This window comes from Camellia sinensis, chromosome 11 (assembly GCF_055761805.1).
Source record: "Camellia sinensis isolate YWXY chromosome 11, ASM5576180v1, whole genome shotgun sequence".
NCBI lineage: Eukaryota > Viridiplantae > Streptophyta > Magnoliopsida > Ericales > Theaceae > Camellia > Camellia sinensis.
In genome coordinates, this window is record NC_138971.1 from 41,783,150 (window position 1) to 41,855,238 (window position 72,089).

Below are 72,089 nucleotides of genomic sequence, written 5' to 3' on the forward strand. Positions count from 1 at the left end.
ACCACTCTTTTAGCCGATGTCCTTACATCGGCTAAAAGAGTACTAAGAATTGGTTTAATCCAGCCAACCTCTAAGTTAGTTTTTCCAACCAACCACTCTTTTAGCCGATGTCCTTACGTCGGCTAAAAGAGTACTAAGAGTTGGTTTAATCCAGCCAACCTCTAAGTTAGTTTTTTCAGCCAACTTAGAATAAAATTTTTGGTTATTCCGACCAAATGTCCTGCAGCCTGGATCCTTATCCTGGGCTTAGGAGGGGTGTTGGTTTAATCCAGCCAACCTCTAAGTTAGTTTTTTCCAGCCAACTTATAATAGAGTTTTTGGTTATTCCGACCAAACGTCCTGCAGCCTGGATCCTTATCCTGGGCTTAGGAGGGGTGTTGGTTTAATCCAGCCAACCTTTAAGTTAGTTTTTTCCAGCCAACTTAGAATAGAATGTTTGGTTATTCCGACCAAATGTCCTGCAATCTGGATCCTTATCCTGGGCTTAAGAAGGGTATTGGTTTTTCCAGCCAAATTATAGATTGGTTTTTCCAGCCAACCTTACGTTTGATGTCCCAAACAGACTAATACAATCTTATACAAAAAATAACTATGCTGAAAAGAATTGACTTTGTTTTATTGAGAGAAAGAAAAATTACACATACTCGTAAAAAAAAGCTAAAAATAAAATAGTTTGAGATTGGCAGTGTTCCACGGCCTTGGAATGGTTTTGCCGTCCTTATCTTCCAGGTGGTATGCCCTTTTGCCAACTAATCCGACCACTTTGTAAGGTCCTTCCCAATTAGGCCCTAACTTGCCATCTCCCGGTATCAAGGTGTTTCCCATCACTTTGCGCAGTACCCAATCTCCGATCTTGAATTGTCTTGGATGCACAGTTTTGTTGTATTTCCTGGATAACTCTGGTTGGTATAAGGCAATGTGAACTAGTGCTCTTTCTCTTCTTTCTTCTGCAAGGTCAAGTTCCAATGTTATGGCTTCGCCGTTTAAGTCTGGATCAAAATTTTCGCTTCGAATTGTGGGGAGGCCAACTTCTAGTGGGATTACTGCTTCCATACCGTAGGCTAAGGAGAATGGTGTTTCTCCTGTTGACCGCCGAGGTGTGGTGCAGTAAGCCCATAAAACATGAAGAAGCTCTTCCGCCCATTTGCCTTTGGCTTTCTCCAACCTTTTCTTCAATCCATCCAAGACTACCTTGTTTGAAGCTTCTGCTTGTCCATTTGCTTGGGGATATGCCGGTGTAGAATTATAGAACTCTATCTTGTACTCTTCACAAAAGCCTCTGAAGATTCTGCCGTCGAACTGAGTGCCGTTGTCTGAGATTAGGGCTTTTGGTATGCCAAACCGAGTTATGATATTCTGCCAGACGAACTTTTTTACATCTTTTTCCTTGATTGATGCCAATGCTTCCGCTTCCACCCACTTTGTGAAGTAGTCTGTTGCTGCGAGAAAGAACTTCCTGTTGCCGGGTGCTGTTGGAAGTGGTCCTACTATGTCCAAGCCCCACATTGCGAAAGGCCATGGGCTAGTCAATGGTAGGAGTTCCCTAGCTGGTTGACGTATTTGGTGTGCGAATTTTTGGCATTTCTCGCACTTCTTTACATATTTCTCTGAGTCTGCCTGCATGTATGGCCACCAGTATCCTTGCGAAATGGCCCTGTAAGCTAGCGATCTTCCTCTTTGATGGCTTCCGCACACCCCTTCGTGTATCTCGTATAAGAATGCTTCCACTTTGCTGGGGTGGACACACTTTGGATAGGGTCCTGAGAACGACTTTTTGTATAATGCCAGAGATGGGGAGAGCCAAAATCGCTGTGACTTTGCTCTAATTTTGTTGGCTTCTTTCTTTTCTTCCGGTAGGACGCCATCTTTCAAGAATAGTATGATGGGATCCATCCATGAAGGGCCTAGCTCGGCGCAACATACCTCTTCTGCTTCGGGGTCTTCAATGCTTGGTCTTGGTAAGTAGTCGATGAGCAACGGGTGAGGGATGGAAGTATCTGCCATTGAAGCGAAGCCTGCTAGTTCGTCTGCTCTGCTATTTTCCTCTCTGCTAATCTGTTCTATCTTTACTACTTCAAATTTCTTGATCTCTATTCTGACCAATTCTTGGTACTTGGCCATCCTATCATCCTTTGCTTCATAGTCGCCAGAAATTTGGTTTACCACCAGCTGTGAGTCGCTGTAGACCATTAATTCGGTGGTCTTCATGTAGAATGCTGTTTTGAGTCCTGCAAGAAGTGCTTCATATTTCGCTTCGTTGTTTGATGCTGGGAAGCCAAGATTGATTGCTTACTCCATAACCAGGCCATCTGGTGAGATGAGGACTATGCCAAGTCCTGCACCATGCCGGTTGGATGCTCCATCCACAAAGAGCTTCCACATCTCTCCTACGAACAACTTCCAGCAAGTGGAGGGGTCAGACGATGTCGTGGGGTCAAGAATGTTGCTGGTGTTTTCTTCAAGGTCCACGCTTGCTGTCTGCCCCTCGCTATCTGATTGTACCAAGTCTTTATTTATTGGTAAGTCTTGGTTTGGTGTAGCTTGGCTTGCTTCTTCCTTGTTGTCTTTAGTCTGGTCTGCCATGGGATCTGATTGAGTATCCTGCACCAGGGGTTGCGCTATTTCGGCGTCAACTTCTATCCCTAGTTTGGTTGTATCAGTCAGGTCGACTGGGCAGATATGATGACTTCCTAGGGTGAATTCTGCGACAAAGTCTGCTAAAGCTTGGGCCTTTATCGCGGTTCTGGGTTGGAACTTGATGTCGAATTGTCCCAACTCTACTGCCCACTTTAAGATTCGCCCAGAAAAGTTTGCCCTCTCAAACAGAGCTTTTAATGGGAAGGCTGTGAGGACAACTATGGTATGGGCGTGAAAGTAGTGCGATAACTTCCTTGAGGCCATCATCAAGGCCAATGCCAGTTTTTCCAGTGGCAAATACCTTGTTTCAGCTCCCAGCAATGTCTTGCTGACATAATAAATGGGCAGATGTTGAATTCCTTCCGCACGTACCAACACTGCACTAATTGCGTGCTGAGAGACTGCCAGGTACAGGAAGAGTTCTTCTCCAGGTATTGGGGTGACCAGTAATGGTGGAGAAGACATGTATTCTTTCAAGCTTTCCAGGGCTTGGTTGCATTCTTCGTCCCATTCGAACTTGGCTTTTAGTGCATGGAAGAACGGTCGTAGCCTGTTCGATGACCGGCTTATGAACCGATTGAGCGCAGCTGCCATGCCGGTGAGATGCTGCACTTCTTTTACTGAGCTTGGTCTTTCCAAATCCTGGATTGCTTTGATCTGGGAGGGGTCTGCTTCTATACCCCGGTTGGTCACAAGGAAGCCCAGGAATTTGCCAGATTCTATACCGAACGCACACTTGGACGCATTGAGGCACAACTTGTGCTTCTTCAGGATCTCAAACATCTCGCCTAGGTCCTTGAGATGGTCATTCTCATTCTTGCTCTTGACCACCATGTCGTCGATGTAAGCTTCTATTGTTCTGCCTAACAACGGTTCAAACATCTTGGTGACCATCCGTTGGAATGTTGCCCCTGCGTTCGTTAGGCCAAAGGGCATGACCTTGTAACAGTATAGTCCTCTTGGAGTTGTAAAGAATGTGACCTCCTGGTCTGGTTCATACATGGCGATTTAATGGTAGCCTCTGTATGCATCCAGAAAGCTAAGTCGGTTGTGCCCTGCCATTAGGTCGACTAGTTGATCTATCCGTGGTAGAGGAAAGCTGTCTTTCGGACATGCCTTGTTGACTGTTTTGTAGTCGACACAGACACGCCACTTGCCATTCTTTTTTGGCACCACGACTGTGTTGGAGATCCATCTTGGATAGTGTACTTCTCTGATTGCTCCTGCCTCCAGCAGGTGTCCTACTTCTTCTGCCACTATCTCGGCATGGTGGAGTGCCAATCTACGGGTGCGTTGAATAATTGGTCTGGCGGATGGGTGGACATTGAGTTGGTGACAGATGAAGTTGGGATTAATGCCTGGCATGTCGTATGGCGTCCAGGCGAACACTTCGATATTAGAGGTCAAAAATTCCAAGACCTCTAATCTCTCAATGCTGGACAACGACGAACCGAGCAAGAAGAACTTATCCGGGTTCTTTTCATCTATTCTTACCTCTACCAAGTCCTCCACCGCTTTCTGATCAGCCGCTTTTCCGACATCCGCGAATAGTTCATTGCTCTCAGGTTCTTCTACCGAATGAACGTATCCTTTGGCAGCGCGGCTGCCATTTACCATGATGAAGCATTGCTTCGACATAATCTGGTCTCCATAGACTTCTTCAATTACCCCGGTATCGTTGGGGAACCGCATTACTTGGTGGTAGGATGACACCATCAATCGCATGGCATGCAGCCATGTTCTGCCCAAGATGATGTTGTAAGTGGAGGGGACCTTTAACACCCAGAACTCCACTTGTTTCGTCACGCTTCCTGCTCTGACTAGAAGAATTATTTTGCCGATGGGCCATTCTGGCATGGAGTTGAATCCAATTAGGGGAGATACGGCAGGCGCCAAGTCTTTGTCTTGCAACTTGAATTGTTTAAATGTTTCGTAGTACATGATTTCACATGAACTACCCTGGTCAATCAGAATCCGCTTGACGTCAAAATCCTTGACTCGGAGAGTGACGACCAGGGCATCATTGTGAGGGCAATATATCCGTTCCAAGTCTTTATCCGAAAAAGACATGACGTTTGTGGCCTCTGTCTCTCCCTTCTTGATGGCAGGTTGGGCACTTAGCACCTCTCTTAAGTGTTCAGCCTTTTTGATTGATCCCTTGAGCTCGCATACACGCTCAGGTTCAAAGACTCCATGCATCACATTGATAATGCCTTGAGGTGGGGCATCGACTGGCATCCCGTTGGGGTTATTATGGTCCTGGGGGGCTGGTTGGGCCCCTCCTTCAATGTATTTATCCAGGTGACCTGCTGCCACCAACTCCTCCAGGTGCTGTCTCAATGGCGTGCAATTTTCAGTGCGGTGCCCCTTTTCTTTGTGAAAGGTGCACCATGATCTTTCGTCATAGTCCTTCTGAGCTTCCCCAAGTTTGGCTGGCCATCTGACAAAAGGCTCATGTCTTATTTCACTTAGAATTCGGTAGATCGGTTTCTTGAATACCGTGGTTATGGCCGTGCGGACCCTCAACCATCTTTTATCCTGGTCCTCTCTGTTGTCTCGTCTGCCACGTCCGTTTTTGTTCAGACGATCGACCGCGTTGACCTTTGCTGAGGTCTTTTTTTCTGGTGCTGTGGTCGGGCCAGATTTTGCTTTGGCTCGTGCGCCATCTTCCTCCACCCTGATGTGCTGATGCACTCTTTCCATCAGGGCTTCCATGGTGAGGGGCGGTGTCTTGGTGATTGAGTCCCTTAGTCTATTCCCGACTGGTAGGCCTCTTTTGTATTGTGCAATGGCGAGATTGGTGGGACAGTCCCCAATCTGGTTGAATGTCTCCCAGTAGCGACTATTGTAGGACCTTAATGTCTCTTTTTCGCCCATGTCGATGGAGAGTAGCTGGTCAATCTTCACCGGGGTTTTGTTGTTTATTCTGAACCTTGTGACAAATGCCTCCGCCAATTGCGCCCAAGAGGCTATGCTGCCTTCTGGAAGTTTTTCAAACCAAGTCAAGCCTAGATCGCCAAGGCTTGACGAGAAGAGGATGCACATTAGAGCCTCGTTTCGGCGATATACCGCCATAACCTGGCGGAAGTGGCTTAGGTGAATGTAGGGGTCCGTTTTCCCCTCGTACGTAGTGAATTTGGGCTGAAGGAAGCCTGTAGGTAGGGGCGCATTTTCAATTGCCGGAACGAACGGCGAGGTCTGCAGCCTTGCTAATGCTTTGTCCGTTGGTTCATAGGCAGGGCGAGGTAGTGGCATTTCAACCTCGACGCTTCCATGCGATCGAGGAGCCAATCGTTGAAGGGCAGAAACTCTGTGAGGGTCGCGTGCCCTGGTGTCCTCCTTCCATCGTGCCTTTTCTTCCAGCATGATCCGCAAATCGGATGATCTTGGCAACTCCGTCTGTTTGGATGAACTTTGGTGCGAGTGTGAGGGTCGGTAGGTACTTCCCTCTGTGTAAGTCCTCAATGATCTCGTTCTCTCAGACTTGGAGTAACGAGTTCTGGGGGTTCTAGACTGAGTATCGCCTGTCCTGAGGCTTCTACTCTCTGCATGTGATGGTGTGGAATGCCTTCCATGGTTTTCTAAGTGGCGAGGGGCCGTCTTGTTTTTGCGCCCCTCTTTTGTCGTCACTCCTTTTCCCTTCATCTGGCGCTTCAAGGTCTCCATGTCGCCGCCATCTTCCTTATTAATTTGTCTTGCTCCTTCACGCGGTCCTCTAGAACTTGAGGATCAATCCTCCGCCCTTGCCTGTTAGGACTTTGTGAATGAGAGTGATGGGGGCTGTTAGTCCGTCTTCCCCTCATATCTCTCCTGGAGTTATGTCGTTGGGGCTCCAAGTTCGCCATAGGAGGAGTAGAAGGTAATCCTTCGCGCCTTGCACCCCCATCTGGTGTTTGCCCGTCGATGGTGGACTGTGGTAAATCTTCATTGTGCGCCATTGTTCCTAAAGAGGTAGAGCTTGATCAAGAGGTTTTGTCCTGTCTGTTTTTCCCACAGACGGCGCCAATTGTACGGGAAAGAAATAAACCTTCTCGTATAATCCTGTTGATCAAGTCTGCGCTCCTCCGTACGTCGTCGCTTTATCACCTGAAAACGCAAACGTGAGCTAGCCGGCGGGTGTGTGCCGGAAACCTCTCCGATGCCTAAGTCAGTAAGTTTGACAGATAGACAAAAGCTTTGTGTATTCAGAAAGCAAAGTTGTGTTACCTCTCCAAAGGTGATGTTGTGAGCTTTTATAAGTTTCATATGGCACAATCCTAGTAGGACTTTTACTCCTCCATGTAGAGTCCTCCTAGGATTCATACTTCTAAAAGATAATGCTTATCCTTTAACACCCCCCTCACTACTTAAACCAAGTGAGATGGTTCTACCATGGTAGGTTTCTAATCGGACCGAGGTAAACATGGCTATGCTGAGCCGCAGAGTAGGCCGAACTATCCTTAGTTCGGTTCTTCCTTTCACTACACCTTATCTCGGTTCTCTCATGTACAAACCATGGTGTGATTAGACTGAGCTACCGAATAGTAAGGTTCTGACCGTTCTAACCACAATACGCAATGACTGGGCTAACTCTGCGACCGGTCTAACTTCAAAGCGTCTTCAGACCGGACTAACTTCAAGTCTCCTCCGGACCGGACTAGCTTCGGGGCTCTAGGACCGGACTAACTTCAAAGCCTTTTTACTCAGCCCTTCATATTGTGGCCCATGACAGCCCATTACCCAGCTCGGCCCAATTATCATATAAATTACCCTCTCATTAGGGTATGCGTCTTTTTTTTGTCCTTTCTATTGAAAGACATTTTTATCATAAAGAGACTATAAACTATTGATAAAGTAGAGGTACAGTAGTGGACATGGCAGTTCATGTGATCCAAGATATGGTGGTTTAAGTTTTCTTAAGCTTCATTTCAATGGTTTTAACAATTGAAATAGGCATGTTTAATGGTTTCATAAGATTTGCTTGTAATAATGTGTGAGTAAAGTGTTTCAAATAAACTTTCTGGATTTTCAATTTCACCAGTATGACTGGCCAGTCTGGTTCAGTCCTGATAATACTAATTACAAGATTATTCACTGCATTTTTTTTATTGTCAAGATAATTCACTGCTTTATTGCATTCATCATAACATAATGCAGAGGCCAATTCACATATTAAAGGAGAAACATATTTATTATTTATCAAAAAAAAAAAAGGAGAAACCTATTTATTGAGTTGTATTATTATTCAATCCTTTACTGACACTTAGTAGTTTTAATTTCCAAAAAGAAAGAAAAAAAAAAGTAATAAACCCTTGAGCTGTATTAGTCAATCATTTATTGAAACTTGGTTTAGTTTTAATGTACAAAAAGAAAGAAAAAAGTAATAATTACAGAGTGTACCTTCACTCTTCTTTCATATATAATTATTGAATCACTTTAAGAGCTTTGTATTATTCCCTAGAATCTACATATTGGCATATCCTAATGGGAGGTATTCATTTTTCAGGGTGTTTATGGTTATCCAATTGAGATTCAAGCACTTTCTTTATGGCATTGAGATGTTCTTTGTCAATGCTGAAACATAATGCAGAGGGGAAAGAGTTTGTGGAGAGAATAGTAAAGCGCTTGCACGCTTTGAGTTATCACATGCGAAGTTATTTCTGGCTTTTCCAGCAATTAAATGATATATACCACTATAAAACAAAGTATTCTTATACAGCAGTAAATAAGGGGATTTCACAATGGTGAAAGGGGCAGTTTCGAAGAAGGGGATTTCACAATGGTGAAAAGGGCAGTTTCAAAGAAGGGGATTTCAATCTAGGGTTTCATAGAATGGAGATGGAGAAACGGAGAGAAACAAGTTGCAGCGAGAGAAAGAGATTGAGACATACCTTGAGGCGAAGTCGAGGGCACGTTATGTTCGCGGAAGAGTCTTCAAGGGCGAAGAAGAGCTTCGATTTCGTGTCTGAAGAAAGCTTCGGAGTCTTGTCTGAAGAAGGCGAAGAAGAGCTTCGGAGTCGTCTCTGAAGAGAGCTCCAGAGTCGTGTCTGACGAGGGCGAATAGGAGCTTCGGATTGGTCTGAAGAATGGTTTTTGAAAACAAAGTGAAGAGGGTTTGTGGAACATACAACAATCGGTGAACAAAATTGTAACCGGTTGAGAGGGTATTCAATATTTTCAATCGAATTATTTGATGGTTGAGATTAATTTATAAATATCTACGGTAATGATGGGGACCCCAGTGAGGGGGTGACCCCCAGCACCCCCACCTCCACGCGGGGGGCTGTGAAGCAAGACAGAGGAAAAAAAATTTAGTCAATGAAAAACCAGTGGGGGTGCTGGGGGTCCAGACCATTTTCCAAATATCTAATGGTTTAAAATAAATGTGTACATGATGTGCACTATTTAATAAGGTATACATCTTAACAGCTCCCTTACATAATTGATCATTCCGTTAAATTTGGAGCAAATAAGAATTGATCATGTTTAGCAAAATCTAATAATGACTAATAAAAAATATCATCAACATTAAATATGAAATAATAAAGCTGCTAATAAACAGTCATTACAAAAAAAAAAAAAAAAAAGATATGAAAGTCATTAACTGAAAAATAAGGAGAAAGAAAATTAATATGAAATTCATATGGTCTTTTGCGCTTTCTCTTAGACATTCTCAAAGCATCTCCAACCCACCTTCTATAACTTCATATTTGAAGGATTTGTTCCTTCAACCCATCCTCTAAATCCATCTCCATTTGGAAGGAGGATGGGTTGATTCTCCATATTTGGAGAGATGATGAAAAATAGAAGATCCTCTCTAAAATACTATTTATTCTATATTTTTTATTATATTACAAATAACTTGTAATATGTAAAATTAATTTTTATAAAATTGGCATCATTAAAAATGGTGAAATCATACCTTTAAAATGAGTATAATATTAAATATATTTTACCAAAATTTCAAAATTAAATATTTGTTAATGAACAAAAATTATTTACTTTTTTATAAAAATATTTTGGAGAGAAATCTTTAGAGAAGAAAATGATGATTTACGATTGGAGTTTGAGTGAATAGTAAGATACTCTATATTCACTTTTATAATAATAATAATAAAAAAAAAATATTTCATTCTCTAATCAAGAGTGTTGGGTTGGAGATGTTCTTATAAAAAGTATAAATATAGTAGGAATGCAGTATATATATAATAAATAAATTTGTCCTTATATTTTTGTTTAGTATGTGAACACTACCAAAAATATATATATATATGTATACTACTGATTGAAATATGTAAATTCTATATTCAAGATGTACGATGGTTCCAACCAAAATGATTGCTATACCATTGATGCATGTATACAAAATTGGAAACCTATATAATGACCCTTTTGGCAACACTAACATCATAAATAAATTATTTATTAATTTATTTACTTATTTAAATTATATTATTTTTTATTTTTTTATACATTTTTTCATAATAAATATATATATAAAAAAAAATTCATGTTATACCTAAACAATATCTTTCTTACAAATCACAGAAATCTGCCACAATCCTTCGGAGATTTTGCTTTCGGTGGTTTCATTCTCGAACCCACCAAACCACCAAATTTTATTACAGCATTTACTTATTTAAATATTATTATAAAATATACATTTTATTTTATCTATCAATTGTTTTATATTTCTACTTCAATTATATTCTTTATTTTAACTATTTATCCAAATATTATTAACTTTATAGAATGTCACATCAATAACGAAAATAAAAGAAAATGATCTTAATAATTAAATACATTTTGCCTAATCTTTAAAGGCTGACTACATATAGCTAGTGAATGTAAGTTGAGCTAAAATGCCTAATGATATGCCTAGTGCATAGGAGTTGAAAAACATGAATTATACTAGGCATTTTGACTAACAAACATTATATACCTAGTGAGTTGGTGATGCTCACAGCCAATCGTTTCAATTAGCTTAATTTATTTTGGATAACTAATAAATTTTAAGGAAAATGCTTGACTCTAAATAATTTATTAAATTTTCTATCAAAACTCTCACATAAGTATAGAATCCACACAAACCTACATATGTGTGAATCTCACACCCAATTAAAAGATTTGGTTAAAAATTAGTAAACTATTTGGTATTTCTAACATAACTCAAATTTTAACCTACAGAACATTACTTTTATTTTAGTTTATTTATTTGCCTATTGCTTTTATCACTAAATTTTAAAAGTAAGCAGCTTTAAGTACGCTTGAGTTTCTTAATTTGCGTTTTATGAATTTCAGGTTTGCTAATTTAATCACTCTGTTTGGTTTGAAAATTTTAAAAATTAGACTTAAAATGTAAAGATCAAATTATTCAAATTAAAATAAAGAGACTAAGTGAAATTTGGGTCAAACTATAGAGGTAAAAGTGTAACTAGCCAAAAAAATTAAGCAATGATATACATACATAAAATTCATACAAAATTTATGTACATAATGGTGGTGGTGGAATGAAGGTGGAGATGGAGGTGGTAGCATGGTAGTGGGGTGATGGCGACGGTGATGGTGGCGGTGGCCGTGATGATGATAGTGTAGTGGTGGAGGTGAGAGTGGTGATATTGGTAAAAATTTTATCCGGAAAATATTATTTCCCTTCTAAAGCTAGAAAACATTTCCTATCTAAATAAGTTTGTTTTTCATTAATCATGAAAAATATTCTTTATTGACTTTTATTTTTTATTGTACTAAACACTAAAAATTATTAAAAAAATTATTTTCCGCCCGAACAAACAGAGTGTTAGTGAAGATAGAGATGCATGAGATCCATCATTGTTACCAACAGATATACTATTTAGTAGACCAAGACGATGTCGTGGAGCCATTTGACACCGCAACTCCTATGCTAGGGTAAGCGAGTGTGGGATGGTTAACAGGGAAGTCCCCAACTCGGAGCTATTTCTCTGTTTTCAGATTGCCCACAGAACTTAAATTGTCGTTATGATGATACCAATATTTTTCACACAAAACAACCAATTCTGCCACCAATGAAGGAAAGTAGTTGGCTCTCCACAAGTGATCCAACTCAAGGGAGGAACCACGCCAAATCTGTTGCGATGTTCGACATTCAAAAAAAGTATGTTCTTTCACAAGCCTCTCTAGGTTTGCACCAGAACTCATGGCGACAGAGGAACACCGTTGTATTGAGTTCGAGAAGAGATTGAGGACCGGACTTCTTTTCAAAGTAGATGGATCAATGATTAGGGACTATGAATGCCTTGTAGAGGCTGTAGCTCATTTGGATACCGTGGTTTAGGCGAAGGAGGAGTGGATGAGGGGTTCCAAGAGGAGTAAGAAGGTTCATAAGGAGAACCAGGACAGTAAGAGGCAGAGAGGTCCCGCTCCACAGTAGTCTCAAGCTGCATAGTCTAGATCTACCTTTCCTGTACTGAGTTCGACTTTAGGGAGAGGTAATTAGGGAGGCTTCTCTTGTTTTAAGTGTGGCCAGTTGGGTCACAAGTCTCCAGTTTGCCCGTAGAGAGGAAGAGGGCAACAATCTGCACTGCTTGCGACTCGTTCCCAGAGCCAGAGTCAGGGGAGAGGGCAGCTGCCTACCTGTTATCAGTGTGGGCAATCAGGGCATGTTAGGAGGTTTTGCCCTCATTCAGGTAGCACATCTAGTGTGTCTGGTTCGAGGCAAACACAAAGCCACCAGCCTACACAGTCAGCACAAGCCTTGAGGGCCAATAGAGGGGTCTCTTCAGCCCTGTTAATGTATCAGACTTATGCTCCAAGGGATGAGCAGGTGGAACAGTGACCTACAAGGTGTGTGTATGTTGTTACTATGCCAAACTTAGTGCCAACGTGTAACGCCCTCAAAATAATACATAAACTCAACATTCAAGATATCCATAGACATACGAGAATAAGGCATATTTCCATTTATCAGAGTATTCATTACAAAAGTATTACATGTTGACAATAAAAGTAAATGCCCTACGGGCTTACAACTTTCCAAGCCAACACTTGGTTACAAAAAGAGAGTACTAACTCAAATACACATTAGGCACTTGGCTTGAATTTACATGTAATACCAAAAGAGAACAACAAAAAGAGCTATCAGCCTCCAAAGCCTCCCAAGCTACGTCCTTGGAGGTGGCATATCACCTGAACCTGAAAATGATGTCCCATATAGAGTGAGTCAAAGCCTAGTAGAGATATACTAAACCAAGTATGAGAAATAATTAAAACATTAGCATTCGTTAAATGATTAACACATGTGAATCGACTTACAACACATCCCAGTTCCATGACAAATACGTACATGTTTCGTTACACCTTCCTTTAATTCCAATTCAAGTTTATAAACATGTCTCATTACCTAGCCAAACAAGTAAATGAGACTACAATTCATATCAAAAACACTTCCAATACTTCAATTATCAATGGAGCTCATCCCATATCTCCTCCCAAACAGGTTTGAGAGTACATCCCCTATCTTCTCTCAAACCATGGAGTACATCCCCTATCTCCTTCCAAACAATATACATACACGATGTATTTAAACAGTTCATCATATACAATGATCATTCCAGGCACATATTCAATGTGGCACTTTAACCGTCATATTCAATGACATAACACATTTGATTAGTTTCAGTTTTCCCTAATCAACATACAGTGTCTACAATAATCAAGACTATCCTCCACCGATAGCCCAAAGTAGTTATCTCTAAACAGATAATAAATTTATCAAACAGATAAAATAACATCTTCATAGGTGGGTGATTAACTAATCCAACTACACCATTCAATCCCACAACTTCCCAATTTCATGACTTTCAACTCAATTTCACATTTTCCCAAATTAATTATTCAACATAATTAGGGCATTTTCCCCATTTTTCAAATATCAACCCTAAGGTTCAATTTCATTAATTTAACAACAATTCTTTCATTTTCCAAGATCTCACATACACATGGGTTTAACATTTGAAAACCCCTTTTCTATAACCTCAAATCAAACCCTAACTTCCTCAAAATTACCAAACAACACCATCTAATCAAAATGACTAAAATTTATGTCAAAACTCATAGAGAGAAGTAGGTTATCCCTACCTCAAGAGAAGGGACCAAATGGAGAAGATGAAGAAAACTCAAAGTGCTCCAAATCCACGATTTTTCAGATTAAAGTGAAGCATACGCCACCCTCAACCTTTCTTACAAAGAGATTTGGGTGGAAACACTCTAGAAGTAGATGAAATCTTAGAGAGAAAGGGTGTGTAGAGAGAGAGACAGTCGGGGCTAGGGTTTGATTAAAGAAGATGATGAAAAAGTGAAGTGTAACCCACTGCTGCCAACTGATATATTCGAGGCTCGCTCGAGCGAAGGAGTGGTCGCTCGAGCGACCAGACACAAAGAAACCTCGCTCGAGCGTAGAAAGCCTCGCTCGAGCCAACAATTCGAAGCTTCAGGTCTGCAACCTAGAAGCACGCTCGAGCGAAGAAACCCAAAACATAGACCTCGCTCGCTTGAGCCAAGAAATGCAACCTTCAGGTCCAAAACCAGACGCAGACGCAAACGCAAGCTCGAGTGCAAGACTTCTCGTTCGAGCCAACAGACACACCACCCAACTATCGCTCGAGCGAAAGAACCCTGCCTCGAGCGAAGAAACTAAAATACAGAGCTCGCTCGAGCGACAAAAGCCTCGCTCGAGCGAAGACACCAAAATCTGGGCAGCAACCATTTGTTTCAAACACACCCAACCTGTTACAAACCTACCCAACGCGTCCTAAAACTCAAATACAAGGAATTAAAGAACGGAAATGAAACATATACAACAACAGACACCCACGAAACCGAGCCCGGGATACAACAATCAATGAAGAAAAAACCGGGATCGCTATAAAGCCCCTTCGGCAGTACAAGGTAACTTCTTGTTGTGTAATTCTATTGCCAATGTGTTAATTGATACGAGTGCATCACATTCATTAATCTCGTCTGCATTTGCATCAGCATTGGGATCAGAATTGGCTCAATTAGTGTCTCCACTCAATGTAGAATCACCTATGGGTGGTGAGATTGTTTTGGAACAAGGGTATCGAGATTGTGAGATAGAAGTTGCCGGTCGTCGACTTCCTTTTGCATTTGTGTTGATTGACATGTCGAGTTTTGATGCTATATTGGGTATGGACTGGTTGTTATCGTATCGGGCTGTCATAGATTGTTACCGTAAGAGGGTTACTGTATGTACCTTAAGTGGCGATTGTTTTTATTTCATGGGGGACAGAGTCAATAAAGCTTCATTGCCTATATGTGATCCGCAAGGTCAAAATGGGCTTAGTTGTCTTCTTGCAGGTCTCTTTGTTGGTGGCCTTGGACAATGAATTTTGCAATGTCTTTGGAAATTATATAACCTGGTCCATGGGCCCATGGCGGGTATGATTCATGTGGCCATTCCTGCCAAGAGATCACTTATCAAATTAAATAAAAAATATAATGAGGCTAATATCATCCTACATAAAACTGAAATCTAGTTAGATTGATACCTCAACACTGATATACCATTTGTTGTCTTTGTCCCTATGGGGAGATGATTCAAAGGATATAAGATCGTATAATGAAGCACAGACGCGGACACGCGACACGACACGAACACAGAGACACGCAAATTTTCAAAAAATGAGAAACACGACATGCTACTGACACGTTCAATATATATAATTAATTTTATTTATTATATGTCATAAAATTATAAAAAAAATTAGAAGGCAATAAAAAATACAAATAATAAACACATATTATTAAAATTACCAAAAGTAGTTAACAAAAAAAAATTATATACTTAAATAATACATGCACATAGGAAAAAAGAAAATATTAAATGAAATTAGAAAAAAAAAATTAGAAGAGAGAGAAAGTGACTGACCAGTGACCATATAAAAGAAAAAATAAAAGAAAAGAAAAAATAAAATCAAAGTTGAAATCAAAGGAGAGGAGAGACAGAGAGTGACTGCAATAGAGAGAGAGAGAGAGAGCAATTGAGATAGAGAGACGATCGGAGAAGAAGAAGAAGAAGATCAAAGAATGAAGAAGAAGAAGAATGAAAGGAGCAGCAAAGGTCATGAAAGAAGAGCACCGAAGGTGTATGTCGACAAGCGACAAGCAATGACGAGCGATGGGCGACGACAAGCGACCAGGTCTTCTCTCTTTCTCTTCTCTTCAGTTCTCTTCTGTTCGATTTAGGGCAGATTCTATTTTTATTTTTTTACAAATCGACCCACAGAAGTTTCATAAATGATAAAATTGACCCTCAACGTGTCCCGAAAGTGTCCCGTTGCAAAAAAAATAAAAAATAAAAAATTGGTACACTCTCTGTTGCGTGTCGGACACGTGTCCACTGCGTGTCCGACGCGTGTCCGCGTCCAACACTGATACAGAGCCCTCAAAGAGGTGTCCGTGCCTTATAGAGACCGTACAAGAGGCCATTAGAAACCTTTTTCCCTTTCAGACTAGAAAGAACTTCATCTACCCTAACAAAAGCATCATCATCTGTTTTCATTATATATTTGGCAGGGAGAATTTGGGTCTGCAAATTTAAAGGATAAATTATTAATAGGTGAGCCTCAAATAAAAGAGTTGTGAGAAAAACTGAAGATTCATTGGAAATATATATATATATATATAAGAAGAAGAACAACAACAACAAAAACAAAAAATGGCCAAAGAATAGACCACGTTTTGGTTCCATGAATAAACCATGTTTTGACTAGCTACACATTTTTTAAAAGAATAGATAAAGAGGCAAACGAGTTAAGTTTTCTGTCCCCTCCTCTAAAAAGTCCCCTGTTTTATGGTGCTACCAAATCCAAAACTATGTTTATATGCAATGCTAAAGATTGAGAACTGTAAAGATTAATAAGAATATCAATGTAGTAATACTTTGGTGAGACTGACCACAATTATGCTTGTATCAAATAATCAAATAATTAAACTACAGCAGCAAGCTCTTTCTGTTCACAAAACAATCATCTACATACCCCTAGAATGCAAATTGCGACTGTCTTTAAAGTGAGCAGACTGTAGTAATCAACAAATGGCATCAGTTGGATATCTCCATATGCTTCAGCTTCTTTCCACAGCTGGAAATTGACCTGCTTGTTCTTGTGCCGCAGGTTGCAAAAAAACAAAAATTAATCTCAAATTAGCAACTCAACTCTACTCCTGAGTGCAGGGAATCACAGTCCATGATGCAAACTACAGTAGTAATTACATGTAATCTCTCAAACTAATAATATATATACATATACATATTGTAGAAATTTAATGTATAAAGAGAAATGCTTGTATTATTGATTGATATATTGATATGTTGTTTGATATTTAGTACAAATGTGAGAGGCTCCTTATATAGGAGATATAGGTGTAGTAGGTGAGGTGGAGGTGGTAGTGGTGTAGGTGAAGTGGAGGTGGTAGTGGTGTAGTGGGTTAGGTTTAGTGGAGTAGGTGAGGTGGTAGTGGTGTAGTGGGTTAGGTTTAGTGGAGTAGGTGAGGTGGTAGTGGTGGTAGGTTTATGGTAAATTCTAACAGCCCCCCGCAAACTCAAGGAGGATAGAAATTAACCAACTTGAGTTTGAAGAGAGGAACAAAACAAGCAAATACATAAAAATAAAAGAGGATAGGAGACACTGTATGGTCGTGTCAGACCATTGGTGAAGACACTGAATGGTGGTGTCATAACGTTGTAGAGGACACTGTATGGTGGTGTCATAACGGTGTAGAGGACACTGGATGGCGGTGTCAGACCGATGTAGAAGACAGTTTATGGGGTCATGTCGGACCGTTGTAGCAGACAATGTTGTGACAGTTGTTGTGACAGTTTACAGAGTCTTGCTGGACCCTTGTAGAAACTAACCGGAATCAATGTCGGGACAGTTTACAGAGTCTTGTCGGACCCATGAAATAGTTGCACCCTCAAAAGGTGTGCCCAATTTTGTCAAAAGGCGTGCCATCAAAAGGCGTGCCCAATTCATCAAAAGGCGTGCCCACTTTATCAAAAGATGTGCCATGAAAAGGCGTGCCAGTTTGTCGGGCGTCAAGAGGCGCGCGATGCGCGTGGCTGCCTTGGCTATATAACCAAGACGAAGGCAGAGGCTGAGGCAGAGAAAAACTGAGAGAAACCTCTGAAAAATCCTTCGTGTTGCTGAGAAAGAGAGTTCCTTGTGCTGAGAGAGATTTCTGAGAGAGATTCTGTATAACACTCTGTTGCCTAGAAAATGGCTTCATCGTCTTCCCGCGGGCTGCTCACCCTCTTTCCCGACCTCAACGAGTCAACGAGAGAGAGAACTGGTGCGGTGGCACTGGAACCTCAACCAAGCGCCCCGGAGTTTGCTCCGTTGAACTTTCCGATGCGGTCGGTGGAGCAAAGAATGGCAGGGCAGTCGGATGTGGAGGCCAATCAGTATACTTTGAAGGCATGTGTGGAAAGCATGACGGCGGTCACAAACTTGTCGCACCGGCTGCAGAGCAGGACAAATGAGGTGCAGCATTTAAACTCCCAGCTGGCTCTGCTCCAACGCATGTATAAGGATGCGCGAGCAGAGATAAGCGTGCTAAGGGCAGAAAACAAGGAGCTGAAGCGGAAGGCCACCGTGATGTTCCGATTTGGAGGTCCTCCATATACTGCAGTGGAGGAGTATGGGGGAGTGAACGTGCTCGGTGGCGTAGAAAACACGGAGGCAGCACCGTCAAGGGCCGCGCAGGACGGAGGCAAGAAGAAGAGACCTGCAGCAGAGTAGAGAAGAAAAATCCCACTGTGGGTGTGGGTGTGTGTGTTTGTATTTTTTTTTTTTTTTTTTTTGGTGTAAAATGGTGATCGGGGTTGATCCCTAATATAAATAAAACAAAGTGTTGTGCAAATCTGTAAATTTTTTTTTTTTTTTTTTTTTGTTGTTTTAATAAAAAAAATGGAATGAAAAATTATTTGAAAAAGCTGGCTCACTGTTCGTGGAAAAGTGTTTAAAAGAAATAAAGAAAAGAGGGAAGTGAGTTGGTGGACTAAGCACTGAGAGAATAAAAAAAAAATGAGAACAACGCTGGTGGAGTAATATAATAAAAATATATATATATATATATATAAAATAAAGAAAGGTGGAGAGAGATATGCCCATGTGGGGCGGTGGGTTGGAAAATATTTTAAAAAAAAAGAGAGAGAGAAAGTGTGTGCTATGTCCCCCTGTGTTGTTTGCTCTTTTCTTCTTTATTCTTCTCAAGGGAGAGAGAGATGAGAGAGTGGACAAATGAGGCAGATTATTAATTGATCCCCTGCAAAGTAATTGAATTTGCAGAAACTTAATCCTGGGGCTTATCCCATTTGAGGGGCCTCACCACCTCTCATGTGAAGTCAGCGTCATCTCTTCCAAAGTGCGCGACTTTGCATTTCTGATCAAGCACCGGTTGGCAACAATAGCTAGATTTTGGGTTGACTCGAGGGAGCCATTCCATTCAAGCCTAGGGTCCAATAAGCTAGAATGCGATTCCAAACGCCGGACGGGACCAGGCACTTCGGGAAGGAGATCAGAGATCGGCGATTGAAGCGCCAAAGAAGGACTCAACAGGTTCGTCACTCTGCATAGAAAACAAATCGCATCAACCATGCAAACCTTGCCGACGCATCGGCAATCAGTCTTCCTCGCAGCAGCCGAAGAATGGTCACAGTTCCATACGCTGATGTAGCTCTCGCCGGACCTCTTGAGCGCCGATAATGCGTCGGCGACGGTGGCGGAGAACGGAATCGAACTCAGCGCCGGCTTTCCAAGGCAAAGGTCCGACACCTCACGAGCCAGAAACCTAACTGCCATGCAATAACAGAACGAATCTGGGATGGAAAGAGAGGATTTTCTCGAGAAAGAGTCGAGAAAATAGAGAGAGATGTAGAAAATGTGTGTACGTATGCGAGGGGTTGATATTGAAGGGGCGAAAGTGTTGGAGTTTGTTTGACAGAGAAGGTGGGATTCCTTCATTGGCAGAGAAGAGAGCTCAGCAGGTTGATTGAGCTATTGTAAGGCAGAGAAGAGTTCAGCTATGGAATTTGTGGCAGCGGAGTGAAGGTATGTGTTGAAGGTTTCAATTGGTTGAGGTCCGGCGGGCGGTCAAGGCAAGGTTGCCGCCCGCCGGAAGGCGAAAACACCAAAATCTTTAACCTATAGCTCTGATACCATGTAGAAATTTAATGTATAAAGAGAAATGCTTGTATTATTGATTGATATATTGATATGTTGTTTGATATTTAGTACAAATGTGAGAGGCTCCTTATATAGGAGATATAGGTGTAGTAGGTGAGGTGGAGGTGGTAGTGGTGTAGGTGAAGTGGAGGTGGTAGTGGTGTAGTGGGTTAGGTTTAGTGGAGTAGGTGAGGTGGTAGTGGTGTAGTGGGTTAGGTTTAGTGGAGTAGGTGAGGTGGTAGTGGTGGTAGGTTTATGGTAAATTCTAACACATATCCATGTATATATATGTATATACATGTATGAAACATAAAGACAGACTTACTAGATTCTTGTTTGAGCAAAGTCTGAAGCAAATCAAAGAAAATGAAGACTATCTTGGTACAACTGAACACATTCCTCCCAACGACAATGCTCACTTACCAGACCAATGAAAAATCGAACAGCCACATTGCCAGAGCGTATAGCTTCATATTGCATCCAAGGCCTCCTCAATGCCATATGACACTCAAAATTATTTCCGGTGGAGAAAACCCCAATTAGCATTTCAAGTCTTTTCTTGGAAATTGGCGGAGCTTTGAGGTGCTCAACATCAACAATCAAATCCAAATCTTCAGAAACCAGTAACCCTTTAGCTAATGCGGATATGAGATCTAAACCACCTGCCACTTTGACTCCACTAACCAACCACGGTTCAAGTTTCTGCATTCCCCAGGGTGGAAACAATCACTCCTATAAGATTACATATTCCAATAAATTATCCAGTGTTTTGTCTGGTGAATTGTAGGTAAACTCATACCTTACCTTCCTATATGCGAAGGATGTTTCATGCCTTCCATTCAGAGTCATGTGAAATCCCTCTAATCCAACCCACAATGTTGCAGTAAATGGATTACCTTCAACAAATGGGAAATTAGCACTCACATGAGCACTTCCATTGGAAACATTGGTCAACTTGTCACCATCAGGATGGCTTGCATTTAAATTCTGTTCCACAGTGCTTCTGACAACTTGTTCATTGCATTTCATCAACTGTAATTCCTGCCAAAAAGCATGTTAGGTGGCTGATTGTGAGGAATAGCATAGTTAAAAATGAAGTGCTTTTGTTTTTTGTTTTTTTTTTTTTTTTTTGTTTTGTTTTCCCCCTTCCTGAGTCAACTGAATTTTATAAGGAATATGAACTCATTCGAAAATTAGTACAGTTTGTAAACAAATAAGATGGCTCTCCATCCAACAATGAATTCAAAGATGAAACAGAGATGGTTCACCAACTGATTTCTGTGCACATGATTTAGGATCCTTTATTAGAGTTAGTAGTAAATACTATAAAGCACTTTCAATATGTATACCATAGGGAGGCATGTACATTGGCCACTGTCGTGTAGACCTCCAAATTCACACATCAAAATGAGAAAATATGTGATCTTATAGCAACGGATGTGTCAGGCTAACAACATGCTAGCATTTGAGGGGGAAAACACACAGCATGGATAGAATCCCAAATAACAAAAAAAAAAAAAATTGCAATTTAGAAAATAATGTATAATAAAATACCTTTCAGGGCATTAAAGGACATATGATCAGGACATCGTTCCTCTTTCCCCAACCTAGTTCATTAGTCCATGTATTTTGAACTATGACTGGCTCTTCTGTTAGGTTATCCCTTGGCATGCTGACATTGTAATGCAAAATTACTGGGGTCGTTGCTTCCTCTGTAAACTGTGAGCCTACAAGTTTGATTTGGCATGTACCATGGTGCCCATCAGGTATGCCAATCACCGTAATTGACGAATCCTCAACTAGACCACAAGGAATCTGAAGAACACTTCCACTGCTCAATATTGTTTTATTGAATGCACTAATAGAGTAAGGACAATCTTTATGTTCTTTATTGTCAGTCTCATAAAACTTGGAGGCTTTTTCCTTCTCAATCACAGACAGTAATTCTTTCCATGCAATGGCAGCCTCTTTGATCCCTTGAGCCGTTTCAGGCAGAGCATCTGACCTAGAGAGTAACGAACACATTTGAGCCCATACAAGAAATGCCTTAAACTCTTTGCTAGAAATATTTTTCGGACTGTAAAGATCACGAAGCCCTTTAATATCAATAAGGTGAGGCTTTTTCTTCACATTAATTTGTAAAATTTTCGTTGTCGTTTGAGATGAATCAACTTCATCATTGTCCCGAATAATATCATAATCATCAGGTGGATGGTTATTGAAGAAATCGTATGATGACTGCTTCTGTGGCTGTTTTTTACCCATAAAGCAGTAACGCAGAAACAAAATGCTAGCAAGTCCTAAAATCAACAAGCCACCGGACCACTTCATCATTCCCAATGACTTTCTTCCTCAAAACTCAATAACTTTCTTGAGTTTTAGCAAATTCACACCAGCATGCACATAGCCAAACCGGGTAGTTTTCATGTACCGTGATCATCTTCTTTCTCTAATCAGAATTGAAAGTGAACTGCGAGAATGTTTGCAATGGAGATTGCTAGCATTGTATATAAGCTATTAATATGCTTATGCTTATGCACATTATATATATACACTAAGAAGCACGGACACTTCTAGGAAGGTGACGTATCCGTGTCGGGTACGTGTCGGACACCGACACTCTTTGGACACTCTCAGGACACGTGTCCGACACTCTTCAAAACGTGTCCTATTGTTTAAAGACTTGGACACTCTTTGGACACTTGAAGGACACACGTGTCAATCGTTTAAACACACGTGTCTAACGATTAGACATACGTAAAACTAATTATAAGTTTGAACAAAATAATTTAAGATACAATAATAAAATAAAAACCATATAAATTTATAAGAATTAGTGTCATATTGCATTTTTTATTATCTTTGAATGATATATTCATATATATATAACATATAAAAATATATAAAATTATATATTTCATGCGTGTCCTCATCGTGTCGTGTCCTGCATTTTTTGAAAATTAACGTGTCGGCGTGTCCGTGTCGTACTCGTGTCGTGTCACGTGTCCGTGTCCATGCTTCTTAGTATATACACAATTTGAAGTACTTTTTAAAGAATAATGAAACTAAATGCATAGAATATTGGCGGGACTAGACTAAAAGTAACGAATTTGAGAGAGCAATGCTACCGAGACAGAATTCATGCACAAAAAAATACTCCGAAAAATTAATAGCGGTGTTTGGCAAGATTTTTTTTTGGTTTTTTTTTTTATTTTTTCCACTAAAAGACAAAGTTTTTGCAAAACTAAAAAAAACAAATCCAAACAAAATACCACATCCAACCCCATAATTATTTCACTATTACTTTCACAAACATCACATCCAACCAAAAAAAAATCCAACTATCTTCCCAAATATAAAAAAAAAATTTATCCAATAATATCCCACGCCTAAAAAAAACCTCCATAAAAACCCACTTTCCAAACAACCAATGTAGGGTCCAGATTCATTATTTTTTACTGAATTTGAGAGTACTCCAAAGAGTAATCGCCAAGACTACAACTTTGAGATTTCATTTTGCAGTTAATGCTATTGTTATTGTTGGTGATAATTACAAATAACACACCAGAAAATACAAATAATAAAATTACAATAACTTATTATCAGAGCTGAGGCGCGGGAAACTCGCTCTCTTTAAGGAGATTCAAGCCCTCTGCGGTTAGACAAAGCCTCACACCGGTGCAGCAGAAAAAACCTTGACTTGTCCCCCCCAGGATACAACAGCCCGACTAAGTCATATGGTTCACCAATACTGCACAATTGGTTGAATCCAAAGCTTTATCACACACCCTTTTTATTTGCCTAATAATGTCACTCAAGACATAACCAAAGCAACCAAAACTCCTTCTCTCTTATATGTATATAAAAATATGACACAAGTTAATATATATATATAGGAAACAAAACTTAATAGGCAAGGCTCACGGATAGATAAGTTAGAGACCAAGACCTGGACCAAGACCAAGAAGACCAAGACCAAGAAAGCTTAATAAGCAAGGAATGAATAGGAGACTTGAAGAAGAGTTGAAAAGATAAGCATGGGAGACTTGGCAAAGACTAGAGAGACTTAGCTTGGAAGTCATGGAGATTAGGAAGACTAAGAGGAAGACAAAAACACATTATAATATTAAAATACCGCTAACATTCCCCCACCTATTTTAATATAATAGGTAACAAAAAACTGAGATTATTAGGCAAATAAGGATATTATGCATCATGGTAGGTGTACTCTGCATTGAACCTCCATTAGTGAAACAATAATATCTATTCCAGAGTCAATAGTATGTTCAGCATTGAACTATGACTGCTTAAGGGAAATAAATAATTATTGCACACACATAATATTCCAGGTGTTCACAAAAGCTTTAAATGCCAGCATGTTACGGCCTTGTGCGATCCCAGGATTCACGAGTGTGTTTGAGAATTAGCCCAAATCTCATAGGTAGCGGCCCCACTACCACACTCACATAGGTAAATTCTGTCAAGGGTGCTCCTGTAACTATGACACCCCACTCAATAAGAGCTACAGAAATTCATTAAGAGTTTTTAATAACTCAACATCTGCAACGTTACAGGATAAATGCACTTACATCATAGGGATGGGTAAAAAGTAATTTAGTGCATTTCTCACGGCCATCATATGATCGTTTTTCTCATTGAACCCAGTTACAGGATCTCTGGTCCCTGGGTTGAGTATCCTCATACATGGCTCCTGCTATATTCAATGGGCTTCAACCCCATCCCCCTCGATGTATTCCAGACTCTATCTCTTGCTAAGGCCTTAGTTAATGGATCTGCAAGATTATCACCAGATTTAATATAATCCACATTTATGATGCCATTATTCATATAAGATCTCACAGTACTGTGTTTTCTTCTAATAGGTCTGCATTTACCATTATAATAACGGTTATTAACTCGACCAATTGCTGCGGTGCTATCACAATGAATCAATATAGGTGGAATCGGTTTTTCCCAACAAGAGATTTCATTTAACAAATCTCTTAACCAATTTGCTTCTTCACTAGCTATAGCTAAAGCAATAAGCTCAGCCTCCATTGTTGAATTAGCAATAATGGTTTGTTTTTTCGATTTCCAACTTATAGCACCACCTCCCAATGTAAATAAGTAACCAGTGGTTGATAATGAATCACCTGATAAGGTATTCCAATCGGCATCACTGTAACCTTCAAGTACTGCAGGATACTTATTATAAAACAAGCCATATTTTATGGTACCAGATAAATATTTCATAATACGCTCAATGGCTAGCCAGTGATCACTGCCAGGCTTGCTAGTAAACCTGCTAAGTACTCCAACTGCATAGGCAATGTCAGGTCTAGTACAGTCAATCGCATAACGCAAGCTACCAATCATACTAGCATATTCCTTTTGATTGATTACATCCTCATCATTTTCAATAGGAAATAAACGCACATGAGGATCAAAAGGAGTAAGAACATGCTTGCAGTTATAAAAATTATATTTTCTCAAAATTTTCTCAACATAATGCGACTGATCAAGAAATATACCATCACAGGTTTTAGTAATTTTCATTCCCAAAATATAATTAGCCTCACCAAGATCTTTCATATCAAAATGGCTACAAAGCATATTTTTAGTTTCCACGATGATATGCAAATAAGAGCCAAATATAAGTAGATCAACCACATAGAGGCTAATAATGACATGTGAATTTTCTTCAGATTTATAGTAAATGCATTTATCACATTCATTCGTTTTATAGCCATTCTCAATCATGTAGGAATCAAATTTCTCATGCCACTGTTTAGGGACCTGTTTTAAGCCATAGAGGGATTTAACTAGCTTGCACACTTTGCTTTCTTGACCGAATTCTACAAAACCCTCAGGTTGATCCATATAGATTTCTTCACCCAGGTCTCCATTTAAAAAGGCTGTTTTAACATCCATTTGATGAATTTTTAGATCATGAATTGCAGCCACTGCAATTAATAATCTAATGGATGTAACTCTAGTAACCGGAGAAAATGTATCAAAAAAGTCAAGATCTACTTGTTGTTTAAAACCTTTTGCAACAAGCCTTGCTTTATATTTATCAATAGTTCCATCCGGTTTAAATTTTTTTCTCAAAACCCATTTACAGCCAATAGTTTTACAATCTGATGGTAAATCTACTAATACCCAAGTTTTATTGGATAATAATGATTCCATCTCATCATTTATAGCCTCGTTCCAAAAAACAGAGTCAGGAGATGCCAAAGCTTCTTGTAAAGTTAATGGAGTTTCCTCCACATCAAAAACATGATAATCAGGGCCAAAATATTTTTCTAATCTGGCTCTTTTACTCCTTCTTGGTTCAAAAACTACAATATCTTGGTTTTGTAAAAGAGGAGTAGAGGAACCGGTTTCAGATAAAATATTTTCTTGATAATTTTGACCCCCCACCATTTTTAGATTTAAAAGGAAATTTTTCTTCATAAAAAATTGCATCACCTGATTCAAAAATTATTTTGTTTTCAATATCAAAAAATCTATAGGCTGTACTATTTGTTGCATATCCAAGAAAAGCACAAGTGGCAGCTTTCACATCTAATTTAGGTCTTTTAGGGTCCACAAGTCTAACAAAAGCTAGACAACCCCAAATCCTCAAATATCTCAAATTTGGCTTATGCCCTTTCCACAACTCAAAAGGTGTAACTTTTGTTTTTTTTATGTGGCACTCTATTCATAACATAACATGCAGTTAAAATTGTTTCTCCCCACAAATTTGAAGGAGCACTTGCTTCAATTAGCATAGCATTTGTTAAATCCATTAGAGTTCTATTTTTCCTTTCTGCTACACCATTAGATGCAGGTGAATATGGTGGAGTAGTTTCATGGATTATTCCTAAAGATTGAGCAAACGAATTGAATCCAAAAGATTCATACTCCTGGCCTCTATCACTTCTATATCTTTTAATCTTTTTACCGAATTGATTTTCAACTTCAAGAAGGAATTCTTTAAATTTTTCAAAAGCATCACTTTTATTTTTCAACAAGTATACATAAGTGTATTTTGAAAAATCATCAATAAAAGTGATAAAATATCTATTTCCCCCACGTGTTAAAATTCCTTCAAATTCACATAAATCAGTGTGAATTAATTCTAACAATTCAGTATTTCTCACCACACTTTTATGAGGCCTTTTAGTTATTTTTGCTTGACTGCAAACTTCACATTTCTCAAACTTATTTGTTAGTCTGGGAATTAATCCTAAACTACTCATGACTCCCACATATCGGCTATTAATATGACATAGACGAGCATGCCAAAAAATTTATAGAAGACAACATGTAAACAGAAACATGTGCTTTCTTATTCTCAATATTTAATTTAAACATTCCATCACAGGCATACCCTTTTCACACAAATATGCCTTTTTTAGTGATTACATATTGGTCAGATTCGATAGTGATTGAAACCAGGTTTGTTGAGCAAATAACTCGACATCAAATTTTTCCTCATGGATGATGTGTACAACACATCTTTTAAAACAAGCACGCATTCAGAGGTAAAATTCAGCTCAACATCCCCACACCCGAGCACCTTGGTTAAACTTGAGTCACCAAGCATAACAGTCCTCTCCTCATTAAAAGGAGTGAAATCTTTGAACCAATCTTTATCATAGCAGACATGCCTATTGGCACCAGAGTCTGCCCACCACTCTTCTACAGATTGAACCATAAAAATATCTGTGATCATAGCCACAAATGGTTCCTCGGTGACATTAGCCTGTGGTCGAGGCTGTTGTTTCCGAAATTTGCAAGTTCGAGCAATATGCCCACTTTTGCCACACACAAAATATGTCACATTTGTCAAATCTGGTGAAGAGGGTTCTTGGTTCCATTTCTTTTGCCTCAGGTAATTTTTATTTTGTGGCCTCCCAGTATTTTTCCAGATTTTCTTAATTGGCTTCAAATGACTATTTTTATAAAATCGACCTTTAGGTAAAGTATTTCCAGAAGTTAAATTTACCTTTGCAGTGGAATGCTCTTGTGTCATAAGCGCATCTTGTCCTCGTGCTTCCTCCTCCACCCGAATCCGTATGATTAGAGTCTCCAAGGACGTCTCTTTTTGCTTGTGACGCATTGACTTCTGGAACTCCCTCCAAGATGATGGAAGTTTGTCAACAATACCTGCTACAACAAGATTGTCTCCAATTTTGATGCCTTCAGATCTAACTTCAGCTACTAACATCTGAAAATCTTGAACTTGCTCCACCACTGATTTTCCATCTATCATCTGATAGGGGAAAAAATGACTTGCAGCATATTTTTTAGCGCCTACCTCTTCAGTGTCATATTTGTTCTGCAAGGCTTTCCAAATTTTCTTGGCAGTGGTATAAGTAGTATCATAATAATCATAAAATTGATCTGAAAGACAATTCAAAAGATAATATCGACATTTATACTCATCTGTGTTGTATTTCTCGGTGTTTTCAAGATGAGCAGCATACTCCTCGTCGGTCATCTCTTCAGTGGGGACTTTGTTTGGATTTTTCTCGGTCAAGATATAAGCCACCTTGAGGAGACTAAGGTAGAAAAGCACATTTCCTTTCCATCTCTTGAAATGAGCTCCCTTGAACCGGAAGGGCTTGTTGAGATCGCCGGTATTCTCGTTAGGTTTTTCCAGTACTGGCTCCATGAACTTTTGCTAATTGAATCTCCTTAAAATTGTTGGTGATAATTACAAATAACACACCAGAAAATACAAATAATAAAATTACAATAACTTATTATCAGGGCTGAGGCGCGGGAAAATCGCTCTCTTTAAGGAGATTCAAACCCTCTGCGGTTAGGCAAAGCCTCACACCGATGCAGCAGAAAAAACCTTGACTTGTCCCCCCAGGATACAGCAGCCCGACTAAGTCGTATGGTTCACCAATACTGCACAATTGGTTGAACCCAAAGCTTTATCACACACCCTTTTTATTTACCTAATAATCTCACTCAAGACATAACCAAAGTAACCAAAACTCCTTCTCTCTTATATGTATATAAAAATATGACACAAGTTAATATATATATATAGGAAACAAAACTTAATAGGCAAGGCTCACGGATAAATAAGTTAGAGACCAAGACTTGGACCAAGACCAAGAAGACCAAGACCAAGAAAGCTTAATAAGCAAGGAATGTATAGGAGACTTGAAGAAGAGTTGAAAAGATAAGCATGGGAGACTTGGCAAAGACTAGAGAGACTTAGCTTGGAAGTCATAGAGATTAGGAAGACTAAGAGGAAGACAAAAACACATTATAATATTAAAATATCGCTAACATTTATCAATTTCCTCTTTGGGGGCTTGGATCTTATTTACAGTTTGGGTGGCATTTCAAAATCCTCTATCTCTCTCTCTCTCTCTCTGAGCTTTATGGAGCAAAAAATTTCAAAAAGAAAAAGGTTTTGCTTTTCAAAAGTGGTAACAAAAAAAAAAAAGAGGTAATTCCTCAGCAACAACGAAAGCATAAAAAACACTACGATTTCAAACACTCAAAACAAAAACAAAATATATGAACAAAACCCATACCTTTGGGGCTGGGGCAATTCCAGAACTCGCCACATTGAAGAGCAAACGATTGGGGGCAAATAAGTAGAGACTCTGAAGAATGTTTACAGAGCGAATAAAGTCTCTCAAGCAAAGTGAAAAACGAAATTTGAAGTGAAATCGAAATCGAAATCTAAGTCAGCTTTTGTCGAAGTGGGTTCTTTGTAAAGATCTCAATCTTTTGAACAACTTACTACTACTGTTTAACTGTCCCTTTCTTCTCCAACTACTCTGCTCCGTCTGTAAGCGCAAAGGTCCAGTACTAGACTAGATGGATAAAGGGCAAATTACATATACACCCCTCGAGGTTTGGTTAAATTACAGATACCCCTGAGGTTTCAGAAATTACATCCCGCCCCCTGAGGTTTGTATTTTCATAACAATTTACCCCCTGAGGTTTATATTTCATAACAAATTACCCCCTAATTTCTTATGCAAATATAGCATTCAGGGGGGAATTCGTAATTTCTCAAACCTCAGGGGTATCTGTAATTTAGCCAAACCTCGAGGGGTGTATATGTAATTTGCCCATGGATTAAACCATGACAACGACGTCGTTCGCAACCACACGTGCCGTGTAGTACGCACTCTTTGCTTTTTGTCCCCACGCGTTCCAACTGATGTGTTCGAAAATTTTAAGGTCTACATTTCTGGCCCAAAATGATACAAATTCTAGACCATCCCATAAGTCGGCTTGGCTTTCTAATGCCCCAAACTCAAAATCCCAATTGGCCCACAATATGCACATATACATAGGTAGAAGATCTGAACTATTAATTTTTTTAAAAAAAAAAATTAGTCATAGGTCCTGTTTGAATTATGTGCATACTATTTAACTCAACAACTTTTTAAGTAGACTCAAAAGTCTTACACATTTTCCTCTCTCTCTGCTTTTTGTCTCATTTTTTACGTCTTCCTCTCTTTCTTTTTTTCTGCGTTTTCCTCTCCTTCTCTTTGTCATGTCCGACGACCGGTGATCATACTTTCTTTATTCTCTTTCTCTTTCTCTTTCTCTTTCTAATATATAGACACCGGTGACCTACGATCACCATTAATTGGGATTTACCGACAACCACCAACCATCGACATCAACTCGTGACTTCATCCTCACCGACGGTGAAGAAGATGAGTAGATCTACTCAGATCTACATCAGATCTGAGTAGATCTACATGAGATCTGACTAGATCTAAACCAAAAATAATTATCGGAGTACAATATTCTTTCTATATCTATTATTTCTTTTGATTTCACAAATTTTCTACCTTTTCTCTATTACACACGTCTATTTTTCTGTTTTAATGGAGAAAATTTTCAAGTTCTGAATAAGTTGTTTTTAAATTTAGTAACATGCGGTGAAAACTGTAAAATTTTACAGTTTCAGCTTTTTTGGTGTTAAAATGAATTATAATTTAAAACTGTAAAATTTTACAATTTCATAACGTTATTTAGAATTGTAAAATTTTGTAGTTTCATAACATGTTTTTCAGCTTAATAGAATAATGTTTTGAAACTGTAACATTTTACAGTTTCAAAACTTACTCTTCATTTTGATCAATATTACAGATTATTTGCTTAAACTCCACAAAAATTGAAAAATAATATATACTTTTTTCCTATTGTTGTTTGTTGATGTTATGCTTTTTAACTATAATTTCTCCATTTATTTTTTTTTTCCCGACAATATTCTGAATATTCCGGTGAGTCTCTGATGATGTTATTGACATTTTTTAATGACGTTCAGAACACTCCAACAAACTTCCGGCGATGCTCAAAACACTCCGGCTCACTTCCGATGATGCTTCGGCGACTTTCCGGTGATGTTGAATATTCCGGCGAATCTTCGGTGAGTCTGACGGAAATCATTAGATGTAGCAGCATTTTTTAAGTTATTAAAAAAAAAGAAAGAGTTTTTTATAATAATTAAAAATATGTAGGACTAATTAGTGAAAATATTTTATTTTGGAATTAGATAGATTTTGAACTTTATGTATGAGATTTATTGGTAAGTGCCCCCATATTTTTTTTAGTAAGGTGCATGACTTCTGATAAATCAAACTAGTACTAATGCTTATTGGTTCAAAGCTTAAATTAAAGCTTCAAAATCAAAGCCAGTTTGAGTTAGTAAATTAATTAACACCATTTTTAGTCCAGTCAAATGCTTCAAAATTAAAAAAGGCCATGCAAAAGAAGTTTTCACTCCGATATTACTTTTTCAATTCTCACTTGGGAACCTCTTGGATGCCCTATATAATTTTATTTTTTATTTTGTTGATAAAAATCAATTATTAATTGTTAGATTAATACTTATGAAAATTAATCTTTCCATCCTTATAAACACCAAAATAAACAAATTAAATTATCAAAATCTAAACCCAAGTTTTTCTTGAACTATCATTCAGTTAATTTTAATTTGGACTTATTCCCACTTGAAATACATTGGCAACTTAGGGCAGGTTTGGCAAGTCCAAAATAATCTAAAAAGTCAAAAAGTTACACAAAAAGCAAAAAAGTCATTACTATTCACAAATAAAAAATATTAAAAAAATATTTTCTATATTTTTATAATACAAAAGTTTCACTTTTTCTGTTAGCCGTACTTGTGAAGCAAGAAAGCCATTTATACACTTTTTGGGCAAAAAAAAAAAAATTATATATGTAAAGTCACAAAGTTTGATGGTAATGTTGGGCCCTTGGGGGCTCACTAAGGGTTCATTTTTGATAATCCAAACCGTTCAATATGTACAACTCGTCGAGTAATATATGCCTATAAAAATCACGTTGATCGGATATCGTTAACTATATGATCAAACCAGTTTTGTATAAACAATACGGATGGTGTGATAGATAACTGTTGAAAAAAACTAATACGATCATATAGCTATCAATATTCGATCAACGTGATTTTTTACAAGCATATAATATTCGACGAGTTGTACATATTAAACGGTTCAGATTATTAAAATGGGACCCGTGGTGGCCCCACGGACTGACCATCACTGTCCAAATACTTTGCCCCAAATGAGGCAATTATTTTCTGTGTAAGACATGCTGGGGTAGCAGGCCAGCCGTACAACCACTCAACTTTCTTCCACTATACACTTTATTTATACAATTTTTTATTACAAATTTTTTCGTAAAAAGACAAAAAATTGACCCAAACATCCATCTTTTTTTCTCAATTTTTTAATTCAAAAAGACAAAAAGTGTACTTATTTAGGACACCTCAAACAATCCCTACTCAAAATGGGTGCAATTATAACAATTTACTGCTCCACAATTTGAAAATAAAAGTGCTAGTGTTTCACAATTGAAAAATATTTCAAACCCCCTTTTCCTCTTACCCCCTTTGACCCCCTCTCAACATGATTAGGCAATTTTTTTTTTTCCCTTCTCCTTCAATCACCACCCGCCACGTGTGTATAAAAATAATGAAGATGATGATTGGAGAGAGTTTCTATCAAAGCCTTTCACAATTAATCATTTCCCACTCTACCCAGGAATAGTTTCACATGCTAACAAATTAACTACTACTATTTTACTTCATCGCCTTCTCACTCATGATGTTAGGTGGAAGCTGATTTACGAGAATGGTCAAACTCGACTTTGGCCCGTTTGGTAGAGCTGTTAGAAAATGATTATAACTTATACCCTAACAGTTTATGTATTTATAACTGTGAACATAAGTTGATTTTTTACTTATAAATTAAGTTTCTCTTCCCTCACTCAAAGAATAAGTTGATTTTTTACTTACAAAAAGTTATAAGATGTATTGTTAAGCTGAACCAAACACATCAAATAGCTTAAATTAAACTAAAAGCTGAAATAAGTTAGAAATAAACCCTACTGTAGGAGAGGGTTCAAGAAAGGAGTTGGAAAATTCGAAGATCTTCAAAGATCCTTGAAGAACAACTTCAAATTCTCTAGAATATGATGAGAGGCTTAGATTCTTCAATAATCTCAACTTAGGAACACAACAACAAAGGAGATGATGGAGATAAGAGATTGGGTGAAGAAGAAGGCAAAATGGCTAGAGAATAGAATAATGGCAAGGCTCTCCCATTGATCTCCCACTTTCACTCTCAAGGTTGATAATGGAGAAGGGAAATTAGTTCTTTCCCAAGAGTTAAAAATCTCCAAAATCCATCCCTTGTAAAGCTATGGGTGGGTGCTATTTATAGGCACCTCATGATGTAGGATGGAGCCCATGTGCAAGGCACATGGGGGATATTTTCTCTAACCACCTTGTCCGAGGGGGTGACCTCTCCGAGGAGGTGACTTCTCCGAGGAGGTGACCTCTCCGAGGAAGTGACTTCTCCGAGGAGGTGACCTCTCCGAGGAGGTGACTTCTCCGAGGATGAGAAAACCCCGAAGAGGAGATCAATCCCTCGGCGAACCCTTCTTCTTAGCCACACCTAACTAATGATCCCCAATCATCCCAAAGGGTCAGGGGTAGTCCCAGAGGACGTCCTGCCGCAAAAATATTGCCGAGTCTCATGGACCCCCCGGGGTCGTGCCACCTCGACCCGGGTATAGGCTAGTTTAACCGAAGAGTGAATTTGTCTCCACTCACCGTCCTCGGGATCGGGTCCTTTGTTCGAACTCCATTACGCCCATGGTTCTGGTGCGTAGATCCCGGAAAGCTCCGAGCCCGCAAGTATTCTGGGACTCATTAACGGAGCGACTTCTAGATTGCGTCTGAATCCGTTCGAAGCCAAGTACTTCGGATCTCTAGATTCGTGGGTCCGAATCCTTTCGAGTCCGAGTGCCTCGGATCTCTAGGCTTGCTTAATACCTTTTCGAGTCCGGGCCCGAGTAAGTCTCTATGTTCGTGGACCCGAACCCTTTCGAGGCTTACAGCGATTCAATCCGTTTGATGGCGATAAATCTGGGCCCATCGATTCTTGGACTTGCGATAAATTCGGGCCCACTAATCTTGGGCTATTGGGCCTAAATAATTTAGTGGGCTCAAATTAGCCCCTCTTACATTTGCCCCTTGCGTGTATGAGAAATTTTAAATTTCTCAGACATGCATACTGTCATTTCTTCGACCCTGTTTCGCATCACGTTCCCCAAAAAAAAAACGTTTTGTCACGACAGAGCCTATGGATAAAGCTGATGACGCACTTCAATTTACAGAAAAAATTGACAAGCAAAAATTTTATTTTTTTGTACTTTTTTTTTTTTTTTTTTTTTTTTTTTTTTAACGGCTACACACATTTTATTTTATTACTTTCGTTCAACAACCTGTAAAGTTTCAAAATCACATATTTTATATATACATAGCCTTATCACCAGAAACAAACTTTATCTTTTTCTTTTTATATTATATTTTTTCCTTTTTGGAGATATGGACAAAAACCCTAATTCTCTTTTAGGCAAGACCTATTCCGCAGCACCCTTCCTCTCTCTAAAAAGAGAGACCCAGCTTCTTCATCTTCAAGAAAGCTCTGTTTCTGTAATAACAGAGGCCGACCCCAGTTACTTGCATCCACGGCATCTCTTTTATTTATTTATTTTCTTTTCTGTGCTTCATCTTCCTTACCTCAGTAACGAATTTTTTTTTTTAATTTATTTGCAGGAGATCAAACTCCAAGGACCCATTTCGGCACACTTCCTCTGCAAACTAAGATCAACCCAAGCTTCGTCTTCCTTACTTCACTATCGAAAATTTTCTGGTTGTACGTTGTTCATCGCCTCCGCTGCAGCTTCATCGCCAACCCACTGTCGGTCTCTCCGTTGCGACCTCTCCGCCAACCTTGACTGTTGTTCCGGTACCCACCACACACGTCGCCCGTTCAACGCGTCGTGTGTGGTCACCAACTCCTCAACGACGTCACTGCCGCTTCTGGCCTTAGGCTGCCGAGCTCGACCACTGTTGGCCTCTCTGCTGCAACTTCGCCATCGATCCCGACTGCCCAGAGACGACCACACCGTTGCCCATTCAACGGGACCCGTGTGGTTGTCAACTCCTCTGCGACAACACTGCTGCCTCCGGCTTCGGATTGTCCGACATTGACCACACACGTCCGCCCACTCAACGCGACGTGTATGGTCTTGCCTAGCACTGCACAGCTCGTCGTCGGCCTTGAGTGTGCTTGTTTCATATCTACGATCCGTGCTTGTGCGTCTCACACTTGCGGCCTTGCCACTGCCTCTAGCTGCGGCTTGCTCCGGCTCCGGTTTGCACCATTTCTCGGTTGGCACTATTTCTCAGCTTCTTCTTTGTCATTGTTGGCTTAAATCTACTCCGTCAAATCTGTGGGTAAGTATATATATATATATATATAAATATATATTTTAATCTTGGTGTAAACTTTTTTTGTAGAGTAAGCTTTTCAGAATTTCTAATTCCCATTTTTTTTAGCTCAAAGACTTTGATATACTAAGCCTTAATATTGATGATTTGAAATTCCAATGTGAGGCCTGAATTTGTTTGGATTTTGCAATTTTTGAAATAGGCTATGGGATTTATTTAAACGATTTTTCTGACTTGAAATTTGCCAAAGAAATTCTGGACTATTGCATAACTTGAACCATTGCTGCTGAATTTTGCCCTCGTAATAGAATATTTACCACTTGAATTGAGCAAATAATATTGACTTGGGAGGAACACTCTTGTAATTCACATGACAATCCATTGAATCTTGCTACTGATGAGAAATGTAAAATACTTCGGATCTTGGGCCTGAAATTTGCTATTGAACTTCACTCTGTCCAAATTTTGAACCCCGTATAAATTGGACCTTTAATATAGAACATAGTGACTTTACGAAATTGACCCAATTGAACTTCATCATGAAGCGACCTATGACATTGCACCTCTTATTGATGATAGAAGACGAAAATCTATATGTTGATGATGCACCCATTGGTATTAAAATTTGTTGAGCTTGAAGAATATCCAAGAAAATGAATTGTTGATGACGTCCGAAGTTGAATTTGTTGATAAACCCATCATGTTGCATGTAACAATATTCTGAATTTTAATACGGTCAACTCTTTAATATTTATACAGGTTATTTCAGCCATATGTCTTCTCGAAAGAAACCCGTTGTCCCGGGGTCATCGGAACCGGCTCTCATGAAAGAGAGGGATGTACCTCCGGTATCTGAGTGGAGGAAATCTCCTTATTTTGGTCGGAAGGACCCCTTCTGGCGGGCGGCTACCTCCACCACTTCTCTTCTATCTCCGAAGGCGGCTCCATTATGTCTCACTGAGGACACTGACTCTGGACATGAGGCCCTCATTTCTCCTTCCTCGGTGCTACGCTTTCGAATTGAGCAGGGGGACTTTCCATACTGTTATCCTCAGTTCAAGGCCTTCTCAAACCATCCTTTCGGTTGGCAAGAGTGGGTCGATGATGTCCTCTCGGACAGGAGCCTCTGTCAACGACTTCAGGAGGCCCGGCTATTGATCCCGGTGAAAATATCTAGATCTCTATCCATCCGTCGCAACAATGCTAGCCTGGAAGCCATGGCTCTTCGATGGAGCACCGAGACACACACCTTTATACTTGGCCAGCACGAGATGGGGCCCACCCTTGAGGATGTGTTCATGTTGCTGCGTTTGGAAGTGACCGGCCCTGATGCCTTCGACCCTGAGCAGACACCCCCCGAAGATGATTCTTTGATCCAATCTCTGAAGCTAAATCTTCAAACTTGTGGTCGGTGGAGTTCTGTTTTTGATGGTTCAGCGAGGAGGACTAGTCGAGTAAGGACGGACCGTGCCTCCTATACTGCATGGATCCGTCACTTCTTCAAGGATCTTCAGCCCTTGGCCAGAGATGCTGATCCTGACTCTCGGGAGTATGAAGCCGGTCCGATGTATGGCTCCAGGCTCTATTTCTTGGGATTTCTGGCTTGCTTCCTTTCATTCTTCATTCTTCCGAGCACACCTCCGGATTCCCTCAATCCTTTCGTCTTCCCCTTGGCAGTCAGGCTCTTCAGAGGAGATCGGATCCCTTTGGCTCCCCTATTTCTTGGGAATCTCTATTATCGGCTGGATCTGCTACATCGAGATATGGTTCGCTCCGTGGGTCGATATGAGCCTGTCTCCTTTATTCACAGCCAGTTCCTGCTATGTTTCTTCTTCGAGAGGTTCCCAAAATTTGCCCCTGCTCCGACTGTATTTGAGGCGGAAGTTCTTCGGGAGATAGTGGATAAAGATGGCCTCCCCGTGCTCGATACTGATGGGTCTCGGACATTTGAGAAAGCGAAGTCTTGCCAGCCGTTGATTACACGTTGGTCACGTACTATTTCCACCTTATCCTTGAATACTCTGGTGGATGATCCCCGACGCTTTGTGGCACGGCCGTATGTATGCCCACCTGTAGGTGTGGCCACACCGCTTATCTATCATGGTTCCTCCCGCTTGGTGTCCTTTCCTTTGCCGAAGAACATCCCTGCACCCTTTGTTGATATGCTAATTATGATCCGTCCGAGTTCATTACCGGTGTGGCATGAGGAAGGCGTTGATAGTGCCGTTTATAGGCCTGACCGTGTAGCATGTCAATTCGGGTTTGATCAATGTGCCCCGGGGCCAACACCTCATTTATTATCATTTTCAGAGAGCTACGGGCGCTTCAGTCGCCGGCTTATACACACCGTGCTTCCCATATCCGGCTCTTTGACGATGCCAGGCTTGAGCCGAGTAGGGGGTTTCACCCCCTCTTTCAGGCGGTATTGGCAGAAGAATATCGATGCGTTTATTGCATTTGTCCAGAGCAGACCGACCGTATGTTTGCCTCCGCCGATTTATAAGAAGGATTCTTCTCTTCGGCTACCCGAGAGCCGAAAATCTGACCACATGTACGAGGGTTTCTTCACTTCATCTGCTCCAACTGACCCTTCTGCTCGGGCATCTGCTTCTAGCTTGGCAATTACTTCTCCAGAGCCAGTCCCTTTGAATAAGGCCTCTGGTCCTCGGACGACCCGCCTTAAGAAGATGGCTCACAAGAGGACTTCTGATGCCAGTCCTTCCGCTCCTCGCCTTTCCAAAAGGCTTCGTGAGGTACCCGAAATTCTTGATTTGAAGCTACTTTCCTTCTTGCGACTATACCTTCTAAAATGAAAACTTTTATTTGCCCATGTTATGTAGGATCCTGCGGTTGTTGACGTTCTCGGTACCGTGGCTCCTGGCCATGCTGCCTCCCCCAGGCCGGACTCAGACTTGGACGACACCCTCCCTTTGTCTGCAAGACTTGTGAAGATGTGCACCCCTCGTATAGCAGTTATAGATGACGATGATGATGAGGCTGAGTCCTCCGATCATTTTTGTGACCTTATTCCACGCACGCGTCGTCATCGCCCTACCGTAGCTGAGGAGGAGCACTACCTTGGTGACGAGTTTGTTGGGGCTCACCGTTCTGATGTTGAGATTGCTGGAGGGACTGATGCCACAGAAATTGATGTCGCGGGCCATGCTTCTAGAGGCGATGTAGAGATGAGGTGCGCCTCTGGGAATGGTGTGGAGGTGGATGTGCTAGAGATCTCTGAGACTCGCTCTGGCACTTATGGTGATTCTCATCCTCCGGCCCTCCTTCCTTCTTCAGGGATGACTACTACTGTTCAGGCTTCATCAGACATTGAGATCGATCAGGTGGTCTCTACACGACCAAGTGACTTTGTTGATGCTAGGAGTCCTTCAGTTGCCCCTGCTTTGCATATTGATTCTCCCTCTGGTAATCTTTCTTTCTGAAGTTTGTCATTTACTTATATCTGTGAGAAATCTTTACTTAAATGACTTTCCTGTTCCCTACCTCTAATAAGGCCTTCTTATCTTTTCTTCAGTGTTAGCTGCTAACGGGGTCTTGCCTTCACCTACCTCAGACTCTGCTCCAGTGTTAGCTGCTACCGGGGTCCTGCCTTCACCTGCCTCGGACTCTGCTCCAGTGTTAGCTGCTACCGGGGTCCTGCCTTCACCTGCCTCGGACTCTGCTCCAGTGTTAGCTGCTACCGGGGTCCTGCCTTCACCTGCCTCGGACTCTGCTCCAGTGTTAGCTGCTACCGGGGTCCCGTCTTCACCTGCCCCGGACTCTACTCCGACTCTCTTTGTAACTCCTCACGGTTCTCCTTCTCAAGGGGGAACACCTGCCTTTGAGACGACTGCCAGAGGTTCTTCATCGCCAGTGCCTTCAAATATTTTGGATTTGAATCTCAGTGATTTCCACATTGACAGTGATGCTTTTGGTCTGTCCCCTTATCGTTCGGCATTCTCAGGCTCGGGACCTCTGCCGGGAGTTACCCCTCCGGGTGGTTCATCTAACCCGATAGACATTGGGGAGATTCCTGAGACTAGCAACTTTCCGGCCCCAATTCCTCCTTCGACTTCTGGCAAAGTATCATTTCTCCATTATTGGGTAGCTCCTGAGTTTGCTTCAGTTCTACAACTTGTGCATTCAAGTTACCCGGAGACCTTTGCTTCATTTGCTTGCCAGTGTCCACTCATTCAGACTGCTCTTCTCGAGTCTTTTGCCACTATCTTATATAGCTTGGACACGCAACGGTTGTGTGACCTTAATGGAAAAGTAGTCGAGACGGCGTATCAGGGGATCTCTGACATGGAGCGTCACCAAGTGGACTTATCATGGCTTCGGAAGCGCCTGGATATAGCTTCGAACGCCAGTCATCGGCTGGAACTTATGTCTGTGCTTGCCTCTTATCGCACCTCTATAGATGAGACAAAGGCAACTCTTCGTGAACTTGAGTCGGGTTATGCTCGGGCCTTGGAGACTTTAGAGGCACACTCTACTGTTTGTCCTCCAGATGTAGATGTGACGGGCAGCTTCTTCGAAGGTGTCTTTAGGAAAGATTGAGTTTTTTTTTATCATTACTTTCTTGCCCCTTTCGATAAAAATGTTTTATCTAGGACAATGCAATAAAATGACAAAATTTTTGTTGTTTGGATATTTTCGCATTGTTTTCTCATTCTACTTGATAAAATATTTATTTCGAATGATAGAACAATCATATGCACATGTTTATAAAAGCTGAAATATTCTCATTAGTTCTTCAACTTTCTTGACAAAAGCATAATAGATTCACTGTAAGTGATGGGATAAAACATACACCATAGAGAAAACCAGCTTCTTCATAACGCAAGGGAAATACAACCTTTAGACAAAGTAAGAAAGTGAAAATGAATTTCAACATAGATGAGTCCAACTATGGGTAGTAATGCTTGATAAACTTTGCATTGAGCGGGCCAGTTCGGAAGCTGTCTTCAACCCTTACAAGTTTGTAGTACCCGCTTGAGCTTGCCTGAACCACCTTGTAGGGCCCTTCCCATTTTGGAGAAAACTTGGGTAAAGGCTGTCCTCGCATGATTGGGTCTACAATCTTCCATACTAGATCACCTTCTTCAAACTTCCTTGGTACCACAGTCTGGTTATAGGCTCGGGCGATGGACTCATGATACCTTTCCATGACTTTTGCAGCTCTGTCATGCTTTTCCTCTAATGCTTCCAATCTGGTGGTTCGAGGCTCCAATACCATTCCCGAGGCGAGAGCCATTCGAGCAGATGGCGTTTCCAACTCTATAGGCAACACTGCCTCGGACCCATACACAAGGGAGTAAGGAGTTGCTTGAGTTGGCTTTCTCTTCGAAGTGCGATACGCCCATAGGGCTACTATCAACTGTTCGGACCAAGTCCCCCCAAACTCATCCATCATCTTGCTCAGAATCCTTATCAGTGTCTTGTTTGTGGCTTCCGCCTGCCCGTTCCCTTTTGGATAGTAGGGTGTGGATTTGTGATGCTTCACTTGGTAAGTCTCTAGGAGGCTCTTCACATCTTTGTTTATGAAGGGAGTGCCGTTATCCGAGAGGATGGTGTTTGGTACTCCAAATCGGCAAATGATATTCTCCTTGATGAAGTTCGCAACTGCAGGCCCCGTAGCGTTCTTCAGAGGAATTGCTTCGACCCACTTTGTACTCAATTCTGTGGCTGCGAGAATCCACTTGTACCCCTTAGAAGATGTAGAGATGGGCCCTATCAGATCAAAAGCCCAGGTATGGAACGGCCATGGCGTTCGGATACTATGCAGGTCTATAGCTGGAGCATGGATCAAATTTTCGTGTTTCTGACAAGTCTGGCACCTCTTCACGTGATGGGATGCATCTGACTCCATGGTCGGCCAGTAATACCCAAGGTGTATAAGTTGCTCGAACAGCCGAGCCCCTCCTTGATGTTCAATCTCGTGGGCTCTTCCGAGGACTAGATCTGACTCCTCCTTGGAGAGACATCTCAGGGGAGTGCCCTCAATACTTCTTCTATACAGCTTGTCCTGATCAAGAAAGTACCGCCTCGCTCTCCTCTTGAGGTGTGCAATGTCCCTCGGGCTCTCAGGTAGTGTTCCCTCTTTGAGATAGTCAATGTAGACTTGCCTCCAGTCAGGGGTATCAATTTCAAAGCAACTCTCATCCTCCCGGATGTATGACTGACACTTGGGGCATTCCCTCTGTAATTGATTTGAGTCCTTCTCCATCTCGGGCCAATAATAACCTTGTCTTTGGATTCTTCTATACAGACTGATATCCCCATCCCCGCAAGACTTTTCATGGATCTGTTGTAGTCGGAAGCTTGCTTCTTGTTGGCCAATACACCGGGCTAGGAATCCGGTACCTCCTCGGAAGTAAAGTTCACCTTGAATAATTGTGAATTGGGCAAGCTTGGCCATAGTCAGTTTTCCAACTTTGCTTCTGAGTTGCTCGAGGACTTCTCCTCTCCAGTCCTCCGGAAGGCCTTTGTCTTCGGGTATTATTGAAGGTTCTGTTCTCTTCTTGATAACAATTGTTGCCTCTTCCTCTGGAATGTCAACTCTTGCCCCTAATGTTGCGAGGGCATCTGAAAACTTGTTGTCGGAGCGAGGCACATGCTCTATTTCGACCTTCTGAAATTTGTCAAGAAGCCTTTGGACTGTTGTTCGATATGTGGCCAAGGCAGGCTCCTTTAAGACGAACTGTCCTGAAACTTGCTTCACTATCAGCTTTGAGTCCCCCCGGATCCGAATCTTCTTGATACTGTGCTTCTCAGCTGCTATCAAGCCTAAAATAAGAGCCTCATACTCGGCTTCGTTATTCGAACAATGGAAATCCAGTTTATAAGACAAATATAACTTTTCCCCACTTTTGCTTGTAAGGACTATCCCGGTTCCTCCCTTCCCTCCGGCTGCTGCTCCGTCAAAGCTCAATGTCCAGAAGCTTTCCTCGTAAGCCATAGCTACATGCACCTCTCCTCTTAATTCTTCATTCACTGGTTCATAGTCACCACTTGGAAATTGAGCAAGGAGATCAGCTAAGGCTTGGCTTTTGATCGCCTTGGGGGCTACACATGTGATCTCGAATTCACCCAGTGCTAACAACCATCTTGCCACCTTCCCGGTTAGAGCAGGCTTGCTGAGGAGGTATCGGATTGGATCACTTTTAGTAACAATCTGAATCTGGTGTGCTAAGAAGTAATGTCTGAGCTTTTGGGCAGTGAATACCAAAGCTAAACAATGTCTCTCTACCGGAGTATATCGGACTTCTGCTCCTCGAATCTTCCGGCTGATGTAATACACCGGGCGTTCTGCTCCATCTACATATTGGACCAATAATGCCCCTATGGACTTGGGGGTTGAGGTTAAGTACAACATTAGAGGCACCCCGGGCTGCGGGGCTATCATGGTCTGAGGCGAGGTCAAGGCTGCCTTGATTCCCTCGAAGGCCTTTTGGTGCTCCTGGTTCCACTCGAACTTGGCATCTCCTTTTAACAATGAACCGAAAGGGGCAGAGATCTCTGCAAGTGCTGGGATAAACCTCCGAATATAAGACACCTTCCCGAGGAACTTCTTTAACTCCTTCTGAGAATGCGGGGGAGGCATTGCTCTGATAGATTTGACCTTGTCTTCATCTGCCTCGATACCATGCCTATGTACAAGAAACCCGAGGAACTTCCCGGCCGTCACCCCGAAAGCACATTTGAGAGGATTCATCCTCATTTTGAATTTCTGGCACCTCTTGAATACCTTCTCAAGGTCTCGGAGATGGTCTTCTTCTTTCTTGGATTTCACCACTAGATCATCAACATAATCTTCCACCTCATGATGGATCATGTCATGAAAGATTGCAGTCATAGCCCTTTGGTAAGTTGCACCGGCATTCTTGAGTCCGAAAGGCATGACTGTATAGAAGAAGTTTCCGAGAGGTGTTCTAAAAGCAGTCTTTTCTGCGTCCTCTTCAGCCATCTTAATCTGATTGTATCCACTGAATCCATCCATGAATGAGAACATCTGGTGTCCCGAGGTAGTATCCACGAGGGTGTCGATGTGAGGAAGAGGGAATTCATCCTTCGGGCAAGATTTGTTCAAATCTCGAAAGTCTACACATACTCTGATTTGGCCATTCTTCTTCTTTACTGGCACGATGTTTGCTAACCACGTGGGGTACTGTATTGGCCGGATGAAACCAGCCTGTTGAAGTTTTTCAATCTCCTCCTTAATCTTCTCTTCGAGATCTGGATGATATTTTCGAGCAGCTTGCTTAATTGGCTTGGAGTTTGGGAACACATCAAGATAGTGGGAGACTAGGTCAGGATCTAGTCCGGGCATTTCCTTATATGACCAAGCAAACACATCTGAGTATCGGCTTATCAACTTTAACAACTGTTCCCGCTTCTCTGGGCTAAGGCTCGAACTTACGAATACCGGCCTCGGTGCATCTTGTCCATCACTCAGATCTATTTCGATAAGTTGTTCAGGCTGAGGCTTCGGCCCATCTTGCATACATTCTGGAGCCACTTCAGGCTTTATTACTATATCATTGTCAGGAGGCTCTTCTTTTGACTCGGAGTCGGTGACTGAAGAAACCGACTCCCCGCACCTTCATAAATAATACACCATCTTACCTCCTTCTCGAACTTTCATCACCTTCCGAGGAATAGGCAGACTTTCTGGTCTAGACATCGCCCGCTTACTTGATTCTGTCATTGGCTCCTTGTCATCTTTGATATCCTCCCAACGAGGAATTTTGACCCCTCGAGGCTTAGAGGTGGTGGGAACTTCTTCGACAGCCAGTTCGGTGAAGTAGATGGCATCAGAATAATGAGCTTCATGGATCTCGAACGGCCTTTCTGTAGCCTGAATTGTCACCGTCTTCTTTCCCCATTTAGCCTTAACACACTGATGATAACTCGATGGTACAGCCCCATATCTATGCATCCAGGTCCTCCCTAGAATGATGTGATAATTTGCCTCAGAATCGATAATATGGAACTTGGTGGCCGAGCGAATCTCTCCAACGGCTAAATCAACAGTTACGCATCCGATAGTAACTCTCCTTTCTCCACCGAAGCCAGTGATGACTATCGGCTGCTTCACAATGCGTTCTTCAGAGATTCCGGCTTTTTCTAGAGTAGCGCGAGTCATAATGTTGATAGAGGCTCCACTATCTAGAAAGGCCCTTTTGAACTCAACCCCGTTAATAAAAACAGTCACATAAAGCGAGCGATTGTGAAAAAAAGGATACTTCCGATCAGCCTCGGAGAAAGTAATGGCACTAGATTGCTCTTTTGCCTTCCTCGGGATAGACCCCTCAGTCGACATGCATTCCTCATGGTGTGCCTCGGCTATATTAATGATAGACTTGGTGATTTCCGTTCTTGCCTCCCTGGAAAGTCCAAGCTGGTCAAAGAACTGCTTGAACTTTACACAGTCTTGCAGGGTTTTGGCATAGTGATCCGGATCTTTTTCCACTCTTGGAGGCTCGTAGTTAACCATCTCCTCGGTCTCCTCAAAATAAGATGCCACATAAACATGGTGTCCTCCTCTTCCATAGCATTCTTCTCCTCCTTCTGGATCAAAGGGATCTTCGCCATGAGTCATAAATGTTCTGCCCTCTGGATCGAGAGCACTTCCATAGTAAACTTGCTCACCCTCTGGCTCGAGGATGTCGTCCAGATAACAGTCATCGTCATCGAGATTAGCGATAGCCTCGATCATTGGGCCTTCATAAGTTATCATAGCAACATTCTTGCCCTTGTCTCGGTGTTGAGGATATGGTTGTTCTCGGATGTCTTGAGTCCCTCGCTTTTTGAACCTCAATTCGTCTGCCTCGACTTTATCTCTGAAGATTTTCCTGAGAGTCCAACACTTCTCTGTCGGATGTTTCAATGTACGATGGTAGACACAAAATTCAGGGCTCTCACGGTCCTTTTTTGATGGCATTTCTTCAACATAAGGCAATTTTAGCTCTCCGTCAGCCACCCATTCCTTAACTAGAGCTTTCACTTCCTCGATTCCACATGGATAAGAAACATTCCCCTTTTCACCATTATATTGCTTTCTTTTCTGGCCTCTATGACCTCCTCCTTGTGAATTTCGGGTATCCGGGGCAGAGGCAGCAGCAACGATAGGTCCACGAGATGACTTGAAACTAGTCTTGTAACTAGCTTTAAATCCGGACTCTTGAGCCTGAGGAATGCTAATGTTCCGAGCTGCTTCTATTAATGCCGAGAAGGTGGGTAGCTTGTGGTTAACTAGAAACATTTTGTACCTGCTCAATGCCCCTTCTAGACAAATTTGAACCAGATAACTCTCCTCAACCGCTTCATGACAATCCACGGCCTTGTCCTGAAACCTTTTGACGTAGTCAAGGATGTCTTCACTTTCTTGTTGCTTCTCTTTACACAATGTAAGTGTGGTCACCTTCTCCGCCACTTGAAAGAACTTGGAGTGGAATTTGTTAACCATTTCCTCCCAACTTCGGACAGAGTTTGGGGCCAAATTAACATACCAACTATATGCTCGGTCGGTGAGGGACTTAGAGAATTCTCTCAGTCGGAGGACGTGGTTTGAACCATGAATACCTAGAGTCTCGATGAATCGCACAACATGTTCTCGGGCATTTCCTTGTTTGCCGTCGAACTTGATGAACTTCGGCACTGTATACCCCTCAGGGTATGGATAGCTCAGCATCTCAATAGGGTAAGGCGGCTTGACGTCTGGATCAGGCAAAGAGGGTAAGGTCCTCTTGCCCCGTTCGAGATCGAACATGGCCTGCACATCGGCGAGAGTGAGAAACTGTTGAGGGAGAGAGTTTGATGGTGGTATTCCCGGGACTTGGCTTATGTACCCGAAGACTGAGCTAGGGGCGTCTTGGCCATTCTGGTGCTGCGAATTCATCATTGGTGAGGACATTTGATGATACTGGCCATCAGCGCCTATAGACAAGCCAGTTGGTGATGGGATATTGAATTGAGGCCCGTAAAGTCCACCGTACGGCGCCGCTATACCGGGTTGTGCTTGCAGATTTATTGTCGGCACCAAAGGAGGCCCGCTTGGTGCTTGGGTAACATTTACTGGTGGCGTGACAATATTAGGTACGGGCAGAGCTCCCTTTTGCGCCATCATGCTCCTTATGTTTTCCTGGACACCAACAGTCGCCGGAGCACCATTCATTACACTAGAAACTCCCCTAGTCACCATTGGATCTTGGCTTGGCACGCCATGGAGCCCGGGTATGGGCAAACTGCCGCCGCCTACTGTGGTTTGAGCATGTGTTACTGTGGCCGTGTTGCCATGAGCCATAGGCTGATTGGGGCCTATTTCTTCTTGGATTTGATTTTGCGCTCCGGCGGGAATAGCTCCACCACCAGTTTGATTCCCGTTTGGCGCCGGTGCAAAGTTAGAACTCATCACCAACATGGTGTGAGTGAGATTCTGAAGAGTGGTAAGAATCTCTTGCTGAGTATTCTGAAGTCCTTGAATGGCTTCAAGCAAAAGTGGTTGATCTGGAGTCATGGTTCTGTCATCACCACCATTAGAGGATCCTTGTTGGTGAACTTCATCTTCTCCCGCCATCCTTGTTGGAGTTGTGTGGATTCCAGATCTTGTTGAGACCATTAACCAATCCGCCTCCCCAGTGGAGTCGCCAAAATGTAGGAGAGGGTTCAAGAAAGGAGTTGGAAAATTCGAAGATCTTCAAAGATCCTTGAAGAACAACTTCAAATTCTCTAGAATATGATGAGAGGCTTAGATTCTTCAATAATCTCAACTTAGGAACACAACAACAAAGGAGATGATGGAGATAAGAGATTGGGTGAAGAAGAAGGCAAAATGGCTAGAGAATAGAATAATGGCAAGGCTCTCCCATTGATCTCCCACTTTCACTCTCAAGGTTGATAATGGAGAAGGGAAATTAGTTCTTTCCCAAGAGTTAAAAATCTCCAAAATCCATCCCTTGTAAAGCTATGGGTGGGTGCTATTTATAGGCACCTCATGATGTAGGATGGAGCCCATGTGCAAGGCACATGGGGGATATTTTCTCTAACCACCTTGTCCGAGGGGGTGACCTCTCCGAGGAGGTGACTTCTCCGAGGAGGTGACCTCTCCGAGGAAGTGACTTCTCCGAGGAGGTGACCTCTCCGAGGAGGTGACTTCTCCGAGGATGAGAAAACCCCGAAGAGGAGATCAATCCCTCGGCGAACCCTTCTTCTTAGCCACACCTAACCAATGATCCCCAATCATCCCAAAGGGTCAGGGGTAGTCCCAGAGGACGTCCTGCCGCAAAAATATTGCCGAGTCTCATGGACCCCCCGGGGTCGTGCCACCTCGACCCGGGTATAGGCTAGTTTAACCGAAGAGTGAATTTGTCTCCACTCACCGTCCTCGGGATCGGGTCCTTTGTTCGAACTCCATTACGCCCATGGTTCTGGTGCGTAGATCCCGGAAAGCTCCGAGCCCGCAAGTATTCTGGGACTCATTAACGGAGCGACTTCTAGATTGCGTCTGAATCCGTTCGAAGCCAAGTACTTCGGATCTCTAGATTCGTGGGTCCGAATCCTTTCGAGTCCGAGTGCCTCGGATCTCTAGGCTTGCTTAATACCTTTTCGAGTCCGGGCCCGAGTAAGTCTCTATGTTCGTGGACCCGAACCCTTTCGAGGCTTACAGCGATTCAATCCGTTTGATGGCGATAAATCTGGGCCCATCGATTCTTGGACTTGCGATAAATTCGGGCCCACTAATCTTGGGCTATTGGGCCTAAATAATTTAGTGGGCTCAAATTAGCCCATCTTACACCTACCAAACAGAGTCTTTATGTATTTCATCGTTAAAGTGAGCCAAACATCACTAACTCAAAAAAATAACAATAATAATTAAATGAATAAATGAGATATCGATTAGTATTTTTGTGACTTGCTGTGTTCACATTATACAATAATAAACAAATAAATAACGTATTCAGTGCACCAAACTCTCATGCAGAGCTTAGAAAAGAATTTATGTATATATATATAATACTATAGATAGATGGAATCAGACGTGGCAGTGTTAATGAATGACATTGCATTTATATAATTTCTTAACATCAGTTGTACAACTCCGAAATGGTCGACAATTTCAAAAGTGCAAAGCTTGGGTCTTGTTTGGGAATATATTTTTTTAATAATTTTTTAATTTTTTTGTTAAAATATGATATATAAAAAATTAGTATATTTAGAATGATTTTTTGACTCGTTACGAAAAGATGTGCAAAAAGTATAGAAAAAATAAAATATCTGACTTTTTGATATAGATTGTTAGTTTTTTAAATTTGTTAATAATTTTTTGATTTTTTAACTAAAAAATTCACTTGTCAAACGAGGTCTAAGTATTTAACTTAGACGCTTGTTTAGTTCAAAAAACAAAAACAAAAACAAAAAACCTAAACACTTGGGGTCTGTTTGGTAACGTTTACGTTTTCAGTTTATATTTACAAAAATTTTATAAACTGATTTTTGTTTATTTTTAGAAAAACATAAACTACAAATGTGTTTGGTAATTGACAAAATATTTAAAATATATAAAAAAGAGTGAGAAATGACAAGTGGTGACAAGTGGTGGCGGAAGACGGTGGGTGGTGGGTAGCGGGTGGTAGCGAGTGGGTGGTGGTGGCAGGTGGGTAGCAGATGGCGGGTGGTAGTGGGTGGTGGCAGGTGGGTGGTGGTGGCGGGTGGGTAAGTGACGGTGGCGGCAGGTGGGCGACGGATGAGTGGTGGTGGGTGGTAGTGGTGGTGGGTGACTGGGTGGGTAGGTAACGGTTACGGCAGGTGGGTGGCGGATGGCAGGTAGTGGTGGGTGGTGGCAGGTGGGTGGATGACGGTGGTGGGTGGTAGCGAGTGGGTGGTTGTGGTAGTGGTGGAGGGTGGTAATGGCAGGTGGGTGGCGGGTGGCTGGTGGTGGTGGTGGCAGGTGGTGGATGGTGGTGGCAGGTGGGTGGTGAGTGGTGGTGGCAGGTGGGTGGCGGGTGGTGGTGGCGGGCGGTGGATGGTAGTGGAGGGTAGCAGGCGGTGGATGACAGGTGGGTAGTGGGTGGTGGTGGTGGTGGTGGTGGCGGCAAGGGGTGGGTGGTAGCGGCGAGTGGGTGGTAGGTGGGTGGTGGCTGTGGGTGGTAGGTAGGTAGTGGTGACGGGTGGTGGGTGGTGGTGGTAGGTGGGTGGTGAGTAGTGGTGGGGGGGTGGGTGGTGGGTGGAGGTGGCGGAAGACGGTGGTGGAAAATGGTTGGCGGGTGGTAAAAAAAAAAAAACTAAAAACTCAAAATGGAAACATATTTTTTGAGTTTACATTTTTTGGCTAAATTTATAAACTGAGACCATTAATTTATAAATCAAAAATTTACCAAACAAGTTTTTATTTGAGTTTTTAAAATTTTTATAAATATAAACAGAAAATTGAAAACGTAAGTATTACCAAACGGCACCTTGTTAAATGTTCATTGACTAAGGAGTATGGCGAGATGAAATATTTTGTCACAATTGGACAATTTAGGCATCGTTTGACAAGTGATTTTTTAGCCAAAAAGTAAAAAGGTTACTAAAAAAATTAAAAAGTCAACAATTCATATCAAAAAATCAAAGATTCTCTTTTTTCTCTACTTTTTTCACATCTTTTCGTAAATAACCAAAAACTCATCCTAAACATATTAATTTTTTTTACATCACATTTTAACTAAAAAATCAAAAAATTACTAAAAATATTTGTTTCCAAACGAGGCCTTAATACAACTTATATTAGTTGTCTGTATCTTTTGTTATTTTGAGAGTTTGCAAAAAAATGCCACTTTTACTTATATTTTATCAAGTAAAAATAATTTTAAAAATTTTAATTATTTAAAGTTGAGAAAAATTATTTTTAATTTTTAACTTATAAAAAAATTAACAGGTGAAATAATACATAAATAATGTGTATCTATCAAAAAAAAAAATTAACAAAAAAGCTCAAGGCCACATGGCCTTGTCGGCCCAGTAAGCTTTGGGAATGGGGAAAGGACAACTTCCAAACAACTTCATGTGACTAGTACGTAGGGTTGAGCAACGGTTTATCCGAACCGCTCAAATCGCTCAATTCGTTCAACCCGCATATAAATGGGCGGTTTCGTAAACATAATACGGGCGGATGCGGTTTGAAATATGACAAATTTGCGGGTTGCGGGCGGGTCGCGGTTTAAACCCGCAACCCGCAAAAACCGTCCGCACTTTAATTATTATTATTATTATTATTATTATTATTATTATTATTATATACCAACTTTGTAATTTTTACAGGAGCACCATTATATTATCTATGACACTAGGATCCTTATTTTTAAGTATTTCTCAACTTTCTTAATGCCGTAGAATTATTAAGTCCTAAACTTGGTTTCTTATATGATTTTCATTGGTGATTCATCCACTTTTTCCTAATAAAATTTTCTTTCTAATGGTCGATGGAACTTATAGTTTGATTATTGATTACTGAACTGACAATTCTAATTGAGTACAACCTTCAATGCATTGATATACATTTTTTTCATGGCAAAAATGTTAGTGTAGAGTCTTTTTGTTTTGGGTACTTTCATTTAATGCATTGATATTCAATTTTTATTTGTAAACTCATCAAAAAATTGTTATCACAAATATATAAAATGAATTTGATGCCTAAATTCGCTGAAAAAAAAAAAACTTGAAAATTAATTTTTAAAGAAAAAAAGTGTAAACCGCAAACCGCCCGCAACCGCCCGCACATTTGCAAACCCTATCCGCACAAACCGCAAACCGCACTGTGGGCGGTTGCGGGTTGACATTTTCCCAAACCGCATAAATGCGGGCGGGTCAAAACCGAACCGCAAGCCGCACAAAACCGATCCGCGAACACCCCTACTAGCAAGCAACTCACATTTCAAATTTGTTGGGATTTGTAACCAAAATTAGAGTGTGTATTATAAGGTTGATATATTGATATTTTAAAATAAATTTTTTTTTATTTTTTCGTCTTAAAATATTAATTTTTTATTTTTTTTAATTATTCTAAAATATTAGTCCATTTTTTTAAAATTAAGAACCAAAATAATATGAATTTTTTATTTTACTTTTCTTTTAAATTCATTAACACAAAAAATATAATTATGACAATTGATATTCTCAAAAAATATATTATCAAAGGCTAATTTTAAAAAATTAATTTTTTTAAAGTACAATAATTATACTATTAAAAAAATTAAATTCTTCAAAAAGAACTATTATTTTGGCACGGAGGGAGTAATAAAATTTTCAAATTTGTAATATTATAAAGGAAAAAGGGAATGGCTTCTCTCTTGTCCGAAATTGGACTAGAGAGATGTTGTCCGGCCCCATTGGGCCCATTTTTTAATCCTGTTTCGATAATATGAACCGTTCACATTTTAGAATTCATCGTGTACATCATCTCTGCAAAAAAATAAGTCAATCAGATAATGACAATCACGTGTTTCGCTCAGTTTTGTATAAAAAAAATGAACGGTAAGAAAATTAACAGTTCATATAAAATTGATCCGAACCCGTGATTTTCGTTATCCAATTAACTTGATTTTTTGCAGGGATAATATACTCGACGAATCTTAAAATGTAAACAGTTTTGATTATCGAAATAAGATACAAAAATAGACCTAACTAGCCGGACTGGACTGTCCAGTCCGATTTTAGACAGTAGACAATCCACATCCAAAAAAATATAGGCACCCATAATTTAAGTGTAATAGTAGATTATATGTTAGATTTTAATTTGTTATAAACTCCACAACGTGAATGGTAAGACTTAATTATGGGTTTCTACAATTTATCTTTAATGACCCAAGTCCCAAACAAAAGGAAATATTAATTAAATTAAATTAGGATTGGTAGTACATTTAATTATTTATTTATTTATTTTTAATAAAATAATATATATATATATATATATCTTTAAATCACGTGATTCACACAACTAAGATATCAATCCCCCTCAGACTATTTCCGTCTCTAATTACAAATCGATTTTTTTCTTTTCTGCAAAGATAGCGTTAACTTCTGACTCTAATCACCACCATAAGAGCATCTCCAATGGAGCTACTATATCAGTTGCCAAAGTTAAAAAATGATAAGATTGGCAAAAATGAGTTTCCAACGGTCTGCTATTTCACTTGCCAAAGATGGCAGATGCCATATGTGTTCTCAAACTTGACAAGTGAAATAGCAGATGCCAAGCTTGCCAGATCAGCAAAAATTAGATCATTGGAGACCCAATTTTCAGAATCAAGCAAATTTCAGAATGAAATTGACAAACCCAAATTCAGTTTCTCAAATTTTTTTTTTTTAATTCATTTATCAGCAAATCAGTTTCAGATATCAAAACATATATATCCAAAAAAAATCTGTATACCAGATAATCAAAAAATTGAGGAAGACAGATATAAAAAATTGAAGACAGATATATATATATATATATAATAGAAAACTTGATGAAGACATATATATCAAAAAATTTCAAAACATATATATCAAAAAAAATTTATGAAGACAGATATAAAAAATTGATGAAGGAACAAATCAAAACATATATATATATATATATATAAAGACAGATCAAAACATACATATATATATATATATGAGTATGTATATAGATGGAGATCGTACCAAAGACGGAGAGTACACAGATCGGATGTGAGGATTGAGAGGGAGACAGAGTGAAACCAGAGAGAGGGGGTTCTGATCTTGGAGAAGAAGGGGGAGATCGGGTTCCGATCATGGAGGAGATCATGGAGGAGAAGGGGTTCTGATCATGGAGGAGAAGGGGGAGTGGTTTGAGAAGAGGGAGACACAGTGAGAGAATGAGAGAGGGGTTTCGACCATAGAGAAGAAGGAAGAGTGGCTTGTGCTCTGTTTGGTTTGTGCTCTGTTTGATTTCGGCCATGGAGGAGAAGACAGAGTCAGAATGAGAGGGAGAGGAAGAGCCGTGGAGAAGAATGAAAGTGAGAAGAGAGTGGATCATTCTAGATGTATGGCAAAATAAGGTGATGCCTCATCAGTGTAATAAAGAGTCGTTGGGCTCTATTTGGTTTGTTTAACAAAAAAAAAATTGAAATTATTTTTTACAACAGCTCTTTTAAACGGCTATTTGCCAAACGATAATATATTTAATCTCTATAAATTGAAACCCTCCATGCCACTTTTATTTCACACAAACATTTACAATTAATTTTTCTTTTCTCCTCTCTTCTTTGAATCTGATTTCACAGCAAACCTCTTAAATTATTTTCTTTTTAGTTTTTTTATCCAATCACTATAGAAGGTTCATCAAAAACAAAGAGAGGAAAATCATTCACCATTGAAGAAGATATGGCAATTTGTAAATCTTGGTGTCACATTTCGGAAAACCCAATTGTTGGCAATTCGCAATCGTATGCTCACTTTTGGGGGGAGAATTTACGAAATTTTTTGCCTGCTTCAGAATGATCAGTCCAGAACACAAGTGTCTATTCAATCTCGATGGGGTATAATCATGAAATGTTCTACCAAATTTCGGGAATGTTTAGCTCAAGTCGAAAATCTTCACCCAAGTGGGATTCAAGCACTGCAGGAGATGAAAGAACTTGAGATGAAAAAGCATGAGTTTGAGATGAAAAATGAAGAACACCAAATAATGACTACGGACATTTCTCATTTGGACCATCAGATGAAAGCGTATTACACAATGTGAAAAAATGAGATTTTCGCCAAGTGGTCCTCAAATGTGAGCAGCCCAAATTTTTATTTTCCCCTACCTCCTGATGAATAATTACGGGATAATGTATTTTTGAAATTTGCAATATCATTTATTTTTTGATGTAATTGTTAGTCTTTATTTGCAATGTAATTTTTATTTTGTAATGAAATTTCATGTTTTTTTTTTTTTTATTTTTGAGTATTTTGTACTTCACAATGTAAAAAAAGACATTTTATGAAAAGACATTAACTGACATTAAAAGACATTGTAAAATAAAAAGACATTAAATGAAGAACATTTTATTAGAATAAAAAGACATTAACTGACATTAAATGACGTTAACTATCATTTAAAAGATAAAATGCAAACTTAATCTAACTCTCCAGCTCAAGACCACAAGTGTTCAATTAGATCATTACGAATTACATTATGGGCTTCAATAGATCTAATCCTTTGTCGATTCAACATAAATTAAGCATACTCCTCATTCAGATCGCGTGACACTTGACAGCCCAAATTACTGGTATCAGTCTTAAGTTGTGCTGCACTGCGTTCATTTTCTAGAATATCACGCTCATCTTCAATGATCATGTTGTGCAAAATAATGCACGTCTTCATGACATAGTACAGATCTTCATCACTCCAACCTCTAGCTGGCACTCTTACAATATTAAATCGTGCTTGGAGCACTCCAAATGGCCTTTCGACATCTTTTTGACATATGCCTCCTGCATCCTCACAAATAGTTATCTCTTTGCGCCTTGAGGTTGAGATATTGTTTTCACAATCGTTGCCCAACGAGGATAGATACCATCAGCAAGATAATACCTCATGGTGTACGCGTGATTATTGATGGTGTAGTTGGCAGCAAGGGCACGTCCTCTAGTTAATTCAGCAAATAAAGGCGACCTGACAAGAACAGTAATATCATTTAAGGAGCCAGGCATGCCAAAGAAAGCATGCCAAATCCACAAGTCATAGGAGGCAACTGCCTCGAGTACAACTGTTGGTTTATGATAGTGTCCAGTATAAGCATCGGCTTGGGCACTTGGACATTTATCCCAACACCAGCTCATACAATCCAAACTCCCTAACATTCCAGAAAACCCGTGTTGCTCTCCCTCTTGCAATAATCTGGCGACATCTGCTTCATTTGGAGATCTTAAGTAAACGGCTTCATAGATAGCAATAATTGATCTGGTAAAAAAATTTAAGGCGGCAATTACAGTACTTTCGCCGATTCTAATGTACTTGTCTACACCATCAGCAGGCATACCGTACTGCAGGATCCGAAGTGCTGCAGTCATCTTCTAGATACCGGATAATCTAGGAGCACCAGTGGCATCACGAGTTTGAATGAAGTACTCATTCACTTGTTGAATATCATGTAAGATACTAACAAACAATGACCGTCTCATTCGAAAACATCTTCGGAAGTATTCTTCTGGATAGACAGGATTATCTGCAAAATAATCTCTATAAATTTGTCGGTCACCTTTGACCCTCTCACGATTAATGTATCGACGACCACTTGTGGAACCAATACGTATGGTTGGTTGGTTTAGACTTAACGTCTGTATTCTTTGTTGTTACGCTGCGAATAGTTGCATCATGATGATATCATCATCAGATGATGAAGATGCATCAAAATCTCCATTGAATATGGCTTTAATCAAATTGTTCATTGTAGGTGGATGGGTGAGTGAGTGAATATGAAAATTGTAGAAAATCTGCTGGGTGGGTACAGAGAGTTTAGAAGATATAAAAATGATGGATAGGTGAATATGAAAATTGTAGAAAACCTAGTGTTATATTTATAGAGAAAATGTGGATGGGTGAATGATGGGTGGTTGTTGGGTGGGTGGATGAATAATGGATGGTTATTGGGCGGGTGGCTTCATAATGGGTGGTTGTTGGGTGGGTAGCTAAATAATAGATGGTTGTTAGGTGGATAGTTGCTAGTGAATGAATGCTGGGTTAATAATAGATGGTTGTTGGTGGTTGGTGGGTAATTGGTGATTGTTACTTTTTATGTGTAGTTAAAAAAATTTATTAAATAGGAGGTGATATGTTTTTTGGTGGGGTGAATTAACGAACAAATTTTTTTTTCCAATTTTCCATTTTTTTTATTTTTTATATTTGTCTAGTTAGGAATAATATAAATATATAATTTTTTTAACAAACAGGTAAAAAAAATATCAGAAAAGACAAAAAATAAAATCACAAAAAACCTATATCCAAACAACACCTATAAAGTTGGAGGGAAAGTTGGTTGAGATTTGCCAAAAATAGTAAATGACCATTGGAGCACCATTGCTATAATTTGGCAAAATAACACTATTCATTGCCAAATTATAGCAATAGCAATACCAATATAGCAACTGCCATTGGAGATGCTCTAAGGTGTTACTAAATCATTGAGCCATACTTAAATTCCAATTCATTTGAAGCCATAACAAAAATAAGTAAATTATACACGGCTTAGCCGTGAAATACCTTTTATCGAACAATATATATATATATCATTTAAATATATATTTTTAAGAGATTTGATGATAAACTCTTCAGTGTCTAACTTGTCTTACAAAATGATAAGAATTATATGAATCTTTTCCAAATCTCTTTTCAAAATCTCTTAATATTTTAAAATTTATTTCTTTTATTATAATACCCACATACATACATATATATATGTGTGTGTGTGTGTGTGTGTGTGTGTGTCAATATCAGATTGCAATCACTTTCTCTCATCTCAATGTCTCTTCTCTCTGTCTTATTCTTATTATTGTTGCTCTCCATCGGCGCCATTTCCGCTCTCCACCGGAGTCACCTCCATTCACAATGAAACTCTTTCTCTACTAACTTTATCGCCACCATCATTCGTCGCATTCACAACCTCAGATCTGAGATTATTCATAGTCGTCGCCGCTAGAAAATGACGATTCCCAACGATTTGCAAACTTGAGATTTGAGATCTTTTACTCTCTCTCTCTCTCTCTCTCTCTCTCTCTCTCTTCGGTTATGATGGTTGATGCTCTCACTCTCTCTATATGTATGTATGTGTGTCGCATCCACAACCTCAGATTTGAGATCATTTGCAGTCGTTGTCGCTAGAGAATGACAATTACCGACGGTTCGCAAACAAGCGATTTGAGATCCTTCACTCTCTCTCTCTCTCTTTCTTTTCTTCTTCATCTTCTTCTTCTCAGGATCGCTTGTTTTCGAACTCTGTCTCCATATTTCTCTTTCTTCTTCTCATGATGCTCTATTCTTTGAACAGTAAAATTTTACTCTGGTTCATGATACATCACTCTTCTGTAAAGCCATCCTCGTAGCTTGTTTCAAAGTAAAATTTTACTTTGAATCATAGTAAACTTTACTCTGATTTAGAGTAAAAATTTTCTCTGTAATCACAAAAAAACTGTAAAAGTTTATTCTAAATTAGAAAAAAATTTACTATGATTCAAAATAAAATTTTACTGTTACAAAAAATAAAATATATACTATATGAATGAACCACAATCAAATTTTACTTTTAAATCTATAAGCAAACAAACAAAAACTTTTGGCTGTTTTTTGTGGAGCTTTCCAAACATGATTTCACAACATGATTTGAGTGTTCTGTTTGCTTACAATTTTCAAAAATTGATTCCACACCCACTTTTCAAAACACGTCCACCCGAACGTTCGGCGGTTGACCTGAATAGTGTTTGTGTTTTTTTTTTGGCACATGTTATTTTTATATTTTAAATAAAAAATATTTTAGGAATTTTTTTTAAAATTTTTTATGAACTTTGAATAAAATTTTGGGTTGTGTGTCTGGTTATGAGTTATAAATTTTTGAATCAAATATTATATGCCACATCACTCAATTCAAAACTTTTTTCAAAACTCATAACCAAACAAATTTTCCACACTCAAATCATAATTCCAAAACTCACAAACTCAAAATACAATTCTATTCTCAAATCATAATTCTAAAGCTCTTCTAAACACAACCTTTGATTTTTCATTGCAAAATCCCGGGCTCTGTTTGTTTGTATTTTCAAATTAACTTTCAACATGTGAACTCCCGCTTCACGTTTGGGTGGGACATTCAAAATACAATTCCGCGTGTTAATTCAAATTACAGTTTGAAAACCCGTTTGGCAGCTTGTACTTCAGTTCTCCACTTTTAACGTTTCTGCCTTCTTCTTCTTTTGATCTGAAAAGCTTCCATGTCCTTCTCCATCGTCTCTGAAAATTTAACGTGAACCTCATATTTTTTCTCTGTATCACGTGAACCTCATATTTCTTTTCTGAAAAGCTTCCACTGAGTGGGAATTGATGTGAGATGGGATGACCGGCCGGTTGTCCCAGTCCGACTTCTTGGTGTTCGACTATCTGAAGCTACTCTGAAGGTTCAGGTTGTTTTTTATTTTTATTTTTTACTTTTTATTTCTCATCTATTATTTTTTTATAATATTAATAATTTTTTAATAATATTACATCCGTATACTGAACAATCTGTTATGACTTTATTACTAAATTAATAACGTGTAATAAATGAGAAAAAAAAAATTGATAATGTTTTGTAAGGTTTACGTTATGATTTCTATTTTAAAATATTAAACTTAGTGTATTTATGTTAATTTTTATTAATATGTATTCTCAAAAGTTGTTGATTTTAACAAAATTTTAGAAAAAAAAAAAAACGTATTGTAGAAGATGTTTGTACAGGCGTAAAAAATAAATTGATAGGAATTTAATTGACACAAAATAATTGACATAGATTTATTTTAAAATGAAAAAAAAAATTTGAAAAAAAAAATTATTCAAAAAAAATTACTGAAAAAAAAATTAATTGAAAAAAAAATCAATTTTTAATTTCAGTATTTTAAAAATAGTTTGGTTATTACTGTTGATAAAAAATACAGATATCAATATATGAGTTGTGTGTTTGATTATAAATTATTGATTGAATTAAGTTTTGAAAACTATTTTCAAAACACATTACCAAACAAATTTTTTTATTTCATATGTCACATCAAACTTTCAAAACTTAATTCAAAATACATCTTCAAAACACATTTCAACACTCTATTTAAAAATCATAACCAAACAAATTTTCTACACTCAAATCATAATTCCACAACACACAAACTCAAAATACAACTCATACTCTCAAATCACATTTACAAAACTCTACCAAACGCTACCTCGATTTCTTATTTTGTTTTTCAAATCTAAGTTTTTATTTATTTTTTTTAATCATTGATCTAAAGTTATTGATCTCAAATATGAGTTTGTATAAATCAAATTTGAGATGGTGGTAGTTTGATGGTAAAAATGGTGGTTGTTGGCCAATTGTGAGGATGAGCAACCCTAGCAGATGATGAAGGTGGTGGTGATAATGAATTACTATCAAGTTGGTGAAGAGAGAGAGTGTTGTAAAAAAAAAAAAAGAATAAAAGAATAAAAAGAAAGTATAATGATAAAATAAAATATTCAAATAACAAATTTTATCCTTTATATTTGATTTTATAATTATGAGAGTATTTTAAAATTATTAAAAAAAAAAAATTATCCTTTTAACGGGAAAAGAAAACAAGGAGGAATTTATGGCCAAATTTCCCATATTTTTTCCAGGTCTCTACAGAGTCCACATACAGACATGGTTTAGTCTAGTGTTTTGTGAATGGCATATATCATTTGTCAAACAATATCATATCATCCATCTTCCCTTCTTCTCCTATATATAATCCACAAACAAACAGGGGAGAGAAGAGAGACAGAGATGCCACCAACAGTGATCATAGCTTTGAAAGGCTACCCATGCACTGGCAAGACTAAATTGGCCGTGCCTCTATCAAAGGCCTTAGAATGCGCTCTCATCCACCATGAGACCGTCTTCAATTGTATGGCAAAATTCCAAGATCCCCAACAACGTATCCTTCGAAGCTGTTTGTAGAATGGGTCTCACCCCGCTTCGGTCGAAACGCCCCGTCATCATTGACACCTCCCTCTCTCAGCGATCTCATTTGGATCGCTTGCTGGAGGTATCTAACTCCACTAGAACCCGCCTGATTATCATTGAACGCATAGTCCTACATAAATACGAATGGAAAAATCGAATAGAAAGAAGACAATCGGAAGCAGCAGCTGAAGCAACTGATGGCAGCGTCATCGTCGGTTGGTACAAGCCGAGGACATGGTACGATCTTGAAAAGCTGTTGGAAAGGTTGATTGGTGTGCATATGATGAAGAATATATCGGCAACCTAGCTGGTTTCTCAAAGGTCGTAGTCAGCACCTCAAGCTGTAATAGGGCTGGAGAAGTTGTTATTATGAAGAAGAATGCACAAGATTCCTCTGAACACACCCATTTAAGTGACGTTCTTGACTGGATTTGTGAAGAAAGTTGGAGACCCCTTGAAACCAACAGCAGCAGCGAGAAGCTGCAGGGACAGGTTGAAGATGGCAATGTCGGTAATGGTGGTGAGACTTTGAGGCATATAATAAATTGAACAAAATTTGAATTCAATTAATTTCTAATAAGAATTTGGAAAAATTCAAATAAATTTTGTACAAAAAATTAATGTTAAAACCGACTCACACCCACGTCCGGTCGAACGGCGCGCGTGTGGTGGTTTGAGCCAAGGTTCCATTTGTCCATAACTCTTCCCTTTTGCAAACTTGGGACCCAACCCAAGTTAGTACACCAAGAGCTTATATACCCACAAAAACTCTCTTAAAGTTCAATGTGGGACAACCCATTTTAAGGAAACTCACATTTACTTCTTTAATTGTCCATTTCACGAACCCGAAAACGACGTTAACTTTCCATTCACTCATAAATAGTTTTGACGAACTATTTTCGCCGTGTGACTTATCATGCGGCAAGGAACACATCACCTCTTCGAACTCACCCCAAAAGACGTTTGGGGCCTACTCAATTTTGGACTTAAAGTTGACCCAAAATAAGTCTTATAAAACCAAATTTTCCAACAAAACCTTTCCATTGTCTTCCTTTTCTCGACCCATCCTCACTTGAATATTCATTTCCCAAGACGTATAGTTGCCATTTCCACTCAGATGCCAACAATGGGGGATTCTCGTATGATTGCCCTGAATGCCTCTTCGAGAGCCACCTAAGATGCGCTATGTTGCCCTCTGTTCTACATTTTCATGACAAACTCCATAAGGGTCCTCTGTTCTTTGCTATTTTTCCTGCCAGACATGATAGGACCTTTTACTGTCAAGCATGCGGTCATGAGGGCAAAGACGCCTTCTACATGTGTAATGACTGCCCATTAATAATGCATGTCAATTGTGCTCTGCTACCTCCCACCCTCAAGTACCAACGTCAGCGACACACTCTCACCCTTACCCGTCCTCTCCAGGTCCAAGAGGACTCAGAAACAGAGTACATATGCAACACGTGCGAGAATGGAAGAGACCCATACCGATGGGTCTACGAATGTCTGGAATGCAGCGTGTATACATCTCATTTGAATTGCATAGTTCCCGTGAAGTTGAACTTGCCTTGACTCAGTGGGCGAGTATGCGCTTTCCCATTCTCATTTTTTTTTTCTTTCTACATCAGGATGTTGGGGTCAGGGAAATATCAGCACTAGTACAATCTCGAGATCACCGATCTCTCACAAATATTCGCAACTATAATATTGAGTGTAACGGTGTCAACCATGTTACATTTATGAATATATGCAATATAGCTTTATTTGACTTTGGCCTACTTGGTAACTCCTCTTCTGAGTCATCAGAAGTTGAATCACTCATAGAGTGCTCTCTTTCAAGATCATTGTTCACGTAATCACCATAAAAGCCACAAATGGCATCCAAAACAAGAGTATTCTGTGAGTTGCGATCACTTCTCTCACATTTAGAGGAAAGATATTCCATGTATCTCATCTTACAACGAGGATCCATGACTGAAGCAATTGCCAAAATCAAAAACATATCATTCAAGTATTTGTCAATTCTCTGTAGCATTTTCTTCACCACATTGCTGGTGAAACTATCTGAGTTGATGGATTCCTCACACAAAGTTCCCCAAACCTCTTGAAGATTATGAAGAAAGCTGTTGGCAGTTGGATACTTTGCTTCAAATAATGACTTAGCTACATCATGTGAAATTTCAACCAGCTTATAAACACATTTGACTTTCCTCCATTCATCAGTAGATGGTATATCATAATTATCACGCACATGTTGTGAAGAAAGCTCTCCCATTAACTCCAAATCTAAAGCCTGTTTTAGCTTGAAGGTTGTGTAATCCCATCGAGGTGAATAATTCCACAAGATTAGACAACGAACTTCTCTAATGATGTTAGATATCTCCTTAAATGCATCTTCCGTCATTAGAGTAAACATCTCAGCACGACAGTTCACACAAAATAGCCGTCCGTTAAGTTGGAGCCTCTTATTTTCTTGAACGCTATCTTTAGTAATCTGAACCACTTCGTCATAAACATTGATATTTGCCAAAGTGCGACCAGCTATCTTGCCCTTGATGTGCCAATCTTTCAAAGACTTCAGAATAGCCTGATCAAGGCAATCATTATTCTCAGCCCAAAGTGGCTGAAAACTATGAACCCACTTTTTTAATTTCCACTTGTCATCAATAAAATGTGCCGCTAAGCACATGAAGTCATAGGTAGAGCCATTACGCTTGACATAGCTAAACTTTCAACGGAAAGGCTAATTTGTCCATCCATGTTGGGTAAAATGTGCTTAACCCTCAATTTATCTTCCTCATAAATTTGCAAGCAATTATCTTTGAGAGAATCATAATCTAGTGGAAACCATGGAAAAAGCTCTGCCACGAGACTAACAATCTGTAGCCTCCCTTCCAAGCACATGAACTTTGCCAATTCACGCCGCCCTTTCTGTAAGTCAATAACAGCATCCACAACAGTGTCGATACTGATTTTAGTGTCTGATACAGAATCACCATCACCATCATCATCATCATCATCAGAAGCATCCAAATCCCAATCATAATGATTATCATTATCATTCCTTTAGACACCATCAGCATCATCAATTTCATTATCCTGCTTCTTACCTAATGAATGCAACCAATATGTTGAGATAGTTATGTAGAAGCATCAAGCCAAAGTAACAGTAAAGGGGCAGGAGATCCTCTGTCTCCAAATCACTATGTTCCGAAACACTCACAGCTGTTGGGTAATGCTTCGAGATTCTCACATGATCCAATGACTATGAGTGTATTGGGCAAACAATAGGTTTTGTTTGGCCATTCAAAGTATCCAACTCATTAATGAGAGAAAAAATTGAGTCACTGTGATGCTCTCTCAAAAGTATCCAAACCTTTTTCTTAACAATTTTCATGGAGGCATTGAACTAAAAATTGCAACTTATATATTGTACAACATTTCCAAAAAAAAACAAAAAACTGTAAACAATTAGTTTTGAGAAGAAATTACCGTTAACAACACCATCAACTCCATTGATTTCATTACCAAAGTAATTTTTCCTATTTTTCATACAAGCAGTATCAATAATTTCTCGGTTCTGCATTGTATCTAACCAAAAACAACTATATTCAACACACATAATATGAAGTGATGACCTAAATACAAAATTGAAATAAAAAGATTTGAGGCCTAGCTATTAAAAATTCAAACATAGAACAAAGCAAAATCTCAACTAAACAGGCATTTGATAGAAATTAATCTATAATGGCTAGCAAAGCAACAACCAAACCTGATTTCAAAGTGATTGGTTCGTAACGCTTGCTTGCTTGTGAGAGAGAGAGAGAGAGAGAGAGAGAGAGAGAGAGAATCAGGGATCATTGTTTAACATGATTTACTTTAGCCCATTTTATTTTATTTGGATTACATCTATTTTTATTTAAGTCGTATTACCTTTCTATTACATTATAAATCTTTTCATAAAAAATCAAAAATATATTAATTTAATACATCCCAAACAAACCCCGTTCACTTGGCTAATGAGAGCGATGATATTACAGTTGTGATTACTTTGTAAGTGAGTATGATGAACCGTTTAGATAGTTAAAGATCACGAGAGAGTGAGCTGTTCAGTTTTTAATCCTATATAAAAATATATTTAAATATATAAAAAGTATATTGAGAAATATCTAATGTACTATTAAAATTTTAATTTATTATTATTTAATTATTAACAAACAAACATTTAAATTTTTTTATTATTTATTTTTATGTCAAAACATATTTAAAAAAAAAAATACTATGTTACCTTCTGTTCTACAATAACAATTTGTCATACTTAAATTTTTTATGAATTAATGATATTTATAAAAAGAAGAGGAAATCACAGTTGGAGAAATTTTCTTACAAATAGGTCACTTTAAAAAAATAGATTTTAACTTCAAAATTTAAATTTAAAAATAAAATGATAATCAATTAAGGCTAATGATCATGCAGCAACAAAGAGTAAGCAACAATACTGCCAACAGTTCATACAAGTTCAGCACCAGAAAACAGAAACAATTATTTACAAAAGCCCTGTTCAAATATAGTCATTAAATCTAACAAAAAACAAAAAAAGCTCCTTGATACTTGACTTCAGTAACCAAAATAAATGCCACCAAATAGAATTGCCTCAGTCAAGTTGATTCCCAATGCCAGCCTAAGGAAAAGGAATCACAAGCTTCATGACATCACAGCAGCAGGTAGCCAAAAAGTTTCACCTGTTTCAAGACATCAAAAAAAAAAAAAAAATGGAGCCCACACACAACAAACAAACAAACAAAAACAAAAAAGAGAGGAAAACAAGGTCTTGTTTGATTTTGTTTTTGTTTTTGTTATCTTTGTTTTCAATTTTCAAGTTTTCTTAAACAAAAACAATAAAATATTTGAAGACATCCACTGTTTTCATATTGTTTTCATTCTTGTGCAAAAGTAGTTTTCGTAAATTCGCATACAACTTCTAGAAAGTGGTTTGTATTCAGATTTTTTTTACCCTTGAGAACAGTTTTTGGTAACAACTAGTCAAAAAAGTTAATTTCTAGAAAATGAAAACAAAAAACACAGCAAAAACTGAACCAAAGGGGCTCGTGATAGTATATGTAGCCTAACAAACAAGGAAGGGACCATCACTAAATTACTCATCAGTGAAACATTTTCGCTCCCTATGGGCAAAGAATTTTGGTTCCCTAAAACGTCTTTGTGATTCGCAAACCAGCTTCGAAAAAACATCACTGCACTCATCAAGTCTGGCCTCAAGGAAATTGTGCTTCTTCTTTTTTGGGTATAACAAGCTTTGTCACCACTGATTTCGTATCATTTTCATTTTTGTGCAAATTTTGGCTCCCTAAAACCTTGTGCTTCACAAACCAGCTTCGAAAAAACATCACTGCAGCCATCAAGTCCGGCCCCAAGGAAATCATGCCTTCATCAGCTTCTCTTTTTTGGGTATAAAAAGCTTTGTCAGAAGTAGCAACAGATATTGGTATCACCAAAACATCACGAGCAATCCTGGAGAGTGTAGGATACTTGGAGCTTGCAGCTTTCCACCAAGTCAATGCATTGAAATCCTGGCTCCACCCTATGATAGGTTCCTCCAAATACAAATCCAATTCTGACTTGACCTGCCTAGAACTAGAAGATCGGAGGAACAATTTGTACTCTTGCAATAAACTCAAAGTGCCATTTGAATCACTCGCAATTTTCACATAATCATTGTAAAGTTTGTGCATGGCCTTCAAAACCTTTGAGTAGCTATAATCGCCCTTAAATTTCAAAGAAGAAAATTCTATGTATTTCATCTTGAAGCGAGGATCCATCACTGAAGCAATTGCCAGTACCAAGTACATATTGTTCATATACTTGCTAAACGACTGAAGCAACTTCTTACTCACATTAGTTAAAACATTATTTGACCTGGACCATCGAATGAAGTACGCCCGAAGCTCTTGAAGATGATGGAGATAGATGCTAGCAGTTGAATACCCCATTCCAAATAATGGAAACACTATGCCATATATGTCGTCTATATATCTATTGATATTACGGACTTTCCTCAATTCCTTGGCCGACGGTTTATCATTCCTGGAATCCCTATATCCGCAAGAAAATGTACCTCGAGAATGTAGTAGTGAAGCCTCTTTTATCTGGTTGTTTTTGTTATACCATGAAGGCTCCGGTTCCTTAAATGAATACATACTGCCAATCTTGTCAACAATTTTACTTATCTCCTTATTTGCATCTTGCACCATGAGACTGACAATGTCACTGCAGCAACACACTCGAAATAGTCGACCATTAAGTGGGAGCTCCTTCTTTCCGCGAATGTGATCCTTAACAATCTCAATAGTTTCATCATAAATACTGCTATTTGACATAGTGATTGTGGATATCTTTTTCTCAATGCCCCACTCTTTCAAGGAATTTAGAATGACTTCATGCAGAGCAGCTTGTGATTGATATTTGATGCCCAACACAAGTGAAATTAATAATCCACTTTTGCATCTCCCAATTATCATCAATGAAATAAGCTGTTAGGCACAAATAATCAGAACCACTCTTGCCAGGTTTTGCAGAACTCAGTATGTCTACAGAGAGGCTGATCTGCCCATCCAAATTCCTTAAAGTCCCTTTAATTTTCTCTCTCTCTTCCTTAAAAAATTTGAGGCACCAAAGCCTAACAAAATCAAAACTAACGTGAAGCTGAGGGTCAAGCATTTGTACAATTTCCTTAAAATCTTTATCTTCAACTGCCTTGGGTGGTGACATTTCAGAGCAGAAAACCTTTGTGAGAGCTAGGCGGGCTTTTTCTTCGTTGACCAAATCTTCATTGAGATTCATTCTGTTATCTGCAGACCACGAAATGACATCACTGTCATTGTTTCATGATTAAAATCATCAAAATTCAATGAAACACCCTAAACACGTCAATGTAAAAGAGTCATATTAATTTATTCTCAAACGCAACGACAGACTCTAAAATGCTAGGACAATTACATATTATAGGTACTATAGATAAACTCACTTTATTTACTTGAGTATCGAACCAGCAATAGAATAAAAAAATGGTTAACGTTTGCAACAAATTCATTGGTAATCTGCATTTGAAAGCACTCATTACATTCATTTTGTTTTTAACAAAAACATCAACTGTTTTACACATGTTTTCATTAATTTTTTGCAAATTCTAAAAACAACAATGGCATGTAATGTAACCACATATCCATTTATATGCCTACTTTTAGGACTATAATATGAATAATGCTATTGTGGCCAAACGTGGTTACAAAACATTGACAACCAAATGATGAATCACCAATCCATGGATGCAATACATGAAAGGTGGGGCCCACTCCTTTGGTGACATTATCCAACTTTTGGCATCCAAATTTAATCACAAAAGTATCATTGAAATGCATCCATCTAACCACTATTTGATTCCTTGTGTTTCCTCTCTTCGTTCTTTTCTTTCTTTCTCCCCCAAAAGAAAGGAGAGAAAAACCCAAAGTGCCATGTGGGTCATAAATCCTGCCATCCCTTAGTGGGATTAGAAAAAATATGAACCCTATTACATTTCTTGAATGGTCTTGCTAACAAGTGCGTCTGGGCATAAGGAAAAGACAAAAGAAAGGAAAAACAAACGCAAGGCACCTTTCACTAATTTCAAGACACTTACCATTGATTTCAAAACAAATTTTACCCTTCTCACCATTTACAAAGCATTTTTTTAACACTATTCACAATATTGAACAATATCTCAGAGGCACTTGTTAACATTTGCCTTTCTTGAAATATAACAGAGTTCAAAAGCTATATACACACATAAATGAATTCCCAATAAAAGAATGCTTCAAATTAGAAACATCCATTCCTAGGTATATACCATAGGTGAGTTAACAATCACAGATTTCTATACATGTATACAATATTACCATCAGAAATTGCCGCCTATATATTATTTTACTCTCACTATTGGATTTTTGAAAGCAGATAGTAGCATATGGAAATATAACTAACTACATATTATAAAGGCATGCACATACTAGAAAACACATCATCTACCTTGAGAGAGAGAGAGAGAAGGGTGTTTCATAGATAGACAATTTGCACATACATTCAAACCTATAACAAGAGTGAACAGTTAGAACAACTGAAAGAGAAAAAAGGTTAGAGGCGAACCTGATCGGAGTCTCTTTCAGATTAGGGTTTCTATGATTCTATTGCTAATATAATATGCCCGAGAGATTTATTTTTTTTGTGATCTTGGGCAGCAAAAAGCCAAGGCTAAAAAAAAGTGGGGATGTGCAGGGTGTACTCTTTTGGTTATGTTTGGAAACACGAAGAAGGCAGTTCCAGACCTCGCATTTTTGCGCGGGAATAATCATATCATTATCATTATAAACAGATATGTTTACGTTTTAGGCTACCTGTTAAAATATATTATAAATTATAATTTAAGGTTTTGTTTGTTTTTCGAAATAGAATAGAGGGGGTTCGTAGTGAGGAGATTAATAGTGAAAGAATTGTTAGTGACGGAATTGATAATGAGTGGATTAATAGTAAGGGAATTGATAGTGAGGAATTGTTAAATTATTTTTATATAAAATAATAAAACAAATAAAAAAATATAAAAAATTAAACATTATATTTAAAAAAAATTCTCAATATATAAAAAATAAAAAAAATAAAAAAATTTATAATCCCCTCACTATTTTTCTAATACCATCTCTACCTCCTCCTTACCAATCCCGCTTCCTCCTCCTTACTAATACTAAGGGATTACTAATCCCCTCCCTATCTCTCAAAACAAGCACCCTATTCTCAATCCCCTCCTCACTACCAAACCCAATCCCATCCCTATAACCCCAAACAAACGGGGCCTAATAGATTATAGATTATGATTTTAATTAGAAATTGTTAATCTGTTTGATATAGCTGTTGGATTATAGATTTAAATTACTGAGTAGTGTTTGTTAAATAAATTGTGAAGTAGTTTTTTCAATTCATTTTTATTTTTTATTATTCACTATTTGTCTACATTTCTCATAAAAAATAATAATAATATTTTATAGTCCATTTTGGTCTTTTTCTATTTTTAAAAAATAAAAAATAAAAAAATCTGAGAGTATAACCGTGAATTAACATGTCCACAGTAGAAGCTGATAATCAGAAGTAAAGGGTGAGCAGCTTCTCAAAATCAGCTTTTTTAACTTAAAATAAGTTGTTAGAATCAGAAGCTGTTTGAAATAAATTTAACTAAACAGTCTAAAATAATTTTTTAAAAGCTAGAAGCCATAAATTGGCTCAAAAAAATTCCACCAAACACCCTCATTGCTTACTCATAAACAAACAAACAAACGGACAGGCATGCATGGCATGGCATGGCATAGGCTATGTTTGGCATGAGTTTTTTTTTTTTTTTGCCTATTTTAGTCATAAAAAAATAAAATTGATTAAAAAGTTAATAAGACAAAATGTCACGTCTAAACCATAATTATTTCATTTTTTTCTCTCACAAAAACCAAAAAAATCAAAAAGTACGTCCCAAACGAGACTTTTTAGCCCCAAACTAAAATAATCAAAAAGCCAATCTATATCCCAAACGAAAGCATAGAGAACTAGTTCAAGTGATTATAATGTTATAAATTCTAAATTTTCTATCAAATGAATTATCAAATGTTTCACTGTAGATTTCACATCTATGTGAGACATTTAGTAATTTATTTGATAAAAAATTTAATATCCCTAACAGTAGCCTTATCTTTGGCTATCATCTCATCTCTAAATAAATGTGTAGATTAAATATAAATAAATAAATAAATGTTACTAAATAACACCTTATCAAGTTTTTGGGTATCAATAAAATATTAATAGGGTGATTACCTAAATTATCATATTTATATAAGAGTTTACTCTCACACAGTGTCACGATTGCTGATTAGTGTGGTATTCAATAAATCCCTAATATTTATCGGTCTTCATGCAATGATCTAATCTTTCATATTATAAATTTGTAAATTAAATCGATTTGACAATGGTAATCACATGATTTGTTACATTAATATTTAAAAAAATATAAAAAATTTATGTCTAAAATCATATTTTATGTAATTTGTTTTTAAAAAAAGTATATATATATATATATTGAAAATATGTGATCAATACGGCCATTGAATCAATTTAAAAAAAAAAATTTCCCCATAAATGACCTATACAGAAGAATTCACTATAGTCTATATGAAAGAATTAAATTATCCAACAATTGGCCTCGTTTGGGAAGTAACTATTTTAGTAGGTTATTTTAGTTTTTGGCTATTTTAGTAGGCTAAAATTTTTGTGTTTGGGAAGATGATTGAATTTTTTTGTGGTTGGATGTGATGTTTGTGAGAGAAAAAGTGAAATGATTATGGGTTTGATGTGATATTTTGTCTTATTAGCTATTTTAGCCTATTTTGTCTTTTTGTGAATTTTAGCCTAAATTGAGCTATTTTTTTTCTTCCCAAACACCCCCAAAAGAAAAGAGCTGACCACTCATAGACCGGACATAAGCAATTTCGTAAATAATTTCCTTTGTAAGGAGAGAGAGAGAGAGAGAGAGAGAGAGAGAGAGAGAGAGAGAGAGAGAGAGAGAGAGCATGCCCATGCAAGCAATAAAGTAAACATGGCAGAAGGACCCAACATCATAAACCACATTCATGAGTAGCTAACATAACCTTCTGTTCTTCATGTGCTTCAACACCTCAAAAAGAGTAGATAAAAACCCATATTAACATTTCAAGTTTGAAGTCCAAAAGAAAAAGGCATATATAGAGAAACCCAAAGCTAGAATTTTTTAAACCCTTATATATGGTCTCTATCGCTTCCAATAGCTCCATCAATTTGATTCCCAATGCCATCCAGACAAAATCTATCATGGGTTGCTATAGCTGTAATGTAACTAGCCAAAAAGATTTACCTGTAATAACAAGGATGTCTATCAGCAAAAAAGGATATATAAAAAAAAATTAAAAAATAAAAAATAAAAAAATTCTTCTAATCACATAAAGCCTCAAGCAATCGTCCGTCAATAAGGTTTGGTACTTGGTTTCCCTTTACAAGTTTTTAGTTTATTTGTTTTTTCATCTTAAAAAGGTAAAGTTTTTTTAAAGCTCTTTTAGATACTTTCCTTTAAGCTACCTTTTTGTACGTTATCTGTGCGGCTTATGTGTTTTTAGGACAAAGAAAATATATAGCAGAAGAAGAAGGAAAGGAACCATTACCAAAATGATTTTGAGAATGGCAAAAACAGAAGAGGACCAACTTTGTACCTATGAAATTTTTTAGTGTTAAAATTCAATGTATAAAAAGAAATAGAGAATTGTATTATTGATTGATGTTGTTCTGTCTATTACAAATGGTGAGGGGTTCCTTATATAGGAGATGTAGTGGAGTAGGTGGAGGAGTAAGTGGTAGTAAGTGGTGGTAGGTGTAGCAGGTGTGGTAGGTGATGGTAAGTTTTAACAGCCCCCCGCAAACTCAAGGAGGATAGAAACTAACCAACTTGAGGTTGGAGAGAGGAACAAAATAATAAAATACATAAAAATAAAAGAGGATAAGAGACACTGTATGGTCGTGTCAGACCATTGGTGAAGGCACTGTATGGTGGTGTCATAACGTTGTAGAGGACACTGGATGGTTGTGTTATAACGTGGTAGAGGACACTGGATGGTGGTGTCATAACGT

The 72,089-nt window shown here is 39.0% G+C and overlaps 4 protein-coding genes and 1 pseudogene across 6 annotated transcripts; 1 reads left to right on the forward strand and 4 right to left on the reverse strand.

Annotated features, from left to right (window-relative positions):
- Positions 1-14,329: 14,329 nt before the first annotated feature.
- LOC114255828 (hydroxyproline O-galactosyltransferase GALT3-like) lies at positions 14,330-29,664 on the reverse strand (annotated as a pseudogene). The gene is made up of 9 exons (XR_014344555.1): positions 29,384-29,664; positions 21,390-22,305; positions 21,185-21,222; positions 20,640-20,876; positions 20,259-20,537; positions 16,653-16,781; positions 16,086-16,201; positions 15,162-15,225; positions 14,330-15,072 (listed from the first exon to the last, which is right to left on the reverse strand). The product of XR_014344555.1 is annotated as a hydroxyproline O-galactosyltransferase GALT3-like (transcript).
- Positions 24,402-28,803, reverse strand: LOC145801915 (uncharacterized). The gene is made up of 2 exons (XM_082893779.1): positions 27,832-28,803; positions 24,402-24,628 (listed from the first exon to the last, which is right to left on the reverse strand). Exons 1-2 carry the CDS (start codon positions 28,498-28,500, stop codon positions 24,620-24,622), a joined length of 678 nt encoding a protein of 225 aa, XP_082749905.1. The 5' UTR covers positions 28,501-28,803; the 3' UTR covers positions 24,402-24,619.
- Positions 29,665-37,711: 8,047 nt separating the features above from the next.
- LOC145802289 (uncharacterized) lies at positions 37,712-54,144 on the forward strand. The gene is made up of 4 exons (XM_082894974.1): positions 37,712-38,411; positions 38,499-39,081; positions 39,191-39,589; positions 53,978-54,144. Exons 1-4 carry the CDS (start codon positions 37,821-37,823, stop codon positions 54,142-54,144), a joined length of 1,740 nt encoding a protein of 579 aa, XP_082751100.1. The 5' UTR covers positions 37,712-37,820.
- A 56-nt stretch (positions 54,145-54,200) lies between these two features.
- Positions 54,201-55,701, reverse strand: LOC145802290 (uncharacterized). Its single transcript, XM_082894975.1, has 2 exons — positions 55,206-55,701; positions 54,201-54,262 (listed from the first exon to the last, which is right to left on the reverse strand). Exons 1-2 carry the CDS (start codon positions 55,699-55,701, stop codon positions 54,201-54,203), a joined length of 558 nt encoding a protein of 185 aa, XP_082751101.1.
- A 9,628-nt stretch (positions 55,702-65,329) lies between these two features.
- LOC114255800 (zinc finger BED domain-containing protein RICESLEEPER 1) lies at positions 65,330-68,680 on the reverse strand. 2 transcript variants are annotated; one of them, XM_028195340.2, is made up of 2 exons: positions 68,547-68,680; positions 65,330-67,216 (listed from the first exon to the last, which is right to left on the reverse strand). In XM_028195340.2, exon 2 carries the CDS (start codon positions 66,884-66,886, stop codon positions 65,624-65,626), a length of 1,263 nt encoding a protein of 420 aa, XP_028051141.2. In that variant the 5' UTR covers positions 66,887-67,216; positions 68,547-68,680; the 3' UTR covers positions 65,330-65,623. The 2 variants fall into 2 exon arrangements, with proteins under 2 accessions (XP_028051141.2, XP_028051143.2); XM_028195342.2 differs by having other exon boundaries at positions 68,430-68,626.
- Between the last annotated feature and the right edge of the window lie 3,409 nt (positions 68,681-72,089).

Coding starts and splice junctions, on each gene's coding strand:
- LOC145801915 (XM_082893779.1), bottom strand. CDS start 28,500: ATGGAGCCAGTACTGGAAAAACCTAACGAGAATACCGGCGATCTCAAC.
- LOC145802289 (XM_082894974.1), top strand. CDS start 37,821: ATGCTAATTATGATCCGTCCGAGTTCATTACCGGTGTGGCATGAGGAA. Junction 38,412..38,498: donor TTTCCAAAAGGCTTCGTGAG/GTACCCGAAATT, acceptor CATGTTATGTAG/GATCCTGCGGTTGTTGACGT. Junction 39,082..39,190: donor GCATATTGATTCTCCCTCTG/GTAATCTTTCTT, acceptor TCTTTTCTTCAG/TGTTAGCTGCTAACGGGGTC.
- LOC145802290 (XM_082894975.1), bottom strand. CDS start 55,701: ATGACTGCAGCACTTCGGATCCTGCAGTACGGTATGCCTGCTGATGGT. Junction 54,263..55,205: donor GAGGTATTATCTTGCTGATG/GTATCTATCCTC, acceptor CATCTCCTGCAG/TGCTTGAATCCCACTTGGGT.
- LOC114255800 (XM_028195340.2), bottom strand. CDS start 66,886: ATGATAATTGGGAGATGCAAAAGTGGATTATTAATTTCACTTGTGTTG.